The sequence below is a fragment of the Phyllobates terribilis genome, unplaced genomic scaffold (genome assembly GCF_046119375.1).
Source record: "Phyllobates terribilis strain yellow unplaced genomic scaffold, ASM4611937v1 Scaffold_9__5_contigs__length_417890890, whole genome shotgun sequence".
In the NCBI taxonomy this organism is placed as follows: Eukaryota; Metazoa; Chordata; class Amphibia; order Anura; family Dendrobatidae; genus Phyllobates; species Phyllobates terribilis.
The window spans coordinates 394161278-394233366 of NW_027362769.1; the positions used below are offsets into that span (position 1 = coordinate 394161278).

At 46.8% G+C, this 72089-nt stretch overlaps 2 protein-coding genes across 2 annotated transcripts in view; one reads left to right on the top strand and one right to left on the bottom strand.

The window, feature by feature from the left end:
- Positions 1–20305: 20305 nt before the first annotated feature.
- Positions 20306–56439, top strand: PRRT2 (proline rich transmembrane protein 2). The gene is made up of 4 exons (XM_073648784.1): positions 20306–20586; positions 39742–40256; positions 43114–43246; positions 55285–56439. Exons 2-4 carry the CDS (start codon positions 39831–39833, stop codon positions 55290–55292), a joined length of 567 nt encoding a protein of 188 aa, XP_073504885.1. The 5' UTR covers positions 20306–20586; positions 39742–39830; the 3' UTR covers positions 55293–56439.
- A 13593-nt stretch (positions 56440–70032) lies between these two features.
- The window catches only part of CDIPT (CDP-diacylglycerol--inositol 3-phosphatidyltransferase), a 6330-nt gene continuing 4273 nt past the window's right edge, over positions 70033–72089 (bottom strand). Inside the window, exons 2-6 of the mRNA XM_073646030.1 lie at positions 71136–71270; positions 70878–71031; positions 70692–70773; positions 70536–70617; positions 70033–70454 (exon numbers count right to left, since the gene is read on the bottom strand). Of these exons, the coding sequence (XP_073502131.1) occupies positions 70285–70454; positions 70536–70617; positions 70692–70773; positions 70878–71031; positions 71136–71270 (623 nt within the window). The 3' untranslated portion in view covers positions 70033–70284. The remainder of the gene's footprint in view (positions 70455–70535; positions 70618–70691; positions 70774–70877; positions 71032–71135; positions 71271–72089) is intronic.

The window sequence follows — 72089 nt, forward strand, 5'->3', positions numbered from 1 at the left end:
CTTGTATATAGGGGCAGTATTATAATAGTTATATTCTTGTACATAGGGGGCAGTATTATAGTAGTTATATTAGTGTACTGAGAGGCAGTATTATAGTAGTTATATCCTTGTACATAGGGCGCAGTATTATAGTAGGTATATTCATGTACATGGGGGGCAGTATTATAGTAGTTATATTGTTGTACATAGGGAGCAGTACTATAGTAGTTTATTCTTGTACATAGGGGGCAGTATTATTGTAGATATATTCTTGTACATAGGGAGCAGTATTATAGTAGGTATATTTTTGTACATAGGGGGCAGTATTATAGTAGTTATATTCTTGTACATAGGGGCAGTATTATTGTAGCTATATTCTTGTACATAGGGATCAGTATTATTGCAGTTATATTCTTGTACATAGGGAGCAGTATTATAGTAGTTATATTCTTGTACATAGGGGGCAGTATTATAGTAGTTATATTCTTGTACATAGGAGCAGTATTATAGTAGTTATATTCTTGTACATAGATGCAGTATTATTGTAGTTATATTCTTGTACATAGGGAGCAGTATTATAGTAGTTATACTCTTGTACATAGGGGGCAGTATTATAGTAGTTATATTCTTGTACATAGGGGGCAGTATTATAGTAGTTATATTCTTGTACATAGGGGGCAGTATTATAGTAGTTATATTCTTGTACATAGGGGTAGTATTATAGTAGTTATATTCTTGTACATAGGGGCAGTATTATAGTACTTATATTCTTGTACATAGGGGGCAGTATTATAGTAGGTATATTCTTGTACATAGGAGCAGTATTATAGTAGTTATATTCTTGTACATAGGAGCAGTATTATGGTAGTTATATTCTTGTACATAGGAGCAGTATTATAGCAGTTATATTCTTGTACATAGGGGGCAGTATTATAGCAGTTATATTCTTGTACATAGGGAGCAGTATTATTGTAGTTATATTCTTGTACATAGGGAGCAGTATTATTGCAGTTATATTCTTGTACATAGGGAGCAGTATTATAGTAGTTATATTCTTGTACATAGGGGGCAGTATTATAGTACCGTAGTTTTATTCTTGCATATAGGAGCAACATTATTGTAGTTATATTCTTGTACATACGGAGCAGTATTATAGTAGTCATATTCTTGTACATAGGGGGCAGTATTATAGTAGATATATTCTTGTACATGGGGGCAGTATTATAGTAGTTATATTCTTGTACATAGGGGCAGTATTATAATAGTTATATTCTTGTACATAGGGGGCAGTATTATATTAGTTAAATTCTTGTACATAGGGGCAGTATTATAATAGTTATATTCTTGTACATAGGGGGCAGTATTATAGTAGTTATATTAGTGTACTGAGAGGCAGTATTATAGTATTTATATCCTTGTACATAGGGGGCAGTATTATAGTTGTTATATTCTTGTACATAGGGCGCAGTATTATAGTAGGTATATTCTTGTACATGGGGGGCAGTATTATAGTAGTTATATTGTTGTACATAGGGAGCAGTATTATAGTAGTTATATTCTTGTACATAGGGGGCAGTATTATTGTAGCTTTATATTCTTGTACATAGGGAGCAGTATTATAGTAGGTATATTTTTGTACATAGGGGGCAGTATTATAGTAGTTATATTCTTGTACATAGGGGCAGTATTATTGTAGCTATATTCTTGTACATAGGGATCAGTATTATTGCAGTTATATTCTTGTACATAGGGAGCAGTATTATAGTAGTTATATTCTTGTATATAGGGGGCAGTATTATAGTAGTTATATTCTTGTACATAGGAGCAGTATTATAGTAGTTATATTCTTGTACATAGGAGCAGTATTATTGTAGTTATATTCTTGTACATAGGGAGCAGTATTATAGTACTTATATTCTTGTACATAGGGGGCAGTATTATAGTAGTTATATTCTTGTACATAGGAGCAGTATTATAGTAGTTATATTCTTGTACATAGGGGGCAGCATTATAGCAGTTATATTCTTGTACATAGGGAGCAGTATTATTGTAGTTATATTTTTGTACATAGGGGCAGTATTATAGTAGTTATATTCTTGTACATAGGGAGCAGTATTATAGTAGGTATATTCTTGTACATAGTGGGCAGTATTATAGTAGGGATATTCTTGTCCATAGGGGGCAGTATTATAGTAGTAATATTCTTGTACATAGGGGCAGTATTATTGTAGTTATATTCTTGTACATAGGGAGCAGTATTATAGTAGGTATATTCTTGTACATAGGGGGCAGTATTATAGTAGGTATATTCTTGTACATAGGGGTCAGTATTATAGTAGTTATATTCTTGTACATAGGGGGCAGTATTATTGTAGTTATATTCTTGTACATAGGGGGCAGTATTATAGCAGCTTTACTTTTGTACATAGGGGGCAGTATTATAGTAGTTATATTCTTATACATAGGGGGCAGTATTATAGTAGTTATATTCTTGTACATAGGGGGCAGTATTTTAGTAGATATATTCTTGTACATAGGAGCAGTATTATAGAAGTTATATTCTTGTACATGGGGGCAGCATTATAGTAGTTATATTCTTGTACATAGGGGGCAGTATTATAGTAGTTACATTCTTGAACATAGTAGCAGTATTATAGTAGTTATATTCTTGTACATAGGAGCAGTATTATAGTAGTTATATTCCTGTACATAGGGGGAAGTATTTTAGTAGTTATATTCTTGTACATAGGGAGCAGTATTATAGTAATTATATTCTTGTACATAGGGGGCAGTATTATTGTAGCTATATTCTTGTATATAGGGAGCAGTATTATAGTAATTATATTCTTGTACATAGGGGGCAGTATTATTGCAGCTATATTCTTGTACATAGGTAGCAGTATTATAGTAGATATATTCTTGTTCTTGGGGGCAGTATTATAGTAGTTATATTCTTGTACATAGGGAGCAGTATTATAGTAGTTATGTTCTTGAACATAGGAGCAGCATTATTGTAGTTATATTCTTGTACATAGGGAGCAGTATTATAGTAGTTATATTCTTGTACATAGGGGCAGTATTATAGTAGATATATTCTTGTAGAAAGGAGGTGTATTATAGTAGTTATATTCTTGTACATAGGGGGCAGTATTATAGTAGTTATATTCTTGTACATAGTGGGCAGTATTATAGTAGATATTTTCTTGTTCTTGGGGCAGTATTATAGTAGTTATATTCTTGTACATAGGAGCAACATTATTGTAGTTATATTCTTGTACATACGGAGCAGTATTATAGTAGTTATATTCTTGTACATAGGGGGCAGTATTATAGTAGATATATTCTTGTACATGGGGGCAGTATTATAGTAGTTATATTCTTGTACATAGGGAGCAGTATTACAGTAGTTTTATTATTGTACAAAGGGGGCAGTATTATAGCAGTTATATTTTTGTACATAGGGGGCAGTATTATATTAGTTATATTCTTGTACATAGGGGCAGTATTATAGTAGTTATATTCTTGTACATAGGGGGCTGTATTATAGTAGTTATATTAGTGTACTGAGGGGCAGTATTATAGTAGTTATATCCTTGTACATAGGGGGCAGTATTATAGTTGCTATATTCTTGTACATAGGGCGCAGTATTATAGTAGGTTTATTCTTGTACATGGGGGGCAGTATTATAGTAGTTATATTCTTGTACATAGAGAACAGTATTATAGTAGTTATATTCTTGTACATAGGGGGCAGCATTATTGTAGCTATATTCTTGTACATAGGTAGCAGTATTACAGTAGATATATTCTTGTTCTTGGGGGCAGTATTATAGTAGTTATCTTCTTATACATAGGGAGCAGTATTATAGTAGTTATGTTCTTGAACATAGGAGCAGCATTATAGTAGTTATATTCTTGTACATAGGGGCAGTATTATAGTAATTATATTCTTGTACATAGGGGGCAGTATTATTGTAGTTATATTCTTGTACATAGGGAGCAGTATTATAGTAGTTATATTCTTGTACATAGGAGCAGTATTATAGTAGTTATATTCTTGTACATAGGGGCAGTATTATAGTAGATATATTCTTGTAGAAAGGAGGTGTATTATAGTAGTTATATTCTTGCACATAGGAGCAGTATTATAGTAGTTATATTCTTGTACATAGGGGGCAGTATTATTGTAGTTATATTCTTGTACATAGGGGGCAGTATTATAGTAGTTATATTCTTGTACATAGGGGGCAGTATTATTGTAGCTATATTCTTGTACATAGGTAGCAGTATTATAGTAGGTATATTCTTGTACATAGGGGTCAGAATTATAGTAGTTTTATTCTTGTACATAGGGGGCAGTATTATAGTAGTAATATTCTTGTACATAGGGGCAGTATTATTGTAGTTATATTCTTGTACATAGGGAGCAGTATTATAGTAGGTATATTCTTGTACATAGGGGGCAGTATTATAGTAGGTATATTCTTGTACATAGGGGGCAGTATTATAGTAGTTATATTCTTGTACATAGGGGGCAGTATTATAGTAGTTATATTCTTGTACATAGGGGGCAGTATTATTGTAGTTATATTCTTGTACATAGGGGCAGTATTATAGTAGGTATATTCTTGTACATAGGGGTCAGTATTATAGTAGCTTTACTTTTGTACATAGGGGGCAGTATTATAGTAGTTATATTCTTATACATAGGGGGCAGTATTATAGTAGTTATATTCTTGTACATAGGGGGAAGTATTTTAGTAGATATATTCTTGTACATAGGATCAGTATTATAGAAGTTATATTCTTGTACATGGGGGCAGTATTATAGTAGTTATATTCTTGTACATAGGGGGCAGTATTATAGTAGTTACATTCTTGAACATAGGGGCAGTATTATTGTAGGTATATTCTTGTATATAGGGAGCAGTATTATAGTAATTATATTCTTGTACATAGGGGGCAGTATTATTGCAGCTATATTCTTGTACATAGGTAGCAGTATTATAGTAGATATATTCTTGTTCTTGGGGGCAGTATTATAGTAGTTATATTATTGTACATAGGGAGCAGTATTATAGTAGTTATATTCTTGAACAAAGGAGCAGCATTATTGTAGTTATATTCTTGTACATAGGGAGCAGTATTATAGTAGTTTTATTCTTGTACATAGGAGCAGTATTATAGTAGTTATATTCTTGTACATAGGAAGAAGTATTATAGTAGTTATATTCTTGTACATAGGAGCAACATTATTGTAGTTATATTCTTGTACATACGGAGCAGTATTATAGTAGTTATATTCTTGTACATAGGGGGCAGTATTATAGTAGATATATTCTTGTACATGGGGGCAGTATTATAGTAGTTATATTCTTGTACATAGGGAGCAGTATTATAGTAGTTTTATTATTGTACAAAGGGGGCAGTATTATAGTAGTTATATTTTTGTACATAGGGGGCAGTATTATAGTAGTTATATTCTTGTACATAGGAGCAGTATTATAGTAGTTATATTCTTGTACATAGGGGGCAGTATTATAGTAGTTATATTCTTGTACATAAGGAGCAGTATTACCGTAGTTATATTCTTGTACATAGGGGGCAGTATTATAGTAGTTATATTCTTGTACATAGGGAGCAGTATTACCGTAGTTATATTCTTGGATATAGGGGCAGTATTATAGTAGTTATATTCTTGTACATAGGAGCAGTATTATAGTAGTTATATTCTTGTACATAGGGGGCAGTATTATAGTAGTTATATTCTTGTACATAGGGGCAGTATTATAGTAGTTATATTCTTGTACATAGGGGGCAGTATTATAGTAGTTTTATTCTTGTACATAGGGGCAGTATTATAGTAGTTATATTCTTGTACATAGGGGGCAGTATTATAGTAGTTATATTCTTGTACATAGGAGCAGTATTATAGTAGTTATATTCTTGTACATAGGGGGCACTATTATAGTAGTTATATTCTTGTACATAGGGGGCAGTATTATAGTAGTTATATTCTTGTACATAGGGGGCAGTATTATAGTAGTTATATTCTTGTACATAGGGGGCACTATTATAGTAGTTATATTCTTGCACATAGGGAGCAGTATTATAGTAGTTATATTCTTGTACATAGGGGGCAGTATTATAGTAGTTATAATCCTGTACATAGGGGCTGTATTATAGTAGTTATATTCTTGTACATAGGGGCAGTATTATAATAGTAGCATATAATAAGTCTTGTATACTGTGGCTTGGGAAAGTATTCACCTTGGCTTTTTACCTATTTTGTTATATTACAATGTGTAAATATTTTGTCAAGTGAGAAAAATATAGGTATAAATTTAATTTATTGGATCAAATAACTTTTAATTAACATACGTATATGTATTCACCTCACCTCTTTGTGATTAATTTCTGCTGCAAGCAATTGTAGCAGATTGTAAGCTCTTACGAGCAGGGTTGTCATTATTTTTGCTTTAATTATTGTATTATCTTTAGCTATGTTACTTATGACTGTTGTATATCAACCTCTGAATTGTAAAGTACTGCGGAATATGTTGGCGCTATATATATAAAGATTAGTTGTATTATTATTATTCCTTTCTTAAGTCCCATGCTTAGTGACAGGACGTCCCCCTGTGTGCAATCTAATGTCACATGTCTGTCAGTATATACACTTTACTTTTTCTGAAAGGCCACAGAGGCTGCAACACCATTAATCAAGAGGCAGCACTAACCAGACAACACCATGAAGGCCAAGGAGATCTCCAAACAACACCATGAAGACCAGGGAGATCTCCAAACAACACCATGAAGACCGGGGAGATCTCCAAACAACACCGTGAAAACCAAGGAGATCTCCAAACAACACCATGAAGACCAAGGAGATCTCCAAACAACACCATGAAGACCAAGGAGATCTCCAAACAACACCATGAAGACCAGGGAGATCTCCAAACAACACCATGAAGACCGGGGAGATCTCCAAACAACACCGTGAAAACCAAGGAGATCTCCAAGCAACACCATGAAGACCAAGGAGATCTCCAAACAACACCATGAAGACCAAGGAGATCTCCAAACAACACCATGAAGACCAAGGAGATCTCCAAACAACACCATGAAAACCAAGGAGATCTCCAAGCAACACCATGAAGACCAAGTAGATCCCCAAACAACACCATGAAAACCAAGGAGATCTCCAAACAATACCATGAAGACCAAGGAGATCTCCAAACAACACCATGAAGACCAAGGAGATCTCCAAACAACACCATGAAAACCAAGGAGATCTCCAGACAACACCATGAAGACCAAGGGGATCTTCAAACAACACCATGAAGACCAAGGAGACCTCCAAACAACACCATGAAGACCAAGGAGATCTCCAAACAACACCATGAAGTCCAAGGAGATCTCCAAACAACACCATGAAAACCAAGGAGATCTTCAAGCAACACCATGAAGACCAAGGAGATCCCCAAACAACACCATGAAGACCAAGGAGATCTCCAAACAACACCATGAAGACCAAGGAGATCTCCAAACAACACCATGAAGACCAAGGAGATCTCCAAACAACACCATGAAAACCAAGGAGATCTCCAGACAACACCATGAAGACCAAGGAGATCTTCAAACAACACCATGAAGACCAAGGAGACCTCCAAACAACACCATGAAGACCAAGGAGATCTCCAAACAACACCATGAAGTCCAAGGAGATCTCCAAACAACACCATGAAGACCAAGGAGATCTCCGCACAAAATTGTTGAGAAGTACAAGTCAGGGTTGGGTTATAAAAAATCGAAAAAAAATAACCCAATCTCTGATTCTCCTGGAGCACCATCAAATCCATTATCATCAAATGGAGAGAACATAGTACCACAACAAAACTGCCAAGAAAGGTCGCCCACCAAAACTCTCAGCCCGGGCAAGGAGGGTATTAATCAGAGAGGCAGCACAGAGACCACAGGTAACCCTGAAGGAGCTGCAGAGTTCCCAAGCAGAGACTGGAGTATCTGTCCATATAACTACAATAAGCCGTACACTCCATAGAGGTGGCCTTTCTGGAAGAGCGGGCAGATAAAGGCTTTACTTACACACAAAAATTGTAAAGCTCATTTTGAGTTTGGCAAAAGACATGTGGGAGATTCCCCAAATGTATGGAGGCAGGGGCTGTGGTCAAAGGAGACCGAAACTGAACTTTTTGGCCACCAAGGTATGTCTGGCACCAAACCAACACAGCTCATGACCCCAAGAACACCATCCCCACAGTAAACCATGGTGGTGAGGGGGTGAATACTTTCACAATCCTCTGTATAGAGGGTATAAATGTGTTTCGCACAATATTTCCTTCCTCCGCTCCTCTTGGCAGAGGACATTAATCAGGATGACGTTGATTTTTGGAGGGCTCTATCCTCACATATGACGCGAGGGTCATTCAGAATAAAATAAATGGATTTGTACGATGTCCCTATGGCTTCTGTTTGGGATGTAGGATAATTTAGAGCTTAGTGAAACCCCATACAAGGTGAATTTAGTAATAGATCTGCGTCAATACTTGTGGGCACCGGCGGCACGGATGGGCAGAGATGTGGGGTTGTGGAGTGGTCCCTAGGACTTGTCTTGTGTGGATTTTGGCCTCCAGTGTTGGCATGAAAGGCGAAATCCTTAGCTGTTCGTGCAGTGACGTCAGGAGGTGTTTCCCCAGTAGGGGGCAGTCCCGGCACAGGACATAGATGTGCATTCGGTCTGTGCTTCGTTAGCACATTGGGGGGGCCACGCACAGCGTGTGATATCAGGTATCTGCTCCGGTTTCCATGGATTCCCTCAGTGATGAGAAATGCAGATATCAATGCACAAATCAGAATCTTCCACATTCTCATCTACAAATATTGTCTTCTGGATCGCCCCCATTACCGCTCCTCCGTTTGCGGGGAAGATACCGGTACGGTCTTGGGAAATGTAGATCTTAAAAAGATGCAATAAGAGGGCGTGCACATACTTTTTTTGGGGGGGGGGGATTTATGAGTCCTAGTAATAAATGGTCTCCAAGTTGTTCAGCCTTTTTTAAGGTGGCGATATAGTAATGTGAGGTCCTGCCGCCCCTCCGTATGGCTGCAGCAGGTATGGCGACGTACAGAGGGTTGTTTTCTCCAGTGTTGTATGAAGCTAATAAATAATACGGAGCTTATCCATCAGAAGCCAAAAAATAATCGCCAAAATATCAGTAAAATGGCTCCATATAAAGCCTCAATGCCGCCCGAAATTGCGTCAGTCCTCCTGTGAACCCAAATATCATGGCCCCTCTGACGCCTCGCTCTTCCTGCATCTCCTCTCCATTCCCCTCTGCTCCTTCCCACTCCATCATTTTCCTGCCTCCCTCATCAGCTCCTCGTCCCTCGTTCCCCATAAATCTCCTGTGTCTCCTTATTAGCATCTCGCTCATCAGCCGTGTGTCCGTCCCCCGCACCTCAGGGCCGTTCTTCGCCTCCTTAGTTCGTCGTCTCCATGCAAGATCCCAATGTACAACGACGCCAAAACTGATCCTCAAGATTCCCAACCCGAACATGTCTCCACAGCCTTCATATTCTTCTCATACCCCACTTCTCTAGTTACCCGAGCTTTGTGACCTTTTATCTTTATTACCAACACACTGTCTTTTAGGAATAACCTCCGACATCCCTTCTCCATGAGATGTGAGACCCCATCAACTCACAGTCCTGCCGCCCCACACACCCGACATCTGCCTGCTTCCCTTACTACCTCACTATTTCTTTCTGATGTACAAAGGTATCATTTCACATCCGCCCTTAATCATGTCGCTTCGTTTATACCCTTCTCACTGACGCCCTTACACATATCCCTTCCTTTATACCCTTCTCACTGCCGCCCTTACCCATGTCCCTTCCTTTATACCCTTCTCACTGCCGCCCTTACCCATGTCCCTTCCTTTATATCCTTCTCACTGCCGCCCTTACACATGTCCCTTCCTTTATACCCTTCTCACTGCCGCCCTTACACATGTCCCTTCCTTTATATCCTTTTCACTGCCGCCCTTACATATGTCCCTTCTTTTATACCCATCTCACTGCCGCCCTTACACATGTCCCTTCCTTTATATCCTTCTCACTGTCGCCCTTACACATGTCCCTTCCTTTATACCCTTCTCACTGCCGCCCTTACCCAGGTCTCTTCCTTTAAACCCTTCTCACTGCCGACATTACACATGTCCCTTCTTTTATACCCTTCTCATTGCCGCTCTTACCCATGTCCCTTCCTTTATATCCCACTTCACCGTGCCGCCCTTACATGTATCCCTTCTTTTATACCCCTCAGTGCTGTCCTTACCCATGTCCCTTTCTTTATACCCTTCTCACTGCCGCCCTTACACATGTCCCTTCATTTATACCCTTCTCACTGCTGCCCTTACACATGTCCCTTCTTTTATACCTTTTTCACTGCCGCCCTTACACATATCCTTTCCTTTATACTCTTCTCACTGTCACCCTTACCCATGTCGCTTCCTTTATACCCTTTTACTGCCGCCCTTACCCATGTCCCTTTGTTTATAATCTTCTCACTGTCACCCTTACCCATGTTCCTTCCTTTATACTCTTCTCACTGCCACCCTTACACATGTCTCTTCCTTTATATCCTTCTCAATGCCTCCCTTACCCATGTCCCTTCCTTCATACCCTTTTCACTGCTGCCCTTACCCATGTCCCTTCCTTAATACCCTTCCCACTGCTCCCTTACCCATGTCCCTTCCTTTATACCCTTCTCACTGCCCCTTACCCATGTCCCTTCCTTTATACCCTTCTCACTGCCTCCTTTATGCATGTCCCTTCCTTTATACCCTTCTCAATGCCTCCCTTACCCATGTCCCTTGCTTAATACCCTTCCCACTGCCCCCTTACCCATGTCCCTTCCTTTATACCCTTCTCATTGCGGCTCTTACCATGTCCATTCATTTATACCCTTCTCACTGTTGCCCTTACCCATGTCCCTTCCTTTATATCCCACTTCTCAGTGCCGCACTTACATGTATCCCTTCTTTTATACCCCTCAGTGCTGTCCTTACCCATGTCCCTTCCTTTATACCCTTCTTACTGCCACCCTTACATATGTCCCTTCCTTTAAACTCTTCTCACTGTCACCCTTACACATGTCCCTTTCTTTATACCCTTCTCACTGCTACCCTTACCCAGGTCTCTTCCTTTAAACTCTTCTCACTGCTGACCTTACACTTGTCCCTTCCTTTATACCCTTCTCACAGCCGCCCTTACACATGTCCCTTTCTTTATATCCTTTTCACTGCCACCCTTACATATGTCCTTTCCTTTATACTCTTCTCACTGTCACCCTTACCTATGTCTCTTCCTTTATACACTTCTTACTGCCGCCCTTACCCATGCCCTTTTCTTTATATCCGTCTCACTGCCGACATTACACATGTCCTTCCCTTTATACCCTTTTCACTGCTACTGTTACACATGTCCCTTACTTTATACCCTTCTCACTGCCGGCCTTACCCATGTCTCTTCTTTTATACCCTTCTAACACCCGCCCTTACACATGTCCCTCCCTTTATACCCTTCTCACTGCCACCCTTACCCAGGTCTCTCCTTTATACTTTTCTCATTTCCGCTCTTACCCATGTCCATTCCTTTATACCCTTCTCACTGTCGCCCTTACCCGTGTCCCTTCCTTTATATCCCACTTCTCAGTGCCTCCCTTACATGTATCCCTTCTTTTGTACCCCTCAGTTCCGTCCTTACTCATGTCCCTTCTTTTATATCCTTCTAACTGCCGCCCTTACACATGTCCCTTTCTTTATACCCCTCTCACTGCTACCCTTACCCAGGTCTCTTCCTTTAAACCCCTCTCACTGCTGACCTTACACATGTCCCTTCCTTTATACCCTTCTCACAGCCGCCCTTACACATGTCCCTTTCTTTATATCCTTTTCACTGCCACCCTTACACATTTCCTTTACTTTATACTTTTCTTACTGCCGCCCTTACCCATGTCCCTTCATTTATACTCTTCTCACTGCCACCATTACATGTATCCCTTCTTTTATACTCTTCTCACTGCCGCCTTTACTCATGTCCCTTCCTTTATATCCTTCTCACTGCTGCCCTTACCCATGTCCCTTCTCTTATACCCTTCTCAATGCCACCCTTACTCATGTCCCTTTCTTTATATCCTTTTCACTACTGCCGTTACCCATGTCCCTTCCTTTGTACTTCGTCACTGCCGCCGTTACCCATGTCCCTTCCTTTGTACTTTGTCACTGTTGCTGTTACCCATGTCCCTTCTTTTGTACTTCGTCACTGCCGCCATTACCCATGTCCCTTCCTTTATACTTTGTCACTGCTGCCGTTACCCATGTTCCTTCCTCTGTACTTCGTCACTGCCGCCATTACCCATGTCCCTTCTTTATACTTTGTCACTGCCGCTGTTACCCATGTCCCTTCCTTTGTACTTCGTCACTGCCGCCGTTACCCATGTCCCTTTCTTTGTACTTCGTCACTGCCGCCGTTACCCATGTCCCTTCCTTTATACTTTGTCACTGTTGCTGTTACCCATGTCCCTTCTTTATAATTTGTCACTGCCGCTGTTACCCATGTCCCTTCCTTTGTACTTCGTCACTACTGCCGTTACCCATGTCCCTTCCTTTATACTTCGTCACTGCCGCCGTTACCCATGTCCCTTCCTTTGTACTTTGTCACTGTTGCTGTTACCCATGTCCCTTCTTTTGTACTTCGTCACTGCCGCCATTACCCATGTCCCTTCCTTTATACTTTGTCACTGCTGCCGTTACCCATGTTCCTTCCTCTGTACTTCGTCACTGCCGCCATTACCCATGTCCCTTCTTTATACTTTGTCACTGCCGCTGTTACCCATGTCCCTTCCTTTGTACTTCGTCACTGCCGCCGTTACCCATGTCCCTTCCTTTGTACTTTGTCACTGCCGCCGTTACCCATGTCCCTTCCTTTATACTTTGTCACTGCCACCGTTACCCATGTCCCTTCCTTTGTACTTTGTCACTGTCGTTGTTACCCATGTCCCTTCTTTTGTACTTCGTCACTGCCGCCATTACCCATGTCCCTTCCTTTATACTTCGTCACTGCTGCCGTTACCCATGTTCCTTCCTTTGTACTTCGTCACTGCCGCCATTACCCATGTCCCTTCCTTTATACTTTGTCACTGCCGCTGTTACCCATGTCCCTTCCTTTATACTTCGTCACTGCCGCTGTTACCCATGTCCCTTCCTTTGTACTTCGTCACTGCCGCCGTTACCCATGTCCCTTCCTTTATACTTCGTCACTGCCGCCATTACCCATGTCCCTTCCTTTGTACTTCGTCACTGCCGCCCACATCATATCTGACCCTGTTTACCCTTTGAATATTTTTCTCCCTATTCTTTGATTAAAACTTAATCGCCTTCATCTTTCTTTTTTCCCCTCTCATCATTTCATGCCATCTCTCTTCTCTTTCCAAGCATCCTGAGATCCCTCTGCCTCTTCCATCAACTCTGTTGCCCCTTAATACAATTCCTCAAATCTTCCTTTATCTCCTACGTTTCCGTTTCTTCACTCCCTCGCCTCCCTGCTTTCTCCATCACCTCGCTATCTTATTCTGAACACTACGGCATCTTCTGTCTTGTATTTTCCTTCATCTTATCCCTCCGCCATTGTCTTATTTTTCGGCATTCCCCATAAAAGCTTTGTGGTTGTTTTTCCTATGGCTGAATGGCGACTCTCCGCTTGGATCCGGGGTATTTCTCTGCTCAGGGAAGCCCGGCTCTCGGCTTGGCGTGGCGTGGGTTAACACTGAATGTCTCCTATGGGACATCCTGCGGTCATGAATAATTCATGGGCCCAGACGTGCTTACATTATGGATGGATAGTGAGAGATGAGGTGTAGTGACAAACAAGTGTGAGGGGCAGCGATGCCGCAGACACGACTCCCAGGTCAGGAGATGGGGGGTCTGCCGTCAGCCGGGGGGGGGGGGCTACCTGTAAGGGTCCGCCGGCTGTAGATCTACAAGTCCTATCATTCTACATGAGAAGACGTCTTATTCATGGTTAGCTGGGCACAGCAATCCCGAAAGTTCTCAAGATAAAGCGTTAAAAGGGATTTCCACCCACATATATGTATAATTTATCAGACGCTCATTTTATGCTACAAGTATTTTCTTTCTCCTGCTCCGGAGTTCATATCCAAAGTATAAAGGGTGCAGCCCCGGTCCTAGGACTCGGCGGGGTATAGTCACCACCCCCAGCCCTGGATTATTACCTCCGACTGATAGTACGGTACACCTGATACCACCACCACATAGTGCAGGGTTATTACTCCTGATATCCCACCAATACAGCTACGCCTGATACCACCGCCACATAGTGCAGGGTTATTACTCCTGATATCCTACCAATACAGCTACGCCTGATACCACCGCCACATACTGCGGGGTTATTACTCCTGATATCCCACCAATACAGCTACGCCTGATACCACCGCCACATACTGCGGGGTTATTACTCCTGATATCACACCTATACAGCTACAACTGATTCCACCGCCACATAGTGCAGGGTTATTACTCCTGATATCCCACCAATACAGCTACAACTGATTCCACCGCCACATAGTGCAGGGTTATTACTCCTGATATCACACCTATACAGCTACAACTGATTCCACCGCCACATAGTGCAGGGCTATTACTCCTGATATCCCACCAATACAGCTACGCCTGATACCACCGCCACATACTGCAGGGTTATTACTCCTGATATCCCACCAATACAGCTACGACTGATACCACCGCCACATACTGCGGGGTTATTACTCCTGATATCACACCTATACAGCTACAACTGATTCCACCGCCACATAGTGCAGGGTTATTACTCCTGATATCACACCTATACAGCTACAACTGATTCCACCGCCACATAGTGCAGGGTTATTACTCCTGATATCCCACCAATACAGCTACAACTGATTCCACCGCCACATAGTGCAGGGTTATTACTCCTGATATCCCACCAATACAGCTACAACTGATTCCACCGCCACATAGTGCAGGGTTATTACTCCTGATATCCCACCAATACAGCTATGCCTGATACCACCGCCACATACTGCAGGGTTATTACTACTGATATTACTCCCATACAGCTACACCTGACCCAACCGCCACATAGAGCAGGGTTATTACTCCTGATATCACACCAATACAGCTACAACTGATTCCACCGCCACATAGTGCAGGGTTATTACTCCTGATATCCCACCAATACAGCTACAACTGATTCCACCGCCACATAGAGCAGGGTTATTACTCCTGATATCCCACCAATACAGCTACAACTGATTCCACCGCCACATAGAGCAGGGTTATTACTCCTGATATCCCACCAATACAGCTATGCCTGATACCACCGCCACATACTGCAGGGTTATTACTCCTGATATTACTCCCATACAGCTACACCTGATTCCACCGCCACATACTGCAGGGTTATTACTGCTGATATTACACCCATACAGCTACGCCTGATACCACCGCCACATACTGCAGGGTTATTACTCCTGATATTACTCCCATACAGCTACGCCTGATACCACCGCCACATAGTGCAGGGTTATTACTCCTGAGTATTATACTCCCATACAGCTACGCCTCATACCACCGCCACATAGTGCAGGGTTATTACTCCTGATATCACATCTATATAGCTACGCCTGATACCACCGCCACATACTGCAGGTTATTACTCCTGATATCACACCTATACAGCTACGCCTGATACCACCGCCACATACTGATACCACTGAAGTTTGTGTCGGTCTCAAAAGTTTGGGTCACAACTTTAGTTTTATTCAGGAAACTACGAAGGAAGTGACAACGAGAAGCAGGTGATGGATGTTATCGGGCGACGTCTCACTTTCCACCAGTGAAATATCTCTTGGGATTGGAGAAGTCTTGACGTTAGAGTATGAGCGCGGTGACCATAATCCTGGCCAGATAGGATGAAGCGATTTCTTAGGATTAGACCTTAAATTCTGATTTCTGTCGAGAGTTTTCCTAAACTCTTATTCAGTTTCTTTGCTGTCTGGGAGGTGTCGGTTCTCGGCCATTGTGTCCAGGATTCTTATCGAAGTGATTGTGGAAAGTTATGGTTGGGAAACCACATTAAGGAAAGATCAGCCATGGTTTGGTCAGCGTAGGGTCAACACAGCACAGTATGGCTATAATAGCTTTTCCACCCTGTGATTCTCCCCATCTCTCCTCCTCGCATTCATTCACTTGGTGTATTCTACAACTACCCATTGCTCTACCCCCACTTTTTTTTATGACCTCCTTGTTTATTCTGCCCTGAATATCCAGCATCTAGATCAGTCTTTAACATCTGATCAAGATGAGCACAGACACAGACCTCTCCCCTCTGGTTCACACCTGAATGCATTCTGTAGCAAATATATTGTGAGCTAGCTATCTACATAGACTTTAGTCTGCATCCATCTCCTTAAGTGTCCATTGCTTAAGTGTAGAAATATGAATAAGATCTGAATTGAACCAGAAGGTAGATAACTAGATACTTGGACACTGTAAACAATGTTTGTGTTTGTTTTCACTTTCACCCCCATAATTCTTCACTTTTTACAACCACCCCTAATCCGTACACCTAGTAAGGAACTGGTCATCTCTCACTCCATCCTCCCCATCCATCTCACCTCCTCCCCAGAACTGTTCCTCAACATACAATCCTTGGTCTCCAAACACAGACCGCTACCTCATGCTCTCTCCTGCTCCCACCTACTAACACTTTCTCTGCTCCTGCTCAATGCCGGTGATATCTCCCCAAATCCTGGTCCTCCTCACCACAGCCCTACAGTCACTTCTACCTCCTACCCACGATCTACCACAAATTTCCATAACCCTTCTAACCTTGTACGCATCCGCCCAGCCCCCGCTTCCCCAGTCGCACTAACAGGAGCTCTATGGAACGCTCACTCTGTCTGCACCAAACTTTCCTACATCCATGATCTTGTCATTACTAGCAAACTTTCTTTCCTCGGCATCACCGAAACCTGGCTCACCCCTCTGACACGGTCTCTCCAGCTGCACTTTCGTATGGTGGATTCCATCTTTCTCACACCCCCACGCCCTATTGGCAAGCATGGTGGAGGAGTAGGTTTTCTCCTGTCAGATAACTGCTCCTTCACCCCAATTCCACTGCCACCCTCCGTTAGCCTCCCTTCTTTTGAGGTGCACTGTGTGCGCATCTACTCCCCCTCGAACCTCCAGCTGGCTGTCATTTACCGACCCCCAGGGCCAGCCACCACTTTCTTAGACCACTTCACCACCTGGTTACTTCTCTTCCTTTCCGCTGACATCCCCATTATCATCATGGGCGACTTCAACATCCCCATTGACACTTCCCTCTCAGCTGTCTCTAAGCTCCTATCCCTCACTTCCTCCTTCGCCTTGCTCAATGGTCTTCCGCAGCCACTCACAAAAATGGCCACACACTGGACCTCATCTTCACCTGCCTCTGTTCCCTGTATAACCTCTCTATCACACCACTCCCTCTTTCTGACCACAACCTACTTACATTCTCATCCCTCTCCTCTCCAGGTCCACAATCCCCACTCCACAAACTTGCACACCCTCGCAGAAATCTCAAACATCTTGATCTACATTCACTTTCTGAATCCCTCCTCCCTCTTACAGACATAAATTCCTTACACAATGCAGATGTATCTGCCGCTTTATATAACACCACAACAGTTGCAGCTCTCAAAATTGGCCACCCCTCTCACACATACCAAAGCTTTTAAAATCAACAGGCAACCCTGGCATACCAGCCTGACCAAAGAACTGAGGCAGGCTTCCAGAGTTGCTGAGCAGAGATGGAAAAGGTCCCACTCCAACAAGCATTTCACCGCATTCAAACAGAATCTCACTACTTTCAAGTCCACACTCACTGCAGGAAAACAAACATACTTCTCATCTCTCATCTCCTCCCTGTCTCACAACCCTAAACAGCTATTCAACAATTTCAATTCTCTCCTCCGTCGCCCAGCGCCTCCTCCCTCTCATCTCATCTCAGCTGAAGACTTTGCCTCATTCTTCAAGCAGAAGATTGATAACATCAGAGAAAGCTTTGGCCTACAACCCCTCCTCATAACTACTCAGCCCTCCTCTTTCCATCACGGAAGATCAACTTTCTTCTCTACTCTTAAGATCACATCTCACCACCTGTGCACTCAACCCGATCCCGTCCCACTTCATCCCAAACCTCAATACAGTGTTTACCACAACCCTTACCAATCTTTTCAACCTATCACTAACAACTGGTATCTTCCCCCCATGATTTAAACCTACCTTAATCACACCCATCCTCCAAAAGCCCTCCCTTGACCCATCCTCTCTGACTAGCTATCGCCCCATCTCGCTTCTCCCCTATGCCTCAAAACAAGTGGAACAACACGTCCATCTTGAACTGTCCTCCCACCTCTCCTCCTGCTCCCTCTTTGACCACTTACAATCTAGCTTCTGACCGCATCACTCCACTGAAACTGCCCTGACTAAAGTCACCAACAACCTACTAACCGCCAAATCCAAGCGACACTACTCTGTCCTCCTCCTCCTGGACCTGTCATCTGCCTTCGACACAGTGGACCATTCCCTCTTACTACAGACTCTCTCATCTCTCGGCATCACAGACTTGGCCCTATCCTGGATCTCCTCATACCTAACAGACAGGACATTCAGTGTCTCCCACGCACGCACCACCTCCTCATCTCGCTCCCTATCTGTCGGTGTCCCCCAAGGCTCAGTTCTAGGACCCCTGCTCTTCTCCATCTACACCTTCGGCCTCGGACAGCTCATAGAGTCTCACGGCTTTCAGTATCACCTCTATGCTGATGACACACAGATATACCTCTCTAGACCTGAGATCACCGCCCTACTAACTAGAATCCTTCAATGTCTGTCCGCCATCTCATCCTTCTTCTTTGCTAGATTTCTAAAACTTAACATGGACAGAATTCATCATCTTTCCACCATCCACCCAACAGACCTATCACTTTAAGTCAATGGCTGCTTACTCTCCCCAGTCCCTCAAGGTCGCTGCCTTGGGGTAACCCTGGACTCAAATCTCTCCTTCAAACCACATATCCAAGCCCTTTCCACTTCCTGCCGACTTCAACTCAAAAATATTTCCCGTATTCGCACATTACTCAATCAAGAATCTGCAAAGTCCACATCATCTCCCGCCTCGACAACTGCAACCTCCTCCTCTGTGGCCTCCCTTCCAACACTCTCGCACCCCTCCAATCTATCCTAAACTCTGCTGCTATTCCCCAGCCTCTACTCTCGGTCAATCCCTTCACTGGCTCCCCATTGCCCAGAGACTCCAGTTCAAGACCCTAACCATGACACACAAAGCCATCCACAACCTGTCTCCTCCATATATCTGTGACCTAGTCTCCCGCTACATACCCGCACGCAGCCTCCGATCCTCACAAGATATCCTTCTCTACTCCCCTCTTATCTCCTCCTCCCACAATCGCATACAAGATTTCTCCCGTGCTTCCCCCCTACTCTGGAACGCTCTACCCCAACACATCAGACTCTCGCCGACCGTGGAAACCTTCAAAAGGAGCCTGAAGACCCATCTCTTCCGACAAGCCTACAACCTGCAGTAACCACCGCTCCACCACACCGCTGCATGACCAGATGTACCCTCACCTACTGTATCCTCACCCATCCCCTGTAGATTGTGAGCCCTCGCGGGCAGGGTCCTCTCTCCTCCTGTACCAGTCAGCGACTTTTATTGTCTAAGATTATTGTACTTGTTTATATTATGTATACCCATTTTCACATGTAAAGCGCCATGGAATAAATGGTGCTATAATAATAATAATAATAATAATAATAAATAATAATAATAAGGTAGTGTACATGAACAACTGGGACCAGGTGGAAAGCACAGGAGTGCAGAGAGCTCAGGGGTGCAGGGAGCAGAAGGGTGCGGGGAGCACAGAGGTGCAGAAAGCACAGGGGTGCAGGGAGCTCAAGGGTGCAAGGTGCAGGGAGCTATGGTGTGCAGAGAGCTCAGGGGTGCAGGGAGCACAGGGGTGCAGGGAGCTATGGTGTGCAGAGAGCTCAGGGGTGCAGGGAGCACAGGGGCAGGGAGCTCAGGGGTGCAGGGAGCACAGGGGTGTAAGGCGGCGATTAGGACTAGCACCAGGACTGGGGCGGAGGATGCATTAGGGTTAGCACCAGGGAGGTGCTGGGAGTCTGAGCATCCTTACAGCTGCTACAAGACAGCGAGATGGAGTGAAAGTAGGAGGGAGACGGAAAGAGGGGGAAAGGAGCGAAAGTGGGAGGGGGAGAGAGACACAGACACAGTATCCTCACAACCAGACACACGCTGCTTCGCTTTGTGTCGGGGGGTGGGTGGGTATCGGACCCCCTCTAGGGTTGACCTGTGAGGCTTAGTGTCCTGTATCCCCCATTTTCGCTAACTAACCCCAGGAGACTGCTGGAGAGAGGACAGAAGGAGAGAGAGGAGGTGAGATGCTGACATCTAGGTGTGTCGGGAGGGGCAGCAGCATCGCTCCGGTGCAGATGGTGGAGGGATGCGGGCACGGTGCATGGCATTTGCAGGTGTGAGCGGTTGGTGGATTTTGCACGCTATCTCACAGTTCTGTGATTTTTGGGTGCAGGGATGGCAGGAGGCGACACAGCGATGTCTCGTTATATACTGGCACTGCTGTTAGGATGGGGAAAGAGGAGGAGGACGGCTGAGGAGTGATGTGCTCACTATACAAGATCCCAAACACATGCTGCGTAGGCACGGACGGGCACACATGTTCACTGGCAGCGCACACCTGGCACATGACACATGGATGGCAGCCAGCACACAGACAGTTAACTTCTCATTCATCCCTTGTCCAGGTGAAGAGCTGACTGGGCTCTGCATCTCCACCTCCCCCCTCCCCCGCCCGGATCCTGCATCTCATCTACATTCACATCTAATAGGTCCAGAAGCTGCAGAGAGGAGACAGTGCGGGATAGTGTGTGTGTGTGTCAGCAGCATGGGGAGCAGGGTCAGCGTGGTGTGTGTGTGTGTCAGCAGCATGGGGAGCAGGGTCAGTGTGGTGTGTGTGTGTGTCAGCAGCATGGGGAGCAGGGTCAGTGTGGTGTGTGTGTGTGTCAGCAGCATGGGGAGCAGGGTCAGCGTGGTGTGTGTGTGTGTCAGCAGCATGGGGAGCAGGGTCAGCGTGGTGTGTGTGTGTGTGTCAGCAGCATGGGGAGCTGGGTCAGCGGGGTGTGTGTGTCAGCAGCATGGGGAGCAGGGTCAGCGTGGTGTGTGTGTGTGTCAGCAGCATGGGGAGCAGGGTCAGCGGGGTGTGTGTGTCAGCAGCATGGGGAGCAGGGTCAGCGTGGTGTGTGTGTGTGTCAGCAGCATGGGGAGCAGGGTCAGCGTGGTGTGTGTGTGTGTCAGCAGCATGGGGAGCAGGGTCAGCGTGGTGTGTGTGTGTGTGTCAGCAGCATGGGGAGCAGGGTCAGCGGGGTGTGTGTGTGTGTCAGCAGCATGGGCAGCAGGGTCAGCGTGGTGTGTGTGTGTGTCAGCAGCATGGGGAGCAGGGTCAGCGGGGTGTGTGTGTGTGTCAGCAGCATGGGGAGCAGGGTCAGCGTGGTGTGTGTGTGTGTCAGCAGCATGGGGAGCAGGGTCAGCGGGGTGTGTGTGTGTGTCAGCAGCATGGGGAGCAGGGTCAGCGTGGTGTGTGTGTGTGTGTCAGCAGCATGGGGAGCAGGGTCAGCGGGGTGTGTGTGTGTGTCAGCAGCATGGGGAGCAGGGTCAGCGTGGTGTGTGTGTGTGTCAGCAGCATGGGGAGCAGGGTCAGCGGGGTGTGTGTGTGTGTCAGCAGCATGGGGAGCAGGGTCAGCGTGGTGTGTGTGTGTGTGTGTGTCAGCAGCATGAGGAGCAGGGTCAGCGGGGTGTGTGTGTGTGTCAGCAGCATTGATGAGCAGGGTCAGCGGGGTGTGTGTGTGTGTCAGCAGCATGGGGAGCAGGGTCAGCGGGGTGTGTGTGTGTGTCAGCAGCATGGGGAGCAGGGTCAGGGGGTGTGTGTGTGTGTCAGCAGCATTGATGAGCAGGGTCAGCGGGGTGTGTGTGTGTGTCAGCAGCATGGGGAGCAGGGTCAGTGTGGTGTGTGTGCGCAGAGTACTGACAGGTGTGTACAGTGTTATATACGGGTCCAGTGTGTATAGGGGGAGTCAGGTGTGTATAGTATTGTGTATGTGTACAGTGTGTATAGGGGGTGTCAGGTGTGTACAGTGTTATATACAGGTCCAGTGTGTATAGGGGGTGTCAGGTGTGTACAGTGTTATATACAGGTCCAGTGTGTATAGGGGGTATCAGGTGTGTACAGTGTTATATACAGGTCCAGTGTGTATAGGGGGTGTCAGGTGTGTACAGTGTTATATACAGGTCCAGTGTGTATAGGGGGTGTCAGGTGTGTACAGTGTTATATATAGGTCCAGTGTGTATAGGGGGTGTCAGGTGTGTACAGTGTTATATACGGGTCCAGTGTGTATAGGGGGTGTCATGTGTGTACAGTGTTATATACGGGTCCAGTGTGTATAGGGGGTGTCAGGTGTGTACAGTGTTATATACGGGTCCAGTGTGTATAGGGGGTGTCAGGTGTGTACAGTGTTATATAAGGGTCCAGTGTGTATAGGGGGTGTCAGGTGTGTACAGTGTTATATAAGGGTCCAGTGCGTATAGGAGGTGTCAGGTGTGTACAGTGTTATATACAGGTCCAGTGTGTACAGTGCTATATACCGGTACAGTGTGTATAGGGGGTGTCAGGTGTGTACAGTGTTATATACAGGTCCAGTGTGTATAGGGGGTGTCAGGTGTGTACAGTGTTATATACAGGTCCAGTGTGTATAGGAGGTGTCAGGTGTGTACAGTGTTATATAAGGGTCCAGTGTGTATAGGAGGTGTCAGGTGTGTACAGTGTTATATACAGGTCCAGTGTGTATAGGGGGGTGTCAGGTGTGTACAGTGTTATATACAGGTCCAGTGTGTATAGGGGGTGTGAGGTGTGTACAGTGTTATATACAGGTCCAGTGTGTATAAGGGGGTGTCAGGTGTGTACAGTGCTATATACAGGTACAGTGTGTATAGGGGGTGTCAGGTGTGTACAGTGTTATATACGGGTCCAGTGTGTATAGGGGGTGTCAGGTGTGTACAGTGTTAAATACAGGTCCAGTGTGTATAGGGGGTGTCAGGTGTGTACAGTGTTATATACAGGTCCAGTGTGTATAGGGGGTGTCAGGTGTGTACAGTGTTATATACAGGTCCAGTGTGTATAGGGGGTGTCAGGTGTGTACAGTGTTATATACGGGTCCAGTGTGTATAGGGGGTGTCAGGTGTGTACAGTGTTATATAAAGGTACAGTGTGTATAGGGGGTGTCAGGTGTGTACAGTGTTATATACAGGTCCAGTGTGTATAGGGGGGTGTCAGGTGTGTACAGTGTTATATACAGGTCCAGTGTGTATAGAGGGTGTCAGGTGTGTACAGTGTTATATACGGGTCCAGTGTGTATAGGGGGAGTCAGGTGTGTACAGTGTTATATACGGGTCCAGTGTGTATAGGGGGTGTCAGGTGTGTACAGTGTTATATACGGGTCCAGTGTGTATAGGGGGTGTCAGGTGTGTACAGTGTTATATACAGGTCCAGTGTGTATAGGGGGTGTCAGGTGTGTACAGTGCTATATACAGGTCCAGTGTGTATAGGGGGGTGTCAGGTGTGTACAGTGTTATATAAAGGTCCAGTGTGTATAGGGGGGTGTCAGGTGTGTACAGTGTTATATACAGGTCCAGTGTGTATAGGGGGTGTCAGGTGTGTACAGTGCTATATACAGGTCCAGTGTGTATAGAGGGTGTCAGGTGTGTACAGTGTTATATAAAGGTCCAGTGTATATAGGGGGGTGTCAGGTGTGTACAGTGTTATATACAGGTCCAGTGTGTATAGGGGGTGTCAGGTGTGTACAGTGCTATATACAGGTCCAGTGTGTATAGGGGGTGTCAGGTGTGTACAGTGCTATAAATAGGTCCAGTGTGTATAGGGGGTGTCAGGTGTGTACAGTGTTATATACGGGTCCAGTGTGTATAGGGGGTGTCAGGTGTGTACAGTGTTATATACAGGTCCAGTGTGTATAGGGGGTGTCAGGTGTGTACAGTGTTATATAAGGGTCCAGTGTGTATAGAGGGTGTCAGGTGTGTACAGTGTTATATAAAGGTCCAGTGTGTATAGGGGGTGTCAGGTGTGTACAGTGTTATATACAGGTCCAGTGTGTATAGGGGGTGTCAGGTGTGTATAGTGTTATATACAGGTCCAGTGTGTATAGGGGGGTGTCAGGTGTGTACAGTGTTATATACAGGTCCAGTGTGTATAGGGGGTGTCAGGTGTGTACAGTGTTATATACGGGTCCAGTGTGTATAGGGGGTGTCAGGTGTGTACAGTGTTATATAAGGGTCCAGTGTGTATAGAGGGTGTCAGGTGTGTACAGTGTTATATACAGGTCCAGTGTGTATAGGGGGTGTCAGGTGTGTACAGTGTTATATACAGGTCCAGTGTGTATAGGGGGTGTCAGGTGTGTACAGTGTTATATAAGGGTCCAGTGTGTATAGGGGGTGTCAGGTGTGTACAGTGTTATATAAGGGTCCAGTGTGTATAGGGGGTGTCAGGTGTGTACAGTGTTATATAAGGGTCCAGTGTGTATAGGGGGTGTCAGGTGTGTACAGTGTTATATGCAGGTCCAGTGTGTATAGGGGGTGTCAGGTGTGTACAGTGTTATATACGGGTCCAGTGTGTATAGGGGGTGTCAGGTGTGTACAGTGTTATATGCAGGTCCAGTGTGTATAGGGGGTGTCAGGTGTGTACAGTGTTATATAAGGGTCCAGTGTGTATAGAGGGTGTCAGGTGTGTACAGTGTTATATACAGGTCCAGTGTGTATAGGGGGTGTCAGGTGTGTACAGTGTTATATACAGGTCCAGTGTGTATAGGGGGTGTCAGGTGTGTACAGTGTTATATAAGGGTCCAGTGTGTATAGGGGGTGTCAGGTGTGTACAGTGTTATATAAGGGTCCAGTGTGTATAGGGGGTGTCAGGTGTGTACAGTGTTATATACAGGTCCAGTGTGTATAGGGGGTGTCAGGTGTGTACAGTGTTATATGCAGGTCCAGTGTGTATAGGGGGTGTCAGGTGTGTACAGTGTTATATACGGGTCCAGTGTGTATAGGGGGTGTCAGGTGTGTACAGTGTTATATGCAGGTCCAGTGTGTATAGGGGGTGTCAGGTGTGTACAGTGTTATATACGGGTCCAGTGTGTATAGGGGGTGTCAGGTGTGTACAGTGTTATATACAGGTCCAGTGTGTATAGGGGGTGTCAGGTGTGTACAGTGTTATATACAGGTCCAGTGTGTATAGGGGGGTGTCAGGTGTGTACAGTGTTATATGCAGGTCCAGTGTGTATAGGGGGTGTCAGGTGTGTACAGTGTTATATGCAGGTCCAGTGTGTATAGGGGGTGTCAGGTGTGTACAGTGTTATATACGGGTCCAGTGTGTATAGGGGGGTGTCAGGTGTGTACAGTGTTATATACAGGTCCAGTGTGTATAGGGGGTGTCAGGTGTGTACAGTGTTATATAAGGGTCCAGTGTGTATAGGGGGTGTCAGGTGTGTACAGTGTTATATACAGGTCCAGTGTGTATAGGGGGGTGTCAGGTGTGTACAGTGTTATATACAGGTCCAGTGTGTATAGGGGGGTGTCAGGTGTGTACAGTGTTATATACGGGTCCAGTGTGTATAGGGGGTGTCAGGTGTGTACAGTGTTATATACGGGTCCAGTGTGTATAGGGGGTGTCAGGTGTGTACAGTGTTATATACAGGTCCAGTGTGTATAGGGGGGTGTCAGGTGTGTACAGTGTTATATACAGGTCCAGTGTGTATAGGGGGGTGTCAGGTGTGTACAGTGTTATATACAGGTCCAGTGTGTATAGGGGGGTGTCAGGTGTGTACAGTGTTATATACAGGTACAGTGTGTATAGGGGGTGTCAGGTGTGTACAGTGTTATATACAGGTCCAGTGTGTATAGGGGGGTGTCAGGTGTGTACAGTGTTATATACAGGTACAGTGTGTATAGGGGGTGTCAGGTGTGTACAGTGTTATATACAGGTCCAGTGTGTATAGGGGGTGTCAGGTGTGTACAGTGTTATATACAGGTCCAGTGTGTATAGGGGGTGTCAGGTGTGTACAGTGTTATATACGGGTCCAGTGTGTATAGGGGGTGTCAGGTGTGTACAGTGTTATATACGGGTCCAGTGTGTATAGGGGGTGTCAGGTGTGTACAGTGTTATATACAGGTCCAGTGTGTATAGGGGGTGTCAGGTGTGTACAGTGTTATATACAGGTCCAGTGTGTATAGGGGGTGTCAGGTGTGTACAGTGTTATATACGGGTCCAGTGTGTATAGGGGGTGTCATGTGTGTACAGTGTTATATACGGGTCCAGTGTGTATAGGGGGTGTCAGGTGTGTACAGTGTTATATACAGGTCCAGTGTGTATAGGGGGTGTCATGTGTGTACAGTGTTATATACGGGTCCAGTGTGTATAGGGGGTGTCAGGTGTGTACAGTGTTATATACGGGTCCAGTGTGTATAGGGGGTGTCAGGTGTGTACAGTGTTATATACAGGTCCAGTGTGTATAGGGGGGTGTCAGGTGTGTACAGTGTTATATACGGGTCCAGTGTGTATAGGGGGTGTCAGGTGTGTACAGTGTTATATACGGGTCCAGTGTGTATAGGGGGTGTCAGGTGTGTACAGTGTTATATACGGGTCCAGTGTGTATAGGGGGTGTCCAGTGTGTATAGGGGGTGTCAGGTGTGTACAGTGTTATATACGGGTCCAGTGTGTATAGGGGGTGTCAGGTGTGTACAGTGTTATATACAGGTCCAGTGTGTATAGGGGGTGTCAGGTGTGTACAGTGTTATATACAGGTGCAGTGTGTATAGGGGGTGTCAGGTGTGTACAGTGTTATATACAGGTCCAGTGTGTATAGGGGGTGTCAGGTGTGTACAGTGTTATATACAGGTTCAGTGTGTATAGGGGGTGTCAGGTGTGTACAGTGTTATATACGGGTCCAGTGTGTATAGGGGGTGTCAGGTGTGTACAGTGTTATATACAGGTCCAGTGTGTATAGGGGGGTGTCAGGTGTGTACAGTGCTATATACAGGTCCAGTGTGTATAGGGGGGTGTCAGGTGTGTACAGTGTTATATACAGGTCCAGTGTGTATAGGGGGGTGTCAGGTGTGTACAGTGTTATATACAGGTCCAGTGTGTATAGGGGGTGTCAGGTGTGTACAGTGTTATATACAGGTCCAGTGTGTATAGGGGGGTGTCAGGTGTGTACAGTGTTATATACAGGTCCAGTGTGTATAGGGGGGTGTCAGGTGTGTACAGTGTTATATACAGGTCCAGTGTGTATAGGGGGGTGTCAGGTGTGTACAGTGTTATATACAGGTCCAGTGTGTATAGGGGGGTGTCAGGTGTGTACAGTGTTATATACGGGTCCAGTGTGTATAGGGGGTGTCAGGTGTGTACAGTGTTATATACGGGTCCAGTGTGTATAGGGGGTGTCAGGTGTGTACAGTGTTATATACGGGTCCAGTGTGTATAGGGGGGTGTCAGGTGTGTACAGTGTTATATACAGGTCCAGTGTGTATAGGGGGGTGTCAGGTGTGTACAGTGTTATATACGGGTCCAGTGTGTATAGGGGGTGTCAGGTGTGTACAGTGTTATATACGGGTCCAGTGTGTATAGGGGGTGTCAGGTGTGTACAGTGTTATATACGGGTCCAGTGTGTATAGGGGGGTGTCAGGTGTGTACAGTGTTATATACAGGTCCAGTGTGTATAGGGGGTGTCAGGTGTGTACAGTGTTATATACGGGTCCAGTGTGTATAGGGGGGTGTCAGGTGTGTACAGTGTTATATACAGGTCCAGTGTGTATAGGGGGTGTCAGGTGTGTACAGTGTTATATACGGGTCCAGTGTGTATAGGGGGTGTCAGGTGTGTACAGTGTTATATACAGGTCCAGTGTGTATAGGGGGGTGTCATGTGTGTACAGTGTTATATACAGGTTCAGTGTGTATAGGGGGGTGTCAGGTGTGTACAGTGTTATATACAGGTCCAGTGTGTATAGGGGGTGTCAGGTGTGTACAGTGTTATATACGGGTCCAGTGTGTATAGGGGGTGTCAGGTGTGTACAGTGTTATATACGGGTCCAGTGTGTATAGGGGGTGTCAGGTGTGTACAGTGTTATATACGGGTCCAGTGTGTATAGGGGGTGTCAGGTGTGTACAGTGTTATATACGGGTCCAGTGTGTATAGGGGGTGTCCAGTGTGTATAGGGGGTGTCAGGTGTGTACAGTGTTATATACGGGTCCAGTGTGTATAGGGGGGTGTCAGGTGTGTACAGTGTTATATACGGGTCCAGTGTGTATAGGGGGTGTCAGGTGTGTACAGTGTTATATACGGATCCAGTGTGTATAGGGGGGTGTCAGGTGTGTACAGTGTTATATACAGGTCCAGTGTGTATAGGGGGTGTCAGGTGTGTATAGTGTTATATACAGGTCCAGTGTGTATAGGGGGTGTCAGGTGTGTACAGTGTTATATATGGGTCCAGTGTGTATAGAGGGTGTCAGGTGTGTACAGTGTTATATACAGGTCCAGTGTGTATAGGGGGTGTCAGGTGTGTACAGTGTTATATACAGGTCCAGTGTGTATAGGGGGTGTCAGGTGTGTACAGTGTTATATACAGGTCCAGTGTGTATAGGGGGTGTCAGGTGTGTACAGTGTTATATATGGGTCCAGTGTGTATAGAGGGTGTCAGGTGTGTACAGTGTTATATACAGGTCCAGTGTGTATAGGGGGTGTCAGGTGTGTACAGTGTTATATACGGGTCCAGTGTGTATAGGGGTTGTCAGGTGTGTACAGTGTTATATACGGGTCCAGTGTGTATAGGGGGTGTCAGGTGTGTACAGTGTTATATACGGGTCCAGTGTGTATAGGGGGTGTCAGGTGTGTACAGTGTTATATACGGGTCCAGTGTGTATAGGGGGTGTCAGGTGTGTACAGTGTTATATACGGGTCCAGTGTGTATAGGGGGTGTCAGGTGTGTACAGTGTTATATACAGGTCCAGTGTGTATAGGGGGTGTCAGGTGTGTACAGTGTTATATATGGGTCCAGTGTGTATAGAGGGTGTCAGGTGTGTACTGTGTTATATATGGGTCCAGTGTGTATAGGGGGTGTCAGGTGTGTACAGTGTTATATACGGGTCCAGTGTGTATAGGGGGTGTCATGTGTGTACAGTGTTATATACAGGTCCAGTGTGTATAGGGGGTGTCAGGTGTGTACAGTGTTATATACGGGTCCAGTGTGTATAGGGGGTGTCAGGTGTGTACAGTGTTATATACGGGTCCAGTGTGTATAGGGGGTGTCAGGTGTGTACAGTGTTATATATAGGTCCAGTGTGTATAGGGGGTGTCAGGTGTGTACAGTGTTATATACAGGTCCAGTGTGTATAGGGGGTGTCAGGTGTGTACAGTGTTATATATGGGTCCAGTGTGTATAGGGGGTGTCAGGTGTGTACAGTGTTATATACAGGTCCAGTGTGTATAGGGGGTGTCATGTGTGTACAGTGTTATATACAGGTCCAGTGTGTATAGGAGGTGTCAGGTGTGTACAGTGTTATATACAGGTCCAGTGTGTATAGGGGGTGTCAGGTGTGTACAGTGTTATATACGGGTCTAGTGTGTATAGGGGGTGTCAGGTGTGTACAGTGTTATATACAGGTCCAGTGTGTATAGGGGGTGTCAGGTGTGTACAGTGTTATATACGGGTCCAGTGTGTATAGGGGGTGTCAGGTGTGTACAGTGTTATATACAGGTCCAGTGTGTATAGGGGGGTGTCATGTGTGTACAGTGTTATATACAGGTCCAGTGTGTATAGGGGGGTGTCATGTGTGTACAGTGTTATATACAGGTTCAGTGTGTATAGGGGGTGTCAGGTGTGTACAGTGTTATATACGGGTCCAGTGTGTATAGGGGGTGTCAGGTGTGTACAGTGTTATATACAGGTCCAGTGTGTATAGGGGGAGTCAGGTGTGTACAGTGTTATATACAGGTCCAGTGTGTATAGGGGGTGTCAGGTGTGTACAGTGTTATATACAGGTCCAGTGTGTATAGGGGGTGTCAGGTGTGTACAGTGTTATATACAGGTCCAGTGTGTATAGGGGCGTGTCAGGTGTGTACAGTGTTATATACAGGTCCAGTGTGTATAGGGGGGTGTCAGGTGTGTACAGTGTTATATACAGGTCCAGTGTGTATAGGGGGTGTCAGGTGTGTACAGTGTTATATAAGGGTCCAGTGTGTATAGAGGGTGTCAGGTGTGTACAGTGTTATATACGGGTCCAGTGTGTATAGGGGGTGTGAGGTGTGTACAGTGTTATATACAGGTCCAGTGTGTATAGGGGGTGTCAGGTGTGTACAGTGTTATATACAGGTCCAGTGTGTATAGGGGGGTGTCAGGTGTGTACAGTGTTATATACAGGTCCAGTGTGTATAGGGGGTGTGATGAAGGCCGGCCGGTGGGTGCAGCTCTCTGGCGCCCCCTTACCTCTCAGGTCAGTCAAGGTACTGCACCTAGAGAAAGTAGTGCCAGGAAGCTGCAACCAGCGCAGGGAACACGGTAGTGTGTTATCCCTTCAACGTCACTAAACCGTAACGTCACTACACAGCACAACTCGCTAGCGCCCTCTTAGCCTCAGGTCAGTCAAGGAACTGCACCTAGGATAAGCGGTCGCCAGGGAGACTGTCCTGTAACCTACTGGGTATCGGGGCCCTCTGTAGTGAGGGTGGTATATATATCTTCCTTGGCCGCGCCAGGAATATATATATCTGAACCTCCGACCGTCACTACCAGCCTTCCCCAATCCCCAGTTGGTATGCTGCCACCAGTCCCTATTTTAGATATACGCCCAGTCCGTGAATGGGCCTATATCGGGTCAGGAACCAACCCTGGGTAGCGTTTTTGGCTTGAGCCGAGCTCACACGGACGTGCGTTCGTTATGCAGAATAAAAGGCAGGCCCACAATTACTTGAGGTAATTGATTATAATAATACACTAGATACACGATATACAACTAAATATACACAGGTATAAGGTCAGGCTAAACTATACAACAATGGAATACAACACACAGAATCACCACAGCATATCAGTTACCGGTTTCTTGATTTTCTTGTGACGCAGGGAGAGGATTCTGCGGTCGCAGGCACGGTTCTTTGTTACAGGCTGAGGCCTACCACCGCATGGTCAAACTGCTCCTCCCCTTGGTGGCCTCAGCTGGTGCTCAGATGTTCAGCACACCACTCTTGGGTCAAAAACTGACTTGTCTCTTGTCTGTCCTGCTATCTTACCTGCCCCGTCCCGCCCACTGCTGGTGAGGTCAGCTGGCTCAGTCTCCACCCTCAGGTCTAACTTCGATCAGAAGCCCAAATTCTATGGAACCCAATAACTTCTTCTGGGATGGTCTCATGATACCCCCAGGGGTTCCCATGGATTCGGGCCGCCGTAACCGACCTTTTGATATCAATTATGATACCATACGGTCCTCAGGAATGGCTCCGCGCTATATCTTGGCTTCCAGAGCACGTACAAACGTCTACCGCGGAGGCTTGTGTGCGCAATGGCTCCGGGACGCCGTGATATTTTTTTATTGGCCCATCCCATGCAACATGCGTGTACTTTTCATGTTTCTATATCTTATGCCTCCATGCTTGTGACAGACAAAGAAACTAGTCCTATGGGACAAATGGTCAGGTACAGATAGACGAAGCACCCCCCCCTGCTGGCTGTGTTTCCTCTCGAAGTCTTTGAAGCTCCTAGCATTCAAGTGTTAAGTAGGCTTCTTATCTTACAGGAGCCTGGATGGGGGGAAACTATCTAGTTGACGTTTTAACAGAAGGTCCCAAGGGTGGGGGCTGCTGAAGTGTGGCCATCCCTGGATATGATTTATCATTACCAAGATGGCGGCTACAGGTTCATCACAGGGGGTGTCAGGTGTGTACAGTGTTATATACAGGTCCAGTGTGTATAGGGGGTGTCAGGTGTGTACAGTGTTATATACGGGTCCAGTGTGTATAGGGGGTGTGAGGTGTGTACAGTGTTATATACAGGTCCAGTGTGTATAGGGGGGTGTCATGTGTGTACAGTGTTATATACAGGTTCAGTGTGTATAGGGGGTGTCAGGTGTGTACAGTGTTATATACGGGTCCAGTGTGTATAGGGGGGTGTCAGGTGTGTACAGTGTTATATACAGGTCCAGTGTGTATAGGGTGGTGTCAGGTGTGTACAGTGTTATATACGGGTCCAGTGTGTATAGGGGGTGTCAGGTGTGTACAGTGTTATATACAGGTCCAGTGTGTACAGTGCTATATACAGGTACAGTGTGTATAGGGGGGTGTCAGGTGTGTACAGTGTTGTGTATGTGTACGCTGTGTATAGGGGGTGTCAGGTGTGTACAGTGTTATATACGGGTCTAGTGTGTATAGGGGGTGTCAGGTGTGTACAGTGTTATATACAGGTCCAGTGTGTATAGGGGGTGTCAGGTGTGTACAGTGTTATATACGGGTCCAGTGTGTATAGGGGGTGTCAGGTGTGTACAGTGTTATATACGGGTCCAGTGTGTATAGGGGGTGTCAGGTGTGTACAGTGTTATATACAGGTCCAGTGTGTATAGGGGGGTGTCAGGTGTGTACAGTGTTGTGTATGTGTACACTGTGTATAGGGGGTGTCAGGTGTGTACAGTGTTATATACAGGTCCAGTGTGTATAGGGGGTGTCAGGTGTGTACAGTGTTGTGTATGTGTACAGTGTGTATAGGGGGTGTCAGGTGTGTACAGTGTTGTGTATGTGTACGCTGTGTATAGGGGGTGTCAGGTGTGTACAGTGTTATATACAGGTCCAGTGTATATAGGGGGGTGTCAGGTGTGTACAGTATTATATACAGGTCCAGTGTGTTTAGGGGGGTGTCAGGTGTGTACAGTGTTGTGTATGTGTACGGTGTGTATAGGGGGTGTCAGGTGTGTACAGTGTTGTGTATGTGTACGGTGTGTATAGGGGGTGTCAGGTGTGTACAGTGTTGTGTATGTGTACGGTGTGTATAGGAGGTGTCAGGTGTGTATAGTGTTGTGTATGTGTACAGTGTGTATAGGGGGTGTCAGGTGTGTACAGTGTTGTGTATGTGTACGGTGTGTATAGGGGGTGTCAGGTGTGTACAGTGTTGTGTATGTGAACGGTGTGTATAGGGGGTGTCAGGTGTGTACAGTGTTGTGTATGTGTACGGTGTGTATAGGGGGTGTCAGGTGTGTACAGTGTTGTGTATGTGTACGGTGTGTATAGGGGGTGTCAGGTGTGTACAGTGTTGTGTATGTGAACGGTGTGTATAGGGGGTGTCAGGTGTGTACAGTGTTGTGTATGTGTACGCTGTGTATAGGGGGTGTCAGGTGTGTACAGTGTTGTGTATGTGTACGGTGTGTATAGGGGGTGTCAGGTGTGTACAGTGTTGTGTATGTGAACGGTGTGTATAGGGGGTGTCAGGTGTGTACAGTGTTGTGTATGTGAACGGTGTGTATAGGGGGTGTCAGGTGTGTACAGTGTTGTGTATGTGTACGGTGTGTATAGGGGGTGTCAGGTGTGTACAGTGTTGTGTATGTGTACGCTGTGTATAGGGGGTGTCAGGTGTGTACAGTGTTGTGTATGTGTACGGTGTGTATAGGGGGTGTCAGGTGTGTACAGTGTTGTGTATGTGTACGCTGTGTATAGGGGGTGTCAGGTGTGTACAGTGTTGTGCATGTGTACGGTGTGTATAGGGGGTGTCAGGTGTGTACAGTGTTGTGTATGTGTACGGTGTGTATAGGGGTGTCAGGTGTGTACAGTGTTGTGTATGTGTACGGTGTGTATAGGGGGTGTCAGGTGTGTACAGTGTTGTGTATGTGTACGGTGTGTATAGGGGGTGTCAGGTGTGTACAGTGTTGTGTATGTGTACAGTGTGTATAGGGGGTGTCAGGTGTGTACAGTGTTGTGTATGTGTACAGTGTGTATAGGGGTGTCAGGTGTGTACAGTGTTGTGTATGTGTACGGTGTGTATAGGGGGTGTCAGGTGTGTACAGTGTTGTGTATGTGTACGGTGTGTATAGGGGGTGTCAGGTGTGTACAGTGTTGTGTATGTGTACAGTGTGTATAGGGGGTGTCAGGTGTGTACAGTGTTGTGTATGTGTACGGTGTGTATAGGGGGTGTCAGGTGTGTACAGTGTTGTGTATGTGTACGGTGTGTATAGGGGGTGTCAGGTGTGTACAGTGTTGTGTATGTGTACGGTGTGTATAGGGGGTGTCAGGTGTGTACAGTGTTGTGTATGTGTACGGTGTGTATAGGGGGTGTCAGGTGTGTACAGTGTTGTGTATGTGTACGGTGTGTATAGGGGGTGTCAGGTGTGTACAGTGTTGTGTATGTGTACGGTGTGTATAGGGGGTGTCAGGTGTGTACAGTGTTGTGTATGTGTACAGTGTGTATAGGGGGTGTCAGGTGTGTACAGTGTTGTGTATGTGTACGGTGTGTATAGGGGCACAGTCTCTACATGTTGCGCCTCTTGTCTTTATCTTCTAGTTTGGATAATGTAAGTGAAGACGTTTCCTGATTCTTTCTATACATTTAGATCTACAGCCGCAGAGGACGGAGGAGGCAGCGGGATTGTACGAGGAGAGATGGTAGCAGGAGCAATAGAGACCTCATGTGCTGCCATAGTAGTAATAAGTATTGGGGGAGGAGTTATAGGCAGTAGTGGGAGGGGTTATACAGAATAATGGGAGGGGGTTATGCAGAATAGTGGGAGGGGTTATGCAGAGTAGTGGGAGGAGTTATACAGAATAGTGGGAGGGGTTATACAGAATAGTGGGAGGAGTTATACAGAATAGTGGGAGGGGTTATACAGAATAGTGGGAGGGGTTATACAGAATAGTGGGATGAGTTATACAGAATAGTGGGAGGGGTTATACAGAATAGTGGGAGGGGTTATACAGAATAGTGGGAGGGGTTATACAGAATAGTGGGAGGAGTTATACAGAATAGTAGGAGTTAAATGCAATAATTGGAGAACATATACGAGAGTTCTCCATATATGTATAATAATCGGCCAAGTGTCCCTCTGTCTGAAGCCTTTATAGACTGCGCATGCGCGACGCGCAGTCTGGCTCCAGACAGAAGAGCGCATGGAGCCGTTACAGGTAAGGAGTGTATGGCGCCGGAGATCGCGGTATGTGTAGATACTGAACGTATACCGCCATCTCCGGCGCCATACTTATATGCTTATATAAGAAAGGTAAAATCCGGTGCCACATGCGATAAATCTTTTTATTCCAAAATTAAAAGTCACAACATGTCCCCAGGAGGGGAACAACTGGACGCGTTTCGAGGACACAGCCCCTTATTCGTCAGTATACAACACATTTATAATAAAAACTGTGACCACCCCTAGACATGTGTGATAGCTTAGTATACTCCTTAGGATATGAACTCCTACTTAGAGAAGATCTGCGTGCAACGAATTCTCATAGAATATTCAGATATAAACTTAGGAGAAAAATAAACAAAAAAACAAAACAAAACAACGAAACAGAAAATAAAATAAAAAAAAATAATAATTTTTTTTATATGGGATAAAATTTGCAATTTCTGTTATTGAGTTTGGAATTTCTTTTGAAGAGTAATTTTTTCATCTTCAATGATAAATTTTACTTATAGCTTTGCGGTTGTCCGATGGGCTCTAAGTTTTCCCCTTCACTGGCCAATGTTTATATGAAAAGATGGGAGGAAGAATATATTTTCGGTGAATGTTGTCCATACAGGAACAATATTCGGTGGTGCGGGAGATTCATTGATGACATGTTCCTCATATGGGGTCTGTCGTCGGGGTCTCCCGCACCACCTGTTACAGAATTTTTTAATTATCTGGAAGATAACAACTATAATTTAAAATTCACTATGGAGATTCAGAAGGAGTCAACTCCATTCTTGGATGTTGTATTGACTGGTTGTGTGAGTACAGGGAAAGTTACCTCTAAACTTTACCGCAAGCCCCTCAGCGGTAATTCTCTCTTGAGAGCTGAAAGTAGTCACCCAAAACATGTCATAAAAAATGTCCCAGTAGGTGAGTTCATTAGAGCTAGACGCAATTGTAGTGAACAAGAAGGTTTTGAGGAGGAAACTAAAACCAGGTCAGCGAGACTAAAATCTAGGGGATATGAAAAATGGACGATCGATAGGGCTGTATCTATAGCTACATCTAAAGATAGAGAAGGTCTGTTCACACAATCAGAAAAACATAGTTCCAATAAGGCGAAATCGTCATTAACTTTCTCTACGCCATATAGTGATCACTTTTACAACATTAAACAAATTTTTCTCAAGAATTTACCCATATTATATCAGGATGACAAATTGTCTAATATGTTGGAAGTAGGTTGCAGGGTGGTTTCAAGGAGAGGTCAGGATCTACGCAATATGTTGGAAGCAGGTTGCAGGGTGGTTTCAAGGAGAGGTCAGGATCTACGCAATATGTTGGAAGCAGGTTGCAGGGTGGTTTCAAGGAGAGGTCAGGATCTACGCAATATGTTGGAAGCAGGTTGCAGGGTAGTTTCAAGGAGAGGTCAGGATCTACGCAATATGTTGGAAGCAGGTTGCAGGGTGGTTTCAAGGAGAGGTCAGGATCTCCGCAATATGTTGTCACCCAGCGTATTTTTGGACAATATAGTACAAAGTGCCACCTGGCTGAAATATGTCGGTATGTATAAATATGGCAAATTTTATTACATATAAAAAAATATATATTTTTTTATTTTCTGTTTTGGTGTTTGTTTGTTTTTTTTTTTCTCCTAAGTTTATATCTGAATATTCTATGAGAATTCGTTGCACGCAGATCTTGTCTAAGTAGGAGTTAATATCCTAATTTGTATACTAATCTATCACACATGTTTAGGGCTGGTCACAGTTTTTATTATAAATGTGTTGTTTTTTAATTAATTTGTATACTGACGAATAAGGGGCTGTGTCCTCGAAACGCGTCCAGTTGTTCCCCTCCTGGGGACATGTTGTGACTTTTAATTTTGGAATAAAAGGATTTATCGCATGTGGCACCGGATTTTACCTTTCTTATATATCCTTGCAAGTGTATGCTGGACACTAATCCGTGAGCCTGGGATTCCTGTGAGTATCAGGTGATGTATACTTACACGCTTACCTGACCGGGAGGAGCGTTGCCGCGACTCCTCTCTTCTGGCCAGAGACCGGGGGCGGAGTGAAGGTGTCGGAATCGGCGCATGCGCATAGTGCTATCCAGCGGCATTTTACTGAAGACTCATTTACAGTGTGTGTTCAGCAAAATGACGCCTGACAGCGCGGTGCTCCGGCGCCGCACTCCTCCCCCGGCCTCTGTGCAGCGTGAAAGGGATGAGGGGTGCCATACATACCAGGATTGGGGGATGAGGGGGCCACACATACCAGGATTGGGGGATGAGGGGTGCCATGCATACCAGGATTGGGGGTGAGGGGTGCCATGCATACCAGGATTGGGGGATGAGGGGTGCCATGCATACCAGGATTGGGGATGAGGGGACCATGCATACCAGGATTGGGTGTGAGGGTACCACGCATACCAGGATTGGGGGATGAGGGGTACCACGCATACCAGGATTGGGGGATGAGGGGTACCACGCATACCAGGATTGGGGGATGAGGGGTACCACGCATACCCGGATTGGGGGATGAGGGGTACCACGCATACCAGGATTGGGGGATGAGGGGTACCACGCATACCAGGATTGGGGGATGAGGAGTGCCATGCATACCAGGATAGGGATGAGGGGGCCATACATACAAGGATTGGGGATGAGAAAGCCATGCATACCAGGATGAGGGATTGGGTACCATACATACCAGTATTGGGGGATGGGGGGTGCCATGCATACCAGGATTGGGGGATGAGAGGTGCCATACATACCAGGATTGGGATGAAGGGTGCCATGTATATCAAATTTGGGATGAGGGGTGCCATGCATACCAGGATGAGAGATGGGGTGCCATGCATACCAGGATTGGGATGAGGGGTGCCATGTATACCAGATTTGAAATGAGGGGTGCCATGCATAGCAGGATTGGGGATGGAGGGGGGCCCTGCATACCAGGATTGAGGATGGTGGGGTGCCATGCATACCAGGATTGGGGGTGGTGGGGTGCCATGCATACCAGGATTGATGATGAGGGGTGCCATGCATACCAAGATTGAGGGGTGAAGGGTACCATGCATACCAGGATTGGGGGATGAGGGGTGCCATGCATACCAGGATTGGGGGATGAGGCGTACCATGCATACCAGGATAGGGATCTGGGGGGGCCATGCATACCAGGATTCAGATGAGGGCCCATGCATACCAGGATAGGGATGAGGGGTACCATGTATAACAGGATAGGGATGAGGGGTACCATGCATACCAGGATTGAAGGTGAGGGGTGCCATGCGTACCGGGATTGGGGGTGAGGGGTGCCATGCATACCAGGATTGAGGGTGAGGGGTGCCATCCATACCAGGATTGAGGGTGAGGGAGCCATGCATACCAGGATTGGGGTTGAGGAGTACCATGCATACCAGGATAGGGATAAGGTGTGCCATGCATACCAGGCTAGGGATGAGGGTAGCACATAACAGGATTGGGGAGCACAAATACCAGGATGGGGGCAGCACATACCAGCATGGGAGACCATATACCAATAAAAATGCTCGCCACCCGGGCATAGAACGGGCTCAATAGCTAGTATATGTATAACTGTCGGAGTTATAAGGAATAATAATAATTTGAGAATTTCTACTGAGCAGTAAAGTTACTTAGATGGATGAAGACTTAAAAAGAGTAGGAGGTCAATGTAACAATAAGAATAGTATGCAGAAAATACTTATTGTAATGGGAGGAGGTATTGGAAATAATAGGAGGAGTTATAGACTAGTGGGAGGAGTAATCAGAAACAGGAGGAGTCATAAAGATGAGTAGGAGGAGTAATCAGAAACAGGAGGAGCCATAAAGATGAGTAGGAGGGGTTATCAGAAACAGGAGGAGTTATAAAGACTTGAAGGAGGAGTTATGAGAATCAATAAGTGGAGTTACGGAGAGCTTGTGTAATGGAAGGACTTATGAAGAATTGTAGGATTGGTATAAAACATAATTGGAGGAGTTATTACAAGCTTCTACGGTATATTAGGAGTAATAAAGAGGAGTAGGAGTTATGAGAAACTAGGAGTTGCGGAGAGCTTTTTGTGCAATGGGAGAAGTCATGGACAATAGTAGGAGGAGTTACATTGCGTGTCCATGATATAATAAGGGTAAATAACATTATCGTATGTAGAGAATGGTCCCCGCATACACAGTGTATGTTATGGATCAGGTGGTCTTCTTGGTTTTTGTCCCCAATGTCCTTGATAATAGCTAACATCTGTATACTCACCTGCCCAGTATATGACTCTTCTATTTCTTCCTCTTTTTTTAGAATTCCGCTCTTGCTTTCCTTCTTGACGTCTCTCTTCTGGGCCCATTTTTCTCCCTTCTTTTCAACCTTATCCACTGGCTCCTATACCCATGGCAACACCTCCTGCAGATACAGGGCCTCCACCTGAGGTGGAGACTACCCCAGCGGAGCCCTCAGAGCCAGTATGTTCTACCACGGTGGTGGTGGTAGAGGAGCCAGAGCCTGCTCAGGAGGCTGCTGCATCTGAAGTGGAACCATCTGTGACCATCCAATCCAAAGCTTCATCGCTCAATGACCTGAAGGCCCAGCCGGCAGCCAACGGAGGCCCTCGAGCCCCCAGCCTGACTGGTTCAGAAGGACGTCTGGCTCAAGCCGCATCCAACTCTCCTCGGCCAAGTCTCTGCCGACAAGGGTCTACTGCCACTGCCAGCGGCGTTGAGCCAGAAAAGCCAAAGGACTATCTGCTCATTGCCATCCTGTCCTGTTTTTGCCCTATGTGGCCAGTCAACATAGTGGGCTTTGTGTATTCGATCATGGTAAGGAAATAAATGTCTATTGTGTATTGTGGTTATGGAGTATGTGTGCATTGGTCCTTTACATCATATTTGGCTCTTGGCCGCTGTCTCCATCTCTAAACAACGCATGAGTTTAGTCATCTTCCCATGGAAAGTGCCTGGGGTATATGAGATGCATCTGGGGATGGGTGTGCAGATGGTGGTCAAGTGTGGTCCAAGCTGGCCATGGCTTTCCTGCAGTTTTTGGTTACATTCCTTAATCCCAAGCATTACTTACAGACGTGTTGTGACGCGCCCAGTGGCACTCATGCGCCGCAGGGGCGCCACAGTTGCATGTTGCACGGTTTTTGCGGTTGGGTGTAGAGAATGGCAGAGAATAAATTACGCCTGAGTACAGCGCATGGCAGACAGGAGATGGATGGAAAGGAAGAACAGGTCGTAAAGCACTCAACCAAACCGAAGAGAAAGGGAAAATAGGGAGGGATGAAATCTCAGACATTCATTCCATCAGGAGTAAGATGGAGAAGCGAAGGCTTTCTAAACGCGACACATCGAGAGGAAGGAACTCTCACTTAGTGCAGAAGATCAATGCAGATTTCTACGACAGGCTTGTTAAGTGAGATGGATTGAAATAAAGTGAAAGCGATGAATATTTGCAGACGACTCCAGGCCGGGGTTAGATGAATGGTGCGGAATATATGGCAGACGCACCGCAGTGGGGGACACTTCATCTACTCCTAATATTAGGGTGGGTAGACTGATAGATGTGAGATGTTCAGTGGAGGAGCTGGGCTGGGAGGTGACGGTCAGAGATGGATAAACAGGTGGTTGTGGAAGGCAGAAAAGGTGATGAGGAGATTGAGGAGCAATCAATGAGGAATAATGATGTTACGGGATGGATGGAGAAGGAATTGATAGAAGGTGATGAGTGACGTAGGGGGATATATGGCCAGAGATGACAAAGTGAAGAATGATAAAGCTTGGCATGTGCAGAGGGATGATGAGTGATATTGGAGGTAGGTCATGAAGAACGTTGAGCCTAAGTGGTGGAGAAAGGTGGAGGTGAATGGAAGGATGATGGAGGTAGGTCATGTACGACATTGTGCCTAAGTGGTGGAGAAAGGTGGAGGGTGCATGAATGAGGAGTGTTGATGGAGGTAGGTTTTGTAAAAAGTTGTGCCCAGGTGCTGGAAAAAGGTGGTGGTACATGGATGATGAGTGGTGATGGAGGAAGGTTTTGCAGGAAATTGTGACCAGGTGGTGGAGAACGGTGCATGGATGGATGATGGAGATAGGTCATGTAGGATGTTGTGCCCAAGTAGTGGAGAAAGATGCATGGATGTACGGTGGGTGATAGGTGGTGGAGAAAGGTGCATGGATGGATGATGGAGATAGGTCATGTAGGATGTTGTGCCCAAGTAGTGGAGAAAGATGCATGGATGTATGGTGGGTGATAGGTGGTAGAGAAAGGTGCATGGATGGATGATGGAGATAGGTCATGTAGGATGTTGTGCCCAAGTAGTGGAGAAAGATGCATGGATGTACGGTGGGTGATAGGTGGTGGAGAAAGGTGCATGGATGGATGATGGAGATAGGTCATGTAGGATGTTGTGCCCAAGTAGTGGAGAAAGATGCATGGATGTATGGTGGGTGATAGGTGGTGGAGAAAGATGCATGGATGGATGAAGGAGATAAGTCATGTAGGATGTTCTGCCCAAGTAGTGGAGAAAGATGCATGGATGTATGGTGGGTGATAGGTGGTGGAGAAAGGTGCATGGATGGATGAAGGAGATAGGTCATGTAGGATGTTCTGCCCAATTAGTGGAGAAAGATGCATGGATGTATAGTGGGTGATAGGTGGTGGAGAAAGGTGCATGGATGGATTATGGAGATAGGTCATGTAGGATGTTGTGCCCAAGTAGTGGAGAAAGATGCATGGATGTACGGTGGGTGATAGGTGGTGGAGAAAGGTGCATGGATGGATGATGGAGATAGGTCATGTAGGATGTTGTGCCCAAGTAGTGGAGAAAGATGCATGGATGTATGGTGGGTGATAGGTGGTAGAGAAAGGTGCATGGATGGATGATGGAGATAGGTCATGTAGGATGTGCCCAAGTAGTGGAGAAAGATGCATGGATGTACGGTGGGTGATAGGTGGTGGAGAAAGGTGCATGGATGGATGATGGAGATAGGTCATGTAGGATGTTGTGCCCAAGTAGTGGAGAAAGATGCATGGATGTATGGTGGGTGATAGGTGGTGGAGAAAGATGCATGGATGGATGAAGGAGATAAGTCATGTAGGATGTTCTGCCCAAGTAGTGGAGAAAGATGCATGGATGTATGGTGGGTGATAGGTGGTGGAGAAAGGTGCATGGATGGATGAAGGAGATAGGTCATGTAGGATGTTCTGCCCAAGTAGTGGAGAAAGATGCATGGATGTATAGTGGGTGATAGGTGGTGGAGAAAGGTGCATGGATGGATTATGGAGATAGGTCATGTAGGATGTTGTGCCCAAGTAGTGGAGAAAGATGCATGGATGTATGGTGGGTGATAGGTGGTAGAGAAAGGTGCATGGATGGATTATGGAGATAGGTCATGTAGGATGTTGTGCCCAAGTAGTGGAGAAAGATGCATGGATGTATTGTGGGTGATAATAGACATAGGTCATGTAGGAAATCGTGCCTAGGTGATGGAGTAAGGTGGAAATGTATGGACTAGGAGTGATGGAAGAAAGTTTTGTAGGCATTTGTGCCTAAGTGGTGAAGAATGGTCCATGAATGGATGATGGGTGACATGATGGAGGAGAGCAATAGATGATGATGTAAAAGGATAAAATGAATAGGACTGGTACTAATTCTACTCATTCCCTTTACCGCAGTCCCGTAACAGCCTCCAACAAGGCGATGTGGACGGGGCCCTCAGACTGGGTCGTGTGGCCAAGCTGTTGAGCATCGTGGCGTTGGTGGGTGGACTCCTGATCATCACTGTGTCCTGCGTCATCAACTTTGGAAGTAAGTTCCCAGATTTAGAGAATCCGTCATGAGTATTTACCCACATACAACAGCAGCAGGGTCAGTAGTAGATGTAAGTAGTACATGAGCCTCGTATGTCTATCTGTGGGGCACGGTCAGAAGCTTCAGGTGAGCTTTCCGACCAGGTACATAACAGTAACATATGAGCCGAGGCGTACATACTGTGTATATAAGATCGATATATAGACATCTGATGAATAGATATTAGGTGTATCCATACATGTGAGATACATAGAAAATCGATAGATATGGGAGATACAACATAGAGGAACTTAGAACACAAATCTGTCAATTCGTGCACCCACCAGCCACAGGGCAGGTAGGATCCAGCGCTAATCAAACACAGGATAAGGCTGTGTGTGCAAAGAGTTTTTCAAGGAGTTTTTGGAGCAGAAACTTAGAGGAAACTCTCAAAATCCTCTTCCAAATTCCAGAACACCTCAAACTTTTCTAATTTCAGCTCTGAAATCTTAGTAAAAAGACTCTGTGTGCACAAGGCCATAGACTGATGGGAGGAACTCGGCCAAACATGGAGGCAGTCACCACCTCCAAATGCATGAGCTGTAAAGAAAGGCTCCGAAAACTGAGTTTCCAAACATTTTATAGGTTGTAAAGAACTGAAAACGTTCATTTATGGAATTTGGAGCATTAAGATGTCATATTTACTGAAATCTAAAGCTTTTTCAATCAAAAAACATCTTCAGAGGCCAAGTTGCATGTAACATCTGAGCCTTCTGTGATGCCACAATTCTTGAACTTGTGAGTTTTTGGAGAGTTTCTGCTTGAATTTCTTTGCTGGATGTCAGAATCGCCCCCAGAGCTGCTGTTCTGATGGGATCGGCCTCCCACCCTCATAGATCTTCTTCTGAGGACACTCCAAAGGTTCTCAATAGGGTTGAGGTCAGGGGAGAACCTTTTATGACCATAGCAGCCAATGACTCAGGTCTTCATGCAGCATGAAGATGATTTTGCTATGGATGACGCAGTTCATGGTTCTTCTTCTTGTACCGTGGAAGAAAGTGGTCAGTCAGAGACTCTACTGTATATACTTTACTGAGATCATTTTCAAACCTTCAAGGACCCTAAAGGGGCTACCAGCTCTCTCCCCATGATTCCAGTCCAAAACATGACTCAGCCCCTGCTTGCTGACATCGTAGCCTTGTTGGCACATGGTGGGCATCCACCAACCATTCACTGCTCCATCGATCTGGACCATCCAGGTTTGCACGGCATCATCAGTAAATAAGACTGGTTTACAATGAGTCTTCATTGGCAGCCATTTCTGCTTGTGAGGGCTGTTTAGGGGCAGCCGAATAGTAGGTTTATGTAGACCTAATAGTAGGTTTATATAGAACTTCAGCCTCTGGAGTATTCTACACCTTGAGGTTCGCGGGCCTCCAGAGGCCCCAACAGCTTCACATACCTGTTTGCTGCTTTGTAATGGGATTTTAGCAGCTGCTCTCTAAATGCAATGAATTTGTCTGGCAGAAACCTTCCTCATTATGCTTTTATCTGCAAGATCCTTCCTCATTATGCCTTTATCTGCACAAACCCGTCTGTCCTCTGTATCAGCCACAAATCTCTTCACAGTACAATGATCATGCTTAAATATTCATGAAATATCTAAAGTTTTCATTCCTTGTCCGAGGCATTGCACCATGAGACACTTTTTGGAAGCAGAGATTCTTTTTCTTTCCCATATTGCTTGAAACCTGTGGCAGCTTAATAATGTGGAACATACTTCTTAAAGATTATTCTGTAATTGGGCACCTGGCAACTAATTATCAAAGGTGTCTGAGATTGATTTTAGTGCTCCAAATACCCCAAGACACAACCGTCCATGAGGCTATGGGAAAAACAAAAATTACATCTTTATGACACTGACATCCAATTTGCAGAATAATTTGGAATTTGGTTTAGTTAAGTGTGAGCTAGATAGATAGATAGATAGATAGATAGATAGATAGATAGATAATATACAGTTCTAAATATTCAGATGGATAAATATATTTTAGATAGATAGAGTCATGGCTGAAAGTGTTGGCACCCTTGCAATTGCTCCAGAAAATGAAGTATTTCTCCTAGAACACTATTACAATTACACATGTTTTGTTATACACATGTTTATTTCCTTTGTGTGTATTGAAACAACACAAAAAAAACACATAAAAAAGGCAAATTGGACATAATTTGACACAAAATCTCAAAAATGGGCCAGACAAAATTGTGGGTAAACAACTTTGTTTCAAGCATGCGATGCTCGTTCACACTCACCTGTGGCAAGTAACATATGTTGGCAACATGAAAATCACACCTGAAACCAGATAAAAATAGAAGAAGTTGACTCAATCTTTGCATTGTGTGTCTGTGTGTGCTACACTAAGCATGGAGAACAGAAAAAGGAGAAGAGAACTGTCTGAGGACTTGAGAACCAGATTGCCTCAGTGTCAGTGCGAACTATCTGTCGACATTTGAATGAAATGAAACACTATGAAAGGAGACCCAGGAGGACCCCACTGATAACACAGAGATATGAAAAAGCTAGACTGCGGTTTGCCAAAGCCTACATGACTAAGCCTAAATCCTTCTGGGAAAGCTTCTTGTGGACAGATGAGACCTAGATAGAGCTTTCTGGTAAAGCACATGATTCTACTGTTTATCGAAAATGGAATGAGGCCTACAAAGAAATGAACACAGTACCTACAGTCAGATATGGTGGAGGTTCAAAGATGTTTTGGGGTTGTTTTGCTGCCTCTGGCACTGGGTGTCTTGACTGTGTGCAAGGCATCATGAAATCTGAAGATTACTAAAGGATTTTGGGTGGCAATGTAGAGCCCAGTGTCAGAAAGCTGGGTTTGCGTCTTGGAGCATGGGTCTTCCAGCAGGACAATGACCCCAAACATACTTCAAGAAGCCCCCAGAAATGGATGGAAACAAAGCGCTGGAGAGTTCTGAAGTGGCAGCAATGAGTCCGGATCTAAATCCCATTGATCGCCAATAATCATGTGTAGAACAAAACATGTGGAATTGTAATACATTTCTGGGAGAAATACTTCATTTTCTGGAGCAATTTCAAGGGTGCCACCACTTTCGGCCCTGACTGTATTGATGCATAAATGCAGATAGATATGACAGAGGCCGCCGGGTCTCCCCATTAATCAGGCACAATGAGGAGCCCCCTCCTAGTCGTGCCATGTCAGGGCTCCAGTGGAGCGGGGCTGCGGGTCAGCAGCCGGTGGCAGGATCCGGTGAAGCGTGACAGACAAACGACGCACAGGACTCGCTCTCTCTCCTGTAATTTCACTTTCCATCAATCTCTCGGGTTTCCATTCAATCTTTCGAGGTCTCTTCTGCTTTTCTGGTCCCATCTCATCCTCTCGTCAGTAATGGCCGCCTGCATCTCTGTGGTCGTATATTTCCTTCTCTTTGGCTCTGCTCGTTGTGACATTTATTTTTTTTCCCTCTAAATGACATGAGGCTGTCCTGTAAATAATATATATTGCGTGTCCACAGGATAGATGCAGGACCACTGAGGTGCATCCGTTCATGGGAATGGCCCGGTTTTGCTGCGGTTTTCACAGAGCTCTGAAAACAGTGGCGTTCCCCCGTGAGCTGGGACAGCCGGAGCACAATGGGGCGGCCATCAACCCCACCGGCATTTCTGTTTCAGCTATAGTGAAAAAGGGAGACGTCACCTCCCGGTTCCACCATTCGGCCTGTGCGTCTGAGTCCCAGAGCAGCAGGCACCATGATGTCACTCGATCGCGCCTGCTGCGAGAAGCCTCAGTCCACACACGGTGCAGTCAGGAGCAGAGCGCTGGGGGAACGGGGCGAGGTAAGTCATAATTGGGTGGGGGTTTTTTCATCATTATTTAGTACTTGTGGGGCCAACACATTGTGTATCTTGCTGTGGGTAATCATACTATGTGTGGGGGGGAGGGCGAGAGGGGCCATCATACAGTTTGAGGGGCTTTCAAGACATCATACTACGTATGTGGGGGGCTTGGTGGCCATCAATATTGTGTGTGGGAGGCTGAGGAGAATCATACTGTTTGAGGTGATGTGGGGACCGTATCACAGTTTGCTGTCAGGTCATTCTACAATGTGGGGGGCTGTTGTGACATCATCTTATGTGGGGGGCTGTGTATGACGGCATCATACGGTGGGGGAGGGGATGTGGGACATCATATGGATTGGGGGGCTGTGGAGTCATTATATGGTGTGTGTGGGAGGGCTGTGCTGGATCATACTGTTTGGGGGGATTGTGAGATCCATCATGCTGCAAGGGTAGACTGGGGGCATCATAGTGCGTGGGGGGCTGTGTGGGCCATCATACTGTTGGGGAGGGACTGTGGGGGTTTTAACATATGGATGGGGGCTGTGTTTCCATTATATGGTGTGTTTGGGAGGGCTGTGGTGGATCATACTGTTTGGGGGGGGCTGTGAGATCTATCGTACTGCAAGTGTAGACCTGAGCATCATAGTGTCTGGGGGGCTGTGGGTCATCATACTGTGGGGGGTCATTGTATGGATGGGGGCTGTGGGTTCATTATATAGTGTGTGTGGGAGGGCTGTGCTGGATCATACTGTTTGGGGGGACTGTGAGATCCATCATACTGCAGGGGTAGACTGGGGGCATCATAGTGTCTGGGGGGCTGTGGGACATCATACTGTGGGGGGTCATTGTATGGATGGGGGCTGTGGGTTCATTATATAGTGTGTGTGGGAGGGCTGTGCTGGATCATACTGTTTGGGGGGGCTGTGAGATCCATCATGCTGCAGGGGTAGACTGGGGGCATCACCGTGTTTGGGGGGCTGTGGGACATCATACTGTATGGGAGGCTGTGTTTGGGGCTGTTGATCATTGCACAAGGGTGGAATGACCGCAGCGTATGATTTACTTATGATTTATAAACTCTATGAACAGCAGTAAATTATGAGGTTGTGATTCTCTGCTACAGATAAGAATACAATCACCCCCATCATCACATGTATCAGCGGCAGCAGCGAGTCACAGACTTAATTCTGCTCAATATTAAGTGATAACATTTATATTAAAATAAATTAAATAATAATAATAATTTAATAATGTTAATATTGAGCCAAATTAATTTCAGTCTATTGGTTGGGCCTCTACAATGGTCAGTGTCTCTCACGTGGCCACTCGGGAACATTCATTGCCCACCCCATCTTTAGAAGCTTTGGAACAATGGTTGTGACGATGGATATTAAAATTTATAGTATAAAACTCTGTAACTTTTTTTCTTATAAAAGGATATGGGCAACTTTATTTTTTATTTAAATGCTTATATTTTAGGCTAAGAATAAATCAATACAAATTTTTCAGTGTTTAGCCTTTACAGGCTCTTTGTTTGGCTGCAGAATGAGTTAACTGAGAATCCATGAGTGAGCTCATGTACTGATGGAAGTTCGTAACTCCTCTTTACGATGTTATGAAAGTTTCTCTCCTGTGATGTGGTCTGTGGTCATAAATCAGCACAGAGGAGGTTACAAAAAGACAGATGAAAGAGTTACAAAACTTCCTGTTGGAACGCGCTCACTTAGGGGTTCTCAGGTAACTCATTCTGTAGCCAGCAACGTCCAGGGAAAAACAGAGCCTGCGAAAAAAAAATAAATCCTTTTATAGACAATTTATAAGAAGTCATTTGGATGTTCGCACGTGATCCGTGTGGTTTTGTGTTGCTGGAATAAAAGACGTTAAGTGCTTTATCCCTGGTTAATATTTCATCTGAGGGCGCTCTGCCTTCCTCCATGATTTCCTGTTGGGTGGTGGCTCTTTTGGGGCCTGACAGATGGTGCCCACGTTACATGTAAGAATGATGCCGGCTCTGAATGTGGCGCTGGCCTGGGCAGCGAGCCAGCCTGCGTTATGGATTTCTGCGCCATGCGCTGGCATCGCCCGCCGGGAAGCTGACGGTGCAGCAGATAGGGGGCGGCGCTCTGCTGGAGACACCCGAGGCTCCGTCTAGACAGCTGTGAACTGCGGCCCAGAGGAGTTAAGAGAAAATTGCATCCTCTGTGGTCTGGAAGTAACGCGGTGAATACAGGCGGCAGCCATGAAAAAAGGGAAAAATAGGAAACAGGAGAGCAGAGGCCACAGAGAACAGAGGGGAAGATGGCAGAGAAGTGGCGCTGTGCCCACCAGGGGGAGCGAGCGATACCAGGCCGCTGCCGACTAATGTACTACAGGAAGAAAAATGGAATAACATGTTATACTGTATCTAAGCTTGTCATATGTGATACTGTCTGCTGAGCCGTGTATCTAATCTCATCAGGGTGTACTGTACACTGCCTTGAAAAAGTCTTCACATCCCGTGAACTTTTCCACATTTTTTCGCGTTACACCCACAAACTTATATGTACTTAAATTGTGACGTGTATATGTAGTCAGCCCCCGAGTCAGTACTTTGTAGGACCACCTTTCTCTGCAGTCACTGCTATAGTCTTTAGGGGTCTTTCTCTCCAGCTTTCTCTGCTGCAGTCTTTTGGGTCTGTCTCTCCAGCTTTCTCTGCTGCAGTCTTTTGGGGTCTGTCTCTCCAGCTTTCTCTGCTGCAGTCTTTTGGGGTCTGCCTCTCCAGCTTTCTCTGCTGCAGTCTTTTGGGGTCTGTCTCTCCAGATTTCTCTGCTGCAGTCTTTTGGGTCTGTCTCTCCAGATTTCTCTGCTGCAGTCTTTTGGGTCTGTCTCTCCAGATTTCTCTGCTGCAGTCTTTTGGGTCTGTCTCTCCAGATTTCTCTGCTGCAGTCTTTTGGGTCTGTCTCTCCAGCTTTCTCTGCTGCAGTCTTTTGGGTCTGTCTCTCCAGCTTTCTCTGCTGCAGTCTTTTGGGGTCTGTCTCTCCAGCTTTCTCTGCTGCAGTCTTTTGGGGTCTGCCTCTCCAGATTTCTCTGCTGCAGTCTTTTAGGGTCTGTCTCTCCAGCTTTCTCTGCTGCAGTCTTTTGGGGTCTGTCTCTCCAGCTTTTGCTGCAGTCTTTTGGGTCTGTCTCTCCAGATTTCTCTGCTGCAGTCTTTTGGGTCTGTCTCTCCAGCTTTCTCTGTTGCAGTCTTTTGGGGTCTGTCTCAGCTTTCTCTGTTGCAGTCTTTTGGGGTCTGTCTCTCCAGATTTCTCAGCTGCAGTCTTTTGGGGTCTGTCTCTCCAGATTTCTCTGCTGCAGTCTTTTTGGGTTCTGTCTTTCCAGCTTTCTCTGCTGCAGTCTTTTGGGGTCTGTCTCTCCAGCTTTCTCTGCTGCAGTCTTTTGGGGTCTGTCTCTCCAGCTTTCTCTGCTGCAGTCTTTTGGGGTCTGTCTCTCCAGCTTTCTCTGCTGCAGTCTTTTGGGGTCTGTCTCTCCAGCTTTTTCTGTGGCAGTCTTTTGGGGTCTTTCTCTCCAGCTTTCTCTGCTGCAGTCTTTTTGGGTCTGTCTCTCCAGCTTTCTCTGTGGCAGTCTTTTGGGGTCTGTCTCTCCAGATTTCTCTGCTGCAGTCTTTTTGGGTCTGTCTCTCCAGCTTTCTCTGTGGCAGTCTTTTGGGGTCTGTCTCTCCAGATTTCTCTGCTGCAGTCTTTTTGGGTCTGTCTCTCCAGCTTTCTCTGCTGCAGTCTTTTGGGGTCTGTCTCTCCAGCTTTCTCTGCTGAAGTCTTTTGGTGTCTGTCTCTCCAGCTTTTTCTGTGGCAGTCTTTTGGGGTCTTTCTCTCCAGCTTTCTCTGCTGCAGTCTTTTTGGGTCTGTCTCTCCAGCTTTCTCTGTGGCAGTCTTTTGGGGTCTGTCTCTCCAGATTTCTCTGCTGCAGTCTTTTTGGGTCTGTCTCTCCAGCTTTCTCTGCTGCAGTCTTTTGGTGTCTGTCTCTCCAGCTTTTTCTATGGCAGTTTTTGGGGTCTTTCTCTCCAGCTTTCTCTGCTGCAGTCTTTTTGGGTCTGTCTCTCCAGCTTTCTCTGTGGCAGTCTTTTTGGGTCTGTCTCTCCAGCTTTCTCTGCTGCAGTCTTTTTGGGTCTGTCTCTCCAGCTTTCTCTGCTGATGTCTTTTGGGGTCTGTCTCTCCAGCTTTCTCTGCTGAAGTCTTTTGGGGTCTGTCTCTCCAGCTTTCTCTGCTGCAGTCTTTTTGGGTCTGTCTCTCCAGCTTTCTCTGCTGAAGTCTTTTGGGGTCTGTCTCTCCAGCTTTTTCTGTGGCAGTCTTTTGGGGTCTTTCTCTCCAGCTTTCTCTGCTGCAGTCTTTTTGGGTCTGTCTCTCCAGCTTTCTCTGTGGCAGTCTTTTGGTGTCTGTCTCTCCAGCTTTTTCTGTGGCAGTCTTTTGGGGTCTTTCTCTCCAGCTTTCTCTGCTGCAGTCTTTTGGGGTCTGTCTCTCCAGCTTTCTCTGTGGCAGTCTTTTGGGGTCTGTCTCTCCAGCTTTCTCTGTGGCAGTCTTTTGGGGTCTGTCTCTCCAGCTTTCTCTGCTGCAGTCTTTTTGGGTCTGTCTCTCCAGCTTTCTCTGCTGAAGTCTTTTGGGGTCTGTCTCTCCAGCTTTGCTCATCTAGAGGTGACATTTTGCCCCGTCTTCTTTGCACACTCGTTCTCGCTCAGTGAGTTCGGACGGAGACGTCTGTGATCAGTAATTTTCACGTCTTGTCACAGATTCTCTGGGATTTGGGTCTGGATTGTGACTGGGCCGTTCACACACAGGAATCTGCTCTGGCAGGATGTTTAGGGTCGTTGTCCTGCTGGAAAGTGAACCTACACCCCGGTATCAAGTATTCTGGAGATTAACAGGTTTTCCTCCAGGATTGCACTGTATTTAGCTCCATACATCTTCCCATCACCTCTGACCAGATCCCTGCCCTGCTGAAGAAAAGCCTCCCACAGTATGATGCTGCCACCATGTGTGACGGTGGGGATGGTGTTTTCAGGGTGACGTGCAGTGTTAGTTTTCCCCACACATACAGTGGGGAAAATAAGTATTTGATACACTGCAAGTTTTCCACCTACATAGAATGGAGAGGTCTATAATTTTTATCGTAGGTCACTTCACCTGTGAGAGACAGAATCTAAAAATAAAAACCTGAAAATCCCATTGTATTATTGTTATATAATTAAATTGCATTTTATTGCATTAAATTTGATCACCGACCAACCAGCAAGAATTCTGGCTCTCACAGACCTGTTAGTTTTTCTTTAAGAAGCCCTCCGACTCTGCACTCATTACCTGTATTAACTGCACCTTTTTGAAGTCGTTACCTGCATAAAAGACACCTGTCCACACAATCAATCACACTCCAACCTCTCCACCATGGCCAAGACCAAAGAGTTATCTAAGGACACCAGGGACAAAATTATAGACCTGCATAAGGTTGGGATGGACTACAGGACAATAGGCGAGCAGCTTGGTGACAAGGCAACAACTGTTGGTGCAATAATTAGAAAATGGAAGAAAAACAGGATGACTGTCAATCTTCCTCGATCTGGGGCTCCATGAAAGATCTCGCCTCATGAGGTAAGGATGATTCTGAGAAAGGTCACGAATCAGCCCAGAACTACACGGGAGGACCTGGTCAATGACCTGAAGAGAGCTGGGACCACAGTCTCAAACATTACCGTTAGTAACACTAAGCCGTCATGGATTAAAAGCCTGCAGGGCACGCAAGGTCCCCCTGCTCACGCCAGCACGTGTCCAGGGCAGTTTGAAGTTCGCCAAAGACCATCTGGATGATCCACAGGAGGCATGAGAGAAGGTCATGTGGTCAGATGAGACCAAAATAGAGGTTTTTGGTATAAACTCCACTCGCCGTGTTTGGAGGAAGAAGGATGAGTACAACCCCAAGAACATCATCCCAACCGTGAAGCATGGTGGGGGAAACATCATACTCTGGGGGTGCTTTTCTGCAAAGGGGACAGGACAACTATTGAAGGGAGGATAGATGGGGTCATATATCGCGAGATTTTGGCCAACAGCCTCCTTCCCTCAGCAAGAGCATTGAAGATGGGTCATGGCTGGGTCTTCCAGCATGACAATGACCCAAAACACACAGCCAGAGCAACTAAGGAGTGGCTCAGTAAGAAGCATTTTAAGGTCCTGGAGTAGCCTAACCAGTCTCCAGACCTGAACCCAATAGAAAATCTTTGGAGGGAGCTGAAACTCAATGTTGCCAGCGACAGATCCGAAACCTGGAAGATCTGGAGAAGATCTGTATGGAGGAGGGGGCCAAAATCCCTGCTGCATTGTGTGCAAACCTGGTCAAGAGCTACAGGAAACGTCTGACCTCTGTAATTGGAACAAAGGTTTCTGGACCAAATATTCAGTTCTGTTTTCTCTTGTATCAAATACTTATTTCATGCAATAAAATGCAAATTAATTATGTAAAAATCATACAATGTGATTTTCTGTTTTTAGATTCTGTCCCTCACAGGTGAAGTGACCTACGATAAAGATTACAGACCTCTCCATTCTATGTTGGTGGGATAAACTTGCAAGATCGGCAGTGTATCAAATACTTTTTTCCCCAACTGTAGCATTTTGTTTTTAGCCCAAATATTCATCTGACCAGAGCCCCTTCTTCCACATGCTTGCTGCGTCCCCTACATGGCTTTTTGGAACCTGGAAATAGGACTTCTTATGGCTTTCAAAAATGTCTTTCTTCTTGCTGCTCTTCCATAAAGGCCAGATTTGTGGGGTATGCGACTGATAGTCATCCTGTGGACAGAGTCCCCCCCCCCCCCCCCCCGAGCTGTGGATCTCTACAGCTCCTCCAGCCACCATGGGCCTCTTGGCTGCTTCTCTCATTAGTGATCTCCTTGCTTGGGATGTCAGGTTAGGTGGACCGCCATGTCTTGCTAGGTTTGTAGTTGTGCCATACTCCTTCAGTTTTTGGATGATGGATTGATGCTCCGTGAGATGTCCAGAGCTCAGACTATTTTCTATAACCTAACCCTGCTTTCCTCTTCTCCACAACTTTATACCTGACCTGTCTGGTGGGCTCCTTGGTTTTCTGCTTTATCCCTGACCTGTCTGGTGGGCTCCTTAGTTTTCTGCTTTATCTCTGACCTGTATGGTGGACTCCTTGGTTTTCTGCTTTATCCCTGACCTGTCTGGTGGGCTCCTTGGTTTTCTGCTTTATCCCTGACCTGTCTGGTGGGCTCCTTGGTTTTATGCTTTATCCCTGACCTGTCTGGTGGCCTCCTTGATTTTCTGCTTTATCCCTCACCTGTCTGGTGGGCTCCTTGGTTTTCCTGATGATGTTTGATCCCTAATGTTCTCACACAAATCTGTGGCACAGCTGTGGTTATACTGAGGAGCAATCACACCCAGGTAGACGCAATGTACTAATTATGTGACTTCTGGAGGTGATTGGTCACTCAGGATGTTATTTAGGGGCATCAGGCTGCAGGTGGCTGAGTACTAATGCACAGAACAATTATCAGATTTATATTTTGTAAATAATTAGTAAACCCCGTATCATTTCCTTTACGAGTCACAAATTCTTGCTCCTTTGTGTTGATATCATATAAAATCTCAATAAAATACATTTAAAGAGGTATTCCCATCTTCAAGATCCTATCCCAATATGTACTAGCTGTAATAGTAACATATTAACAAATACCTGCAATTACAAATGTAGTATAGTTCTTCTGATTCGCTATGTCACTTACCCCATGTAGAGGGCATTGCAGTAGCTTAGGTAACCATGGTCATGACCACTAACAATTAATTGTCACTATAAGAGTGGTTGTTACCATGGATACCTAAGCTACTGCAATGCCCTGCACATGGGGTAAGCGACATAGCTTATCAGAAGAACTATACTGCATTTGTAATTGGAGGTATTTCCTGATGTTATTATTATTATTATACCTACTACATATTGGGATAGGATCTTGGAAATGAGAATACGGCTGTAGAGTGAAAAAAATGTGGAAAAGTTCATGGGGTATGAATACTTTTTCAAGGCACTGTATGTTAAGCCACTGTATCTAATGCTTTCATGTGTGATACCATGTGCTGAACTGTGGGGGACAGGGTGGACGATGACTTTTGACCTCTGTTCTTTCTTTTTTTGCAGTCTTGTGAACTGGTGCCAGTCCGTTCCCCTCTGCGGACATCACGGGGTGAGGGGACCCCAACGTTTCATAGAAAATCCTTCACATTTCCACAGAGACACCAGCCAGGGAAATGAGCGAGACCCCGGGAGCGAGTGTGAGAGGATGTGAGTGTGTCTGAGTGTGAGCGGATGACGACTCCTGTGAGTGCCTGTGTGTCTCCTCATCCCATTGTGATACATACATATATCCGAACCTGATCCTGTCCTACTAATAACGACAGGAAAGAAAGCACATACATCACACGTATCGCCACACCCATCATACAGCACATACATCATACGTACCGTCATACACATCACACAGCACATACATCCCACGTACTGCCACACACATTACACCGCACATACATCACATCTAACCCAAAACACATCGCACAGCACATACATCACACACATTACACAGCACATACATCTCATGTACCGCCACATACACCACACAGTGCATACATCACACATACCCCCACACACAGCACACACATACATCACACACATCACACCGCACATACATCACACATACCCCCACACACATCACAAAGCACATACATCACACACATTACACCGCACATACATCACACATACCCCCACACACATCACAAAGCACATACATCACACACATTACACCGCACATACATCACACATACCCCCACACACATTACACCGCACATACATCACACATACCCCCACACACATCGCACAGCACATACATCACACACATTACAGAGCACATACATCTCATGTACCGCCACATACACCACACAGTGCATACATCACACATACCCCCACACACATCACAAAGCACATACATCACACACATTACACCGCACATACATCACACATACCCCCACACACATCACAAAGCACATACATCACACACATTACACCGCACATACATCACACATACCCCCACACACATTACACCGCACATACATCACACATACCCCCACACACATCGCACAGCACATACATCACACACATTACAGAGCACATACATCTCATGTACCGCCACATACACCACACAGTGCATACATCACACATACCCCCACACACAGCACACACATACATCACACACATTACACCGCACATACATCACACATACCCCCACACACATCACACACATTACACCGCGCATACATCACACATACCCCCACACACAGCACACACATTACACCGCTCAGACATCACACGTACCATTACACACATTACACTGCACATACTTCACATGTACCGCCACACACATTACACCACATACATTGTTCTCATTATACCGCACACTCCTCCACCACACATATTACTGCAAATATCCAGCCACACACATTATACAGCACAAATTTGATTGCACACATTACTCCGCACAAACACCGCAAAAATCTCATTGCATATATTATGCTGCACTCTTTTCCCACAAATATTACTGCAAATATTCTGCCATACACATTACGTCACACACACATTACATCACACACACATATTAAACTGCACACATTACACCGCACACATTAACACTGCACGCATTAAACCATAGAGATATTACACAGCACACACATTACACAGCGCACACATTACACAGCGCACACATTACACAGCGCACACATTACACCGCACACATTAACACCGCGCACACATTACACAGCGCACACATTACTCCGCAGACACACACTATTACAATGTTGCTGATGTCCTCATTGGTCTATCTCTAACGGTGCAGTGGTGACCTCCGGTGGTCACTGTATGTATAGCAGGTGCATGTATTATTAATGAACTCACCTCTGGTGCTGCAGGGCACCGATCTATTAACCCTTCATCTGCTACAAGACAGCAGAGCACGTCTCCCTCCTCCCCATCCAATCCGAGGCCTGCCTATCATGAGACATCACTAATTGTTTACTAAAAGCTCTGCAGATCCTCACTCACCGGCCTGCAGAGCATCTCACCTTCATTCTCCCATGTGCACTATAACCTTTCAGGCTGGTTTTCACAGTATTATTAACCCTCTCCCTTCCTACACTGGTCACACGGAGGAGCTGGCTGGGTCGATTTAACCCTTCATCCTTCCACATCAGGGATAAGAATCCTCTGCAGAGCATCTCACTCCGGCCGGCCGCTGTCTCCTTATCTATCCGTCTACTATCTGATGACTGTTACCTGTAATACTCACCTATGGTCCTGCATGCTGCTTGTAGTACATGCACGCAGGGGAGGGCTCCTCACCCCTCTTTCTTCTATGGGGGAGAGAGGGAAAGTGATGGAAAGACGAGGTGAAATGATTTTCCTAGAGAAGAGAGAGACACTTGAACTTTTTTATTTTTTTTATAGCCATGCTGGGACTTGTAGTGGCGGGCGAGCAGCATTTGCTTCTGTTTTTTATTTGCAGGTAGATTGCGAGCCTTTGGGACTCAGATCCCTTTGAAGTTAGTGCATCGTCTAGGACACGTGGCCAGTAAAGGCCTGCACCAGTATAAATTCTGCACCAGTATATTAGACTGGTCAGGCTTAGATGCCGCCGCGCTGCACATAAGACCCCACATCATTTAGTCATTCGGACCCCCGGGTCCTGCACCCACTGAGCATGGCGGGTCCTGCACCCGCTGAGCATGGCGGGTCCTGCACCCGCTGAGCATGGCGGGTCCTGCACCCGCTGAGCATGGCGGGTCCTGCACCCGCTGAGCATGGCGGGTCCTGCACCCGCTGAGCATGGCGGGTCCTGCACCCGCTGAGCATGGCTGCCGCCGTCCACGTGTCTCTCTCTCCTGCCTCTTTTCTTTATATACCTGTTGTGGGGTGGGCATCGGGGGGGGGGGGTATTGAGAATGTATTTTTATTATATCATGTTCTTGCAGGAAACTTTACTAATATACGAGGAGCATGTCACGTGAACCAGCGATGTTTGTATATTCTGCACATTTTTGTATGAACTGAGCATGAAATGAAATAAAATATTTATGCATGAAATGACGACCTCCTCGTGTGTCCACGTCGCTCGTAGACGCAACCGCAACATGTAACGCTCTATCTTACAGAGTGTAAAAAATAAATACACCCGGCACTTTACCTTCATAGGCATCTTTAAAACATTTGGTAAAAAAAAAAAAAAAAAAAAAAAAAATTAAAAACCCAAGAAAAAAACTAAATGAGCATATACCATGTAGTAAGTAAACAGTAATAGTACATGTGAACAACATATGGGACTTAGACAACACTATTTTGATAAAAAAAAAAAAAAAAAGCTTAAAAGCCGTCCCACCGCGACAAGGTGACCCCAACAGGACGGTCCTAACCTGTCTCTGGTATTAAAATTTCACCCTGTGTCAGCCGACCAGAGCAGGATACAGTCCTGACTGTTCAGCCACCTGTCTGTGGAAAGCTCCGGCTCATTTCTTTGGTTTTGCAAAAAAAATAAGATAGATTAAAAAAAACAAAAACAAGTTGAATAGTAAGAAGGGGATAACATGAAGAAAAGTTCCTGAAACCTCCCAGTGGAGTTACCCAACACTGCACAAAGGAGAGATGACCCTGAAAGAATGTGACTGGAGGTGATCACATGAAGAAAAGTTCCTGCATTTCCAACTGTGGTCACTGAGCTTGTACAAGGTACGAATATGTGATTGGAAGGAGGGGTGATAACATGAAGAAAAGTTCCTGAAACCTCCAAGTGGAGTCACCCAAGGCTGCACAAGGGAGAGATGACAGTAACAGAATGTGACTGGTAAAAGGGGTGATAACATGAAGAAAAGTTCCTGTATTTCCACCTTGTATCACTGAGCCTGTACACAGTAAAATAAGTGATTGGAAGGAGGGGTGATAACATAAAGAAAAGTTCTTGCATTTCAACATGTGGAGTCACATAAGGCTGCACAAGGAAGAGATGACAGTAACAGAATTTGGCTGGTAAAAGAGGCGGTAACATGAAGAAAAGTTCCTGTATTCTGAGTTTCATCAGTTTTTCTATCTTTTCCCTATCTTATAAGTCCTTGAAAAATAGATAGCACAAAGAGGTCATCCAAGTATTGTCCGATTTCTTCATGAACCATAGACTTGCATTGTTGATATTGATCTACATCGGACATGCCTCCGCGAATCTGCTCAGTCTGCGAAATATCACGCACATGTGAATGACGCCATTCACTATGTAAGAATGCTACTCACTTGAGAACGATCTGAGTTATCACAGGAACAGTTTCTGTTTAAAGTCCGACTGGTTTATTTCAGTCGTCATAAACCACATCACAGGAAAACTTAAATACAGTCTTTGTCCGACACAAGGTGAAACATAAAGTAACAAGTCCATACAATAGTGCTGGTTAGCCCGCCTGGCAGAGAGTCAAGCTTCTTAATCCTTTAGCAAAGGCACTCAATCCAGAAGATCTGCACACCTCTACACACACACACCATGTGTAAGACAAACAGGTCTCATTTTACCAAGTGAACCACACCCAGGGGTGGAGATAAGGTGAGTTCAGCTGCTCATAATCAACCTATCATAGCCGATTAACCCCTTTTAGTCCTATATGGACTAAAGCATTACTTCAGGTTTATCTCCTGTCCACTATGTGTCTAACAGTCACCTTACATACCTCCCCCTTCTGCTTAAAGCCATGGGGTTGGCACCTTCTACCACTAGACACGGGATTCTCTCTGACATCCATTTGGCCATGACTGATTTTGTTCCGTTAAGGAGGTCAGTCACGGGTGCGGTCACCATGGCAGAGTTGGAATGAACCTCCTGTAGTGCCCCACGATTCCCAGAGATCCCCTAACTTACTTTTTTGAGAGTGGTTTCGGCCAGTTCTGGATTGCGTCCACTTTACTGATCTGGGGTTTGATTTCGCCTCTACCTACTACATAACCAAAGTAATTGACCTCCTCTTTCCCCATGGCACATTTTTTTGGGGATTTATAGAGAACCGCGGTCTTCCTAAGTGCATCAAACACTGCCTGGACCTTTCCCAGATGACTTCTCCAATCCGGGTTGAAGATTATGATATCATCCAGGTATGCTGCGGCGTAATTTTTATAGGGTGCGAGGATCCGGTCCATGGCCCTCTGGAAGGTGGCCGGAGCTCCCTGCAGTCCGAATGGCATCTGGACATATTGGAAGCAACCGTCGGGTGTAGAGAAAGCTGTCTTCTCCTTGGCTTCTTGTGACATTGGGATTTGCCAATATCCCTTTGTTAGATACAAGGTGGTTATGTACCTTGTCGACACAAGTCTCTCGATCAGCTCAGCAATACGCGCCGTCGGATATGTACCGAACTTGGAGACTTCGTTCAGCTTCCGATAACCATTACTGAACATCCATTCTCCATTGGGTTTTGAAATAAGGACAACCACGTTAGATCACCCACTCTTAGATTCACTTCACTTCCCTGGGGGTCAGTTCTGGGCGGGCCTCTGGAATTTGGTAGGGCTTTCGAATTGACCTGCACATGGGGTTCCGTCAGAACCTCGTGTTCTATGACATCTGTACACCGCGGAAAACCTGAGAACAGGTCCCGCTCTTGCTGCAGCAATTCCCAACATTGCTGTTTTTGGGCCTTCGACAGTGTCTCGGCTATTGTGACGCCTTCAATGTCCCCTTCTGGCTTAACCAGCAAACATTGAGTTTCAACGGGGTCCCTTTCTTGCCATGCCTTGATGGGTAGTGGCACGAGGGGATTACGGAAGTGAGAGGTGGGAGTGGTTCATTGGCAGGTGGGACATGACTTGCAATATCTTAGGATTTTTCCGGTGACATACGGGTCAACAGAACTTCCGCCTGACCCCTTCTTGAGTTTTATCGACACCCTGAAGGACACCCAAGACATGAGAATGGACCCTGTCCAACACCCTCCATCTATAGCGTCCTGGTACCTGCAATTGCTCCACTATTTCCGCTCTGACCTTAGTCCCCACTCACCATAAAATAAGGTAATGTGAGGTCGGCCCCTGGCTCCTGTGCTATGCCTTTTATAACGGTTACATTGTTGAACCTTTCTTTTAGAGTTAGGTCTCTATGTTGGGCGGATCCCAAAATTTTCTCTGGTCTCCCCTATCTCAGAAATGTCGGCTTCCGGGGATACTACCTCCTCATCTCCCATCATTACACAGAAGGGAAACCCGTCAGGCTCTGTGGTTGGTGAGACTTCTTTAGGGCCAACCAGTCTCTTACCGGAGAAATCAAGGTCTCCGCCCCTCCCTCACAAGTCCCAAAACAACACAAAGTCCAAGATTATGATAATTGGATGCAATAAATCCTGGACCATGTCGACCTCATGGGGCTCAGTCAGAGTTGGACTGGGGTGCCTAGGGCCCACCAGGGGAATTGACTCTAGGGTTGTGGGCTGTAAATAATAACCCAGGCAGGTTAACGATGCAACAATATTTTATTCCTCACATCCATGGTAATACAACTACAGGTAAATGGCCAAAATACAGTTCTCTCAGTCCTCAACTTCCCAACCTGGGATCAGTAGTTCCACTGACTTTGTATCAGGCGATACTTACTGTCTCCCAACTTTTGGTTGGCCCACAGATTTCCTTTCTCCAGCCAGTATAGTCTGCAGCCACAGTCCACGATCCTCCAGATGACAGATAAAACGATGGACGCACAGGTATCCAGTAGCAACAGTCCTTTAAGAAAGTTTAAATCCCAACGACATATCCCACAACTGTAGCTCGTTCATCCAGCCCCGTCGGTACTGATCTCCAAGACACTATAGACCATCCATCCATACCTGATCTACAAGACCTCAGTCTAGCTCCTCTCCCTCCGACATCATTTTACCAACAACTCCCTAAACATGTGGCTTCTTTTCTCCTTCACTAGGATAAGCCCCCTGAATGGGCAGAACTGCTCTCACCCTCCCCCCAAAGCTCAGTGTGCATTAGTGGAGGTATTTTTCTCAGGTCAAACCCATCACCTGGGTCTGCATGTGAGACCCCCTGTGGTGATGGCTCCACTGGATCTACTTTCAACACATAGGGCCCCGTCACACTAAGCGATGCAGCAGCGATCCCGACAACGATACGACCTGTCAGGGATCGTTGCTGCATCGCTAATACATCGCTGGTGAGCTGTCAAACAGGCAGGCTCACCAGCGATCAGGGGAGCAGCGATATCGTGGAAAGAATCGTTCCACGATGTCCTGCTCCCGTTACCAGCCTGCTGCAAGCAGGAGCAGGCTGGTAACTATGGTAAACATCGGGTTACTAAGTGCGCGTGTGCCCCTAGTAACCCGCTGTTTACCATGGATACCACTCTGCTACGGTGCGCGGGAGCCTCCGTGCACCGTAGCAGAGTGGTATCCATGGTAAACAGCGGGTTACTAAGTGCGCGCGTGCCCCTAGTAACCCGATGTTTACCATAGTTACCAGCCAGATCGTTGGTCCCGCTGGTCACACACAGCGATGTGTGCTGGCCAGCGGGAGGCCAACGACCAAAAAATGGTCCAGGACACTTTGCAACGATCAGCGACCTCACAGCAGGGGCCTGATCGCTGCAAAGTGTCACACACAGCGACATCGCTGGTGAGGTCGCTGTTGCGTCACCAAAACCGTGACTCAGCAGCGATATCGCTAGCGATCTCGCTATGTGAGACGGGGGCTTTACACAATGGGCCTAGTCGCTGTTTAAACAATGGTTTAACGCTCCTGAGATAAGGTCACTGAAAGAAAGCATTGATACCTGAGGCTGAACTGATGAGCAAACAAATCACTAATTAAAAACACAGCAAGCAAATTTCTAAACAAAATACAACAATAAGATTGACAAAAATCGGTGCTCCGTGCTGGAAAAAGTCTTAATAGTCCTTAGTAAGTGGGCAGCTCCTCACAGGGACCACACTGCAGCTACCATAAAACGTTTTATTACTTGTTTATTTTTTGGCCTTTCTCACTAAAACTTGTGCCTTTTAGCAAGCTATACAGTGTGCAAAGAGACCTGCATTGTGCACTGCACTATATATGAAAGTGTTTTTTATTAAGCAACTTGTCATAGAGAATATGAAAATATTAATATCTCTGAAACCCCGCTTCCCCTCCCTCCTGCCCTCCGCCATTTGCAGTCTGAGCTGAGACTTATATGTAGGATTGTACAATAGAATACAAGTAGGAAATTGAATAGTGGACCAGCTTAATTAACATGCAAGAGCCGACAGTCTAGTGAATTACAGTTTAACATATGGGCCAGGTGACTAAACAAGGATGTGTATTGCGTATAGACAAACATTCTACCGGGGTGTGTAAACTTTTGAGCACAACTGTATTTATTGTAGTCAGTGTCTGACTGGGTTAGCAAAGGCCCACAAGTAACATCGCTTCCTGTGGCCTACTGTTCAGCTACATGCAAAAATGACCTGACCCTAGTATGCAAATTTACTTTTGCTTCTATGTAATATTAGTTTGGCTAGCTTGTTTAATAGATGATTAGATTATACCTTTTTCATAAAATTGTGAATAAAGTGTAATAGCACTACTCATTAGCGCTCCTTCACAGGGGCCTACCGGGGGATTCTCCGGTTCCAACGTGGGCCAGTCCGAGCCTGGGGAAATATGAATATTTCTTCTCACCAGTCACTGAGTCCTGATGTCATTATTGGAGCAGGGGACGACAACTGGAACTACAGAGGAGGGTGGGCTGCATCCATACATCTGGGTGTTACCACCCAAGAGAAAGACAGATTTCTTTCTCAAGCAGATCAGGAGCTTTTCCTCGGATCTCCATAAACTTTAATGGCCGATTCTGATCGGAGTATTCAGACCAGAATAAGCCCTGATCTGAGCCTCACGGATCTCACTCTCCGACACGTGATTTTATCAGATGTGTGAATACATCCATTCCACTCTATGGGTCAAAGTGCCGGCTGATAAAAAAAATAGGACAGCACTCAGGCATTTCACATGGATGTGTGTATATGGCCTGAGGGGAGCACAGCGAGACTACCGGGGTATAGAAGGAGAATACGTCATGAGCTGAATCCAGGTCTGAATAGGAAAAGAAGTCAATAAAACATCGAAATACCAAATGTGCTGTCACTTTACTTTTAGATGACCTGGAAAGATTATCAATGCCGAGCAAAGGGAACAGAACTATCTCAGGTACTGGTATCTCTGGGGGGGATATCTCAGGTACTGGTATCTCTGGGGGGGATATCTCAGGTACTGGTATCTCTGGGGGGGATATCTCGGGCCCTGTGGCCGGTATCTCTGGGGGGGATATCTCAGGTACTGGTATCTCTGGGGGGGATATCTCGGGCCCTGTGGCCGGTATCTCTGGGGGGGATATCTCAGGTACTGGTATCTCTGGGGGGGATATCTCGGGCCCTGTGGCCGGTATCTCTGGGGGGATATCTCAGGTACTGGTATCTCTGGGGGATATCTCGGGCCCTGTGGCCGGTATCTCTGGGGGGATATCTCAGGTACTGGTATCTCTGGGGGGGATATCTCGGGCCCTGGTATCTCTGGGGGGGATATCTCGGGCCCTGTGGCCGGTATCTCTGGGGGGATATCTCAGGTACTGGTATCTCTGGGGGGGGATATCTCGGGCCCTGTGGCCGGTATCTCTGGGGGGGGATATCTCAGGTACTGGTATCTCTGGGGGGGATATCTCGGGCCCTGTGGCCGGTATCTCTGGGGGATATCTCAGGTACTGGTATCTCTGGGGGGGATATCTCAGGTACTGGTATCTCTGGGGGGGGATATCTCGGGCCCTGTGGCCGGTATCTCTGGGGGGGATATCTCAGGTACTGGTATCTCTGGGGGGGATATCTCGGGCCCTGTGGCCGGTATCTCTGGGGGGGATATCTCAGGTACTGGTATCTCTGGGGGGGATATCTCGGGCCCTGTGGCCGGTATCTCTGGGGGGGATATCTCAGGTACTGGTATCTCTGGGGGGGATATCTCGGGCCCTGTGGCCGGTATCTCTGGGGGGATATCTCAGGTACTGGTATCTCTGGGGGGATATCTCGGGCCCTGTGGCCGGTATCTCTGGGGGGATATCTCAGGTACTGGTACCTCTGGGGGGGATATCTCAGTTACTGGTATCTCTGGGGGGATATCTCAGGCCCTGTGGCTGGTCTCTCTGGGGGGATATCTCGGGCCCTGTGGCTTGTCTCTCTGGGGGGATATCTCGGGCCCTGTGGCTGGTATCTCTGGGGGGATATCTCGGGCCCTGTGGCTGGTCTCTCTGGGGGGATATCTCAGGCCCTGTGGCTGGTATCTCTGGGGGGATATCTCGGGCCCTGTGGCTGGTCTCTCTGGGGGGATATCTCGGGCCCTGTGGCTGGTCTCTCTGGGGGGATATCTCGGGCCCTGTGGCTGGTCTCTCTGGGGGGATATCTCGGGCCCTGTGGCTTGTCTCTCTGGAGGGATATCTCGGGCCCTGTGGCTTGTCTCTCTGGGGGGATATCTCGGGCCCTGTGGCTTGTCTCTCTGGGGGGATATCTCGGGCCCTGTGGCTTGTCTCTCTGGGGGGATATCTCGGGCCCTGTGGCTTGTCTCTCTGGGGGGATATCTCGGGCCCTGTGGCTTGTCTCTCTGGGGGGATATCTCGGGCCCTGTGGCTTGTCTCTCTGGGGGGATATCTCAGGCTCTGTGGCTGGTCTCTCTGGTGGGATATCTCAGGCTCTGTGGCTGGTCTCTCTGGGGGGATATCTCGGGCCCTGTGGCTTGTCTCTCTGGGGGAATATCTCGGGCCTGTGGCCGGTATCTCAGGGGGGGGATATCTCGGGCCCTGTGACTGGTATCTCTGGGGGGATATCTCAGGCCCTGTGGCTGGTCTCTCTGGGGGGATATCTCAGGCTCTGTGGCTGGTCTCTCTGGGGGAATATCTCGGGCTCTGTGGCTTGTCTCTCTGGGGGGATATCTCGGGCCCTGTGGCTTGTCTCTCTGGGGGGATATCTCGGGCCCTGTGGCTGGTCTCTCTGGGGGGATATCTCGGGCCCTGTGGCTGGTCTCTCTGGGGGGATATCTCGGGCCCTGTGACTGGTGTCTCTGGGGGGATATCTCGGGCCCTGTGGCTGGTCTCTCTGGGGGGGATATCTCGGGCCCTGTGGCTTGTCTCTCTGGGGGGATATCTCGGGCCCTGTGGCTTGTCTCTCTGGGGGGATATCTCGGGCCCTGTGGCTGGTCTCTCTGGGGGGGATATCTCGGGCCCTGTGGCTGGTCTCTCTGGGGGGGATATCTCGGGCCCTGTGGCTTGTCTCTCTGGGGGGATATCTCGGGCCCTGTGGCTTGTCTCTCTGGGGGGATATCTCGGGCCCTGTGGCTGGTCTCTCTGGGGGGATATCTCGGGCCCTGTGGCTGGTATCTCTGGAGGGATATTCCGGGCGATGTGGCCGGTATCTCTTGGGGTGAAGATCTCTCGGGCGATGTGGCTGGTATCTCATCTACGAGGGGGGGGGATATCTTAAATCTTAGGCTGCGTTCACACATTGCAGTAAAACCGCATTATTTTTGAAAGTTATGACAAAAAAACGGAACTTGCTGTCAATCTGTGAACGCAGCCGCGGTGTCACGTAGTTTGTGTCATTTTCATTTTTTTTTCTAGTCTCAAAAATCTTTATAAAAAACCTCTGGATATCCATTCCCTCCCCTGCCCATGTTGAGTCTGGAGTCTTATTTGTATTTGTTTGATGTGTTACTGTAAAAATGTAAAAAGCGAAGGGACAAATGGACATGAATAGTATTATACTCCCCCTGCGTGGGGTAATTGTCACCGAATTTATTGTTCCTTTTCAAATAAAACAATATGAAACTAAATATCTTTATAAAGAAGAACTACAAGAGCCTGCGTAACCGCCTGCCGCTGCTGCCGCCCATCCTGCTGGACCTGCGGGTGCGAGGCGTCATTGATGGGGACGAGGAGGACACGCTCTTACGCTCCAAGTCGCCAGGCTCCATAATAAACGACGAACTCCTAAAGATTACAGTCAGGAAGGGAGCGGAGGAAGAGTTCTGCAACGTCCTGAAGGAGAAAGACCCCCGACTGGTCGAGGACCTGGAGGGGAGAACCTCATGGGTTGCCAGCGGCGCCGCCAGAAGTGGCGTCATGGTGACCGATCGGATGATTGTAGAGACCGGACCACGGCGGTGCCGGATTACCACAGGGTGAACCTATCCAGTCGTCATAAAGGCTGGACGGCCTCCACCCCGGACATTTCCAGGAATTTTTAGAACAGTAAAATATCCAGATTATTTATTTGAATCCTTTTGTTCAAAATTAAATTTTTTTGTGATATTTTTCTACATTCTACAAGGAAACGTGTAAAGAAATAAATGGTGCTATACTTTTTTTATATCTAAATATGCACTTTTTTTTTTTTTGAACAACCACAAAACGTCACTAATATTTACAATGTTGTTCCATAAAAACCCCAAAAATCTGATAAATTCTCCCCATGAGCCTAAAGCAGATGTGTGACCTCTGGTGACCTCGCAGGACCGCCTCCTCTCTGGTGACCTCGCAGGACCAGCCTCCTCTCTGGTGACCTCGCAGGACCAGCCTCCTCTCTGGTGACCTCGCAGGACCAGCCTCCTCTCTGGTGACCTCGCAGGACCAGCCTCCTCTCTGGTGACCTCGCAGGACCAGCCTCCTCTCTGGTGACCTCGCAGGACCAGCCTCCTCTCTGGTGACCTCGCAGGACCGCCTCCTCTCTGGTGACCTTGCAGGACCGCCTCCTCTCTGGTGCCCGCGGGTCACGTCCGCTGATGACATCATCGGGACTTCTTCTATGACATAGGGGGGAGAGCGGAGCGTCTGCTGGACCCGCCGGCTGCACATCGGGGAGGATCTAGGTCAGATTCCCTTGGGATGGAAGTCGCTTCTCCCTCTTCACAGTCCTGGCCGTCACCTCCTTATGCAGGTTTCGGATACAAGCCAGGAAGGAGCTGGGAATAGACGGGTTATACAAGAAGGGGGAAGCGCCCTTCATCCACAATGAGAGGGGGAAAGGTCAGAGCTTCCTCTCTGGTGCCCTCCGTGGGCAGTATCCCTCTATTCCTTATCCAGGCGATGAGACTACATCTGATGTGGGCGACATCTCTCTTCCTGATCATTCCCCGAAAGCGGCAGAAGTCGGACGTCAGTCTCAGAGACCCCACTACACACGTGTGATATCAGAAATCTTTATTACATTGTACAGCGTGATCGGAGGAATGATACAGCGGGGACAGGGAGAGGGCGCGACACAGAACTACCACAAGTACCAGCCGCCGACACCCGGACACTATACAGGTCGCCAGCTGTGTGCCGCTGAACACCGAGCCTGCGTCATGGAAATCCTCTGATCTGGTCCCATAAAATAATATAGAATTAAAATCTCAGAATAGTCGCTGCGTACCAATAACGGCAGGAATGACGCCATGACGGTGTAGGAGTATCGCTCCACCTCTAAATCTCATTACGTAAGAAGCATCTGTGTCCTACAGAACGAGTCGCAGCCAGAGCTGCAATCACAATTCTGACATTTTTTTAGTCTTTTCGTAGGCCGGCTCTGCTTGGTCAGCGTATTTCACAAAGCATGCTCGGCTGTAGTGCATTGTGGGTAATACAGCATTTACATCGGGTACAGTACAATATTCACAGCTCATCGTGCAGTGCATCATGGGGCTTCAGTGTCAGTCAGTACTGATGATCACCAGAGACAGAATTGTGAATGCAGCTCCGGATGGAACAAGTGTAGAGCATACGACGTCCCCCGGATCCAAACCACATAAGTAGAGATGAGCAATGAAATATGCACTAAGCCCACAATGTCATGACGTCGAAGGGGCCAAATTATTGCAAGAGGAACCACCCCGGACGCCGGTATTCGACTGACGGTCGAGAAAGTTTGCAAAAGTGGACGCAGGACAAAGGCCGGGAATCTCTGTGCTCATCTCTTAATATAAGTGAAGGAAAGGATTTACAGAGTTGTGCAGGATTCAATATAGATTTAAAAGCCGAGTCCAGGATTGGAAACACATGACGACTTTCTTCCAAAACCAGTTACGAGTACTGCAATACCAGACACAACCCAAGGATAAGGGGGGCGCTATTTTTGGTACTTCTAATCCTGTGAACTGATGGCTTATCCCTGAGTCTTTCCTCGGCCTTCCCCCATAATTCATGCTGACCCCAGACTGCTCGCTCAGTCTCCTCTGCTACATAAGGTATACACATCTCCCTGTAATAAGGGGGGGCAGCGGCCGGACGCTCGGGGAGGGGGGGGGGGGGACGGACGGCAGGATGCTCGGGGGGCAGCGGCCGGAAGCTCGGAGGGGGCAGCGGCAGGATGCTCGGAGGGGGCAGCGGCCGGACGCTCGGGGAGGGGGGGGGGGGGGACGGCAGGATGCTCGGGGAGGGGGGGGGGGGCGGCAGGATGCTCGGGCGGCAGGACGCTCGGGGGGGCAGCGGCCGGACGCTCGGGGGGGGCAGCGGCCGGACGCTCGGGGGGGGCAGCGGCCGGACGCTCGGGGGGGGCAGCGGCCGGACGCTCGGGGGGGGCAGCGGCCGGACGCTCGGGGGGGGCAGCGGCCGGACGCTCGGGGGGGCAGCGGCCGGACGCTCGGGGGGGGCAGCGGCCGGACGCTCGGGGGGGCAGACCGGCTGCCTCGGACAGACACCGTTACACTTTCACATCAGTGCCCGTGAACCCTGAGGACGATGAGCCATCCGTGCACGACAGGAGCGGGATACGAGCAACTTTGAGGGACAGAAAGTCCAGATATTAAACACAATTCAATGAAACATAGATATAAAGACATAAAATAAAAATTACAATAAAAAAGGTTCAGAAAACTGAGGATCAGGAAGAGCGGTCCACGAAAACCAAGAGCAGCGCCCCCATAACACAGCAGGATGGAGAGTAATACCTGATGCCACCACCAGGCGGTGGTGGCTTTGGGGGAGGGGTAACCTGGGAATGACGTCCAGGTGGGGGAGAGGGTCTGTGAAGACGATATATGGAGACCGAACAGTCGGGAAATAAATTACTTCACTCCGGAGACTTAATCCTTCAGCTTCTTCCTCGCCCGCTCGGCGCGGTCCAGGGCGGCCATGTTGCAGGAAGCCGTCACCAGGTGCAGGAGGCTGATGAGAGATTTCACTAGAGAGACCGGGCAGCAGAACGTGACGACGAGGCGAAACAGACCGACTCCCCCGAGGGGTCCCAGCGTGACTGAAAGGCAGGAGGAGAAAGTATCACCCCAAATGTTTCATCCTGCGAGAATGCTGCACAAAGGCTGAGAACAGCGCCTACCTGCTGGCCCCTCGGAGAAGTGCAGCAGGTACAACATGCAGTAGAAGAGTTCATTCCCGGCGCACATGAAGAACAGGACCGGCTGCGAGAAAAACAAGTCAGTAACTGACGATCAGACACAAAAAAGGACCCCCAAAACAGTCCCCAGACCCCTACCCGGGAGGTGTAGTACAGCCGCAGCACGGGGTTACCCGACAGGTCGATGGTCTTGTGGCTGTCGCTGCCCTTCAGCGTTGAGCTGGTGAGAATGAGAAAGATGTAGATAAGAGCGCTAACAAGTGTGTTCTCCAGAGGGGGCGACACTGAGCACGGGGGGAGCAGCTCAGTGCACCGTGCTGGTACCTGTGGAGGTGCAGCCAGTGACTGGCGATGTCCAGGCTCATGCTCAGCTGGAACAGCAGGGTGTACGGCGGGTACAGCAGCGACAGGTTCACCAGGAGGCACATGGTGGCGCAGCGGTCCGTCAGCATGTCCAGCATGGCTCCAAACTTGGTGCCTGGAGCAGAGGAACAAATGGGATTTCTGCTCCGGTCTGTGATCTATCGTCAGTACCGGGCAAAGATCACCGGCCCAAACCCGTAACCGCAAACACGGCCTCACCTTGATTAAGAGCTCGAGCGGCATGTCCATCAAAGGCGTCCAGGAGACCGCTGAGCAGATAGAAGGTGGAGGCCACCAGCGGGGAGGTCGGCATGAAATAGAAAGCAACGAAGGCAAAAAGGATCCGGGCATAACCTGCAGAAGGGCGACACAGCCAGAGCAGAGAACAAAGTGTGACACCACAAGCACCCAGAAACTGTCATGTGTCTGCTCCAGAGCTGCACTCACTATTCTGCTGGTGCAATCACTGTGTACATGCATTACATTACTGATCCTGAGTTACCTCCTGTATTATACCCCAGAGCTGTACTCACTATTCTGCTGGTGCAGTCACTGTGTACATACATTACATTACTGATCCTGAGTTACATCCTGTATTATACTCCAGAGCTGCACTCACTATTCTGCTGGTGCAGTCACTGTGTACATACATTACATTACTGATCCTGAGTTACCTCCTGTATTATACTCCAGAGCTGCACTCACTATTCTGCTGGTGCAGTCACTGTGTACATACATTACATTACTGATCCTGAGTTACCTCCTGTATTATACTCCAGAGCTGCACTCACTATTCTGCTGGTGCAATCACTGTGTACATGCATTACATTACTGATCCTGAGTTACATCCTGTATTATACTCCAGAGCTGCACTCACTATTCTGCTGGTGCAATCACTGTGTACATACATTACATTACTGATCCTGAGGAACATCCTGTATTATACTCCAGAGCTGCACTCACTATTCTGCTGGTGCAGTCACTGTGTACATACATTACATTACTGATCCTGAGTTACATCCTGTATTATACTCCAGAGCTGCACTCACTATTCTACTGGTGCAGTCACTGTGTACATACATTACATTACTGATCCTGAGTTACATCCTGTATTATACTCCAGAGCTGCACTCACTATTCTGCTGGTGCAGTCACTGTGTACATACATTACAT

What these genes read in the sequence shown, in the direction of transcription:
- PRRT2 (XM_073648784.1), top strand. Translation starts at nt 39,831, where the DNA reads ATGGCAACACCTCCTGCAGATACAGGGCCTCCACCTGAGGTGGAGACT. An exon ending in GCTTTGTGTATTCGATCATG is followed by an intron (nt 40,257 to 43,113) that starts GTAAGGAAATAA and finishes CCTTTACCGCAG; the next exon opens with TCCCGTAACAGCCTCCAACA.